The sequence below is a fragment of the Leiobunum rupestre genome, chromosome 8, assembly GCF_980474605.1.
Source record: "Leiobunum rupestre chromosome 8, qqLeiRupe1.1.hap1, whole genome shotgun sequence".
Lineage (NCBI taxonomy): Eukaryota > Metazoa > Arthropoda > Arachnida > Opiliones > Sclerosomatidae > Leiobunum > Leiobunum rupestre.
The window spans coordinates 60950523-61022611 of record NC_143391.1 but is presented as its reverse complement, the minus strand read 5'-3'; the positions used below and the strand labels follow the sequence as shown (position 1 = coordinate 61022611).

General features: G+C 33.8%; 1 non-coding gene and 1 pseudogene across 1 annotated transcript; one reads left to right on the top strand and one right to left on the bottom strand.

Moving 5' to 3' along the window:
• Nucleotides 1-50388: 50388 nt before the first annotated feature.
• On the bottom strand, nt 50389-52087 carry LOC149933826 (large subunit ribosomal RNA; annotated as a pseudogene).
• Nucleotides 52088-59655: 7568 nt separating this feature from the next.
• Nucleotides 59656-59728, top strand: TRNAT-GGU (transfer RNA threonine (anticodon GGU)). Its single transcript has one exon. It is a non-coding gene; the product is annotated as a tRNA-Thr (tRNA).
• Nucleotides 59729-72089: the final 12361 nt, after the last annotated feature.

The following is a 72089-nucleotide window of genomic DNA, read 5'->3' as shown; positions in this document are numbered from 1 at the left end:
CTTTTGGTTGAAAGTTTTGTCGTGCAATATCATTAAAATGTGTCGGTGTAGCTCCGCATATAGGACAACGCTGTTGAGAAGATGCTCCAGAAATAATACTGAGAACCTTGCTATCGATAACCGTCAAATGGAGACGATAGGTTACGGAAATCGTCACTTCGGAAATTACCATTGTAAATGGTTTCAATGTTTTTATTTGATTGTTCACCCATGACTTTTCACCTAAAATTATTTCCTTAGATTCTTTTACTAATTGCAATCGTAATGGCCTACAGCAACGAACTGACTGTGGGGCTAGATTATTCCAAAGTGTCTGGCCAATATCCGATCGCAAATTAAGAGGAATAACGGTTGTTACAAACAATGCCGCGTCAGTGGCTTCGCAATTATTATCAAAATGTTGCTTATATTGCGACTGGCCTGTGCTTCCATCGAAGCCCCAAGAAGCTGATAATATAACTGAAAGCGTACTTAAATTTACTTTCTGGGCGTATGTGATTAGACAATCATTTTGCAATTGCATTATTCTTCCTGCTGTGTAGTCTAGCAGATTTTGTAATGGCACGAACGCCATACTTTCTGTTACGTTGATTGCCAAAGGTCTACAGAGTTCTTTAGATTCAATGACCTTATTGTACGATGGATATGTGTAAGCGCCATGGGATATTGAAGTTTGTCTAATCATTTTATACGCGTTGACGGATAAGTTGCAATCAATAATTAGTGCCAAGACTTCTTCTTCGGAGCAAGTGGTTGGTTTTTCCCTGGAAATATTTGACCTAATCAGAGAAGGTCGGTTCGGACTTTTTATTAATTCTGCCAACACAAAAGCCAAATCTAAATGACCACGCCTTTTCGCTACCACTTCCGTAGACTTGATCAATTTGGTAAAAGGTTCTTCATCTATATCATTGGCCAATCGATTTATTTGTTTACGTTTACAGCGTTCTTTTGCGTTCGAAAATTCCATCGGAGGTCTTCCTAGGCAAATTGAAGTGGTTTTTTTTTAAGTTTGTTAGTTCAGAAGTTGCTGTTTCCGTAATTGGTGTTTCGGAAGTTGACGATTTGGACGTTGAATGTTTGTAAGTTGTCCATTTGGAGGATGAAGGTTCCGAAGTTAATAGTTCAGAGGTTGAAGGTACGGACGTTGAAGGTACGGACGTTGAAGGTTTGGAAGTTGCCAAAAAATCAACGGAAAGTATAAAAGACGACTTTAGCCAACCACCGTGAAGTTTTTCAAATCTATCTACCTTCCTACCAGCGGCTTTCCACCAACAGACATAATTACATTTTTCTTTGGCGACCCTTTGCCTTAGCCGTTTTAATTGCGATTCTGAGAGGTTTGATAATATTTGGTTTAAAACCAATTCCTAACTGCAACCACACAGGCGCTCATATGGCAGAATTATTTTACGGAGAAGGTCGTCGTAATGCTACTCTAGTAAGTCAGTTATTTAGACGAAGATTTCCCAATTGCAGTCATACGACGGTGAAGAAATTAGCGACCAGCACGGTTTATCTTATGGCGTAGGTGGGAGAGCATAAATGGTTCTTAAAATTAGGAGTTAAGTCGATACGAAATAAACTTGCTACTTCTTGAGATATAAACAAGACGGGTTTATGCAATGAAAGTTCGTATTTTCCACGTTAGGCTTAATACGAGGTTTTTTAAAAATAAAATTACAGTAACCGTTCAGTTTGATACTTTAATAACAACTAACTTTTAAAACGCGTGTTTTACATTTGCGCGCGCCACGAGTCACATTCAATTTTGTATATATAAGAAAGATACATTTTTATAACGTTGCGTTTCAACATCCTCCCTACCATGGACTCTTTAAAGCTGTCCATCATTACTACCAATTACACAATATTATTATTATTTTTTTAGTTGGTTTTCTTTTTTTTTTCAGTTCCTCCGTTACCCCCCTTTCGTTCTTAGCAAAGTGACGTGATGTGGCGCTTACTACATTTTTTGCATTCAACTTGGCCTGTACATTCCCTCGCTATATGGTCAGACCTCGCGCAAATATAACATCGACCTTGGAGGCGGATTATTGCTCTCTTCTTAGCAATTGAAACGTCATAGCAATTTTCGGTCTTGTGATTTGTACGTCTGCAAAAAATGCATCGTAGTGATTTATTACTCTGTCCCGCTCCTATGTTCTAGCTCCCTGTTGACGATTGGGATCCTCCCCTTCCTTTCTGGTTATTTTTGCCATAAACTCCGTAGTTTGAGCGTTGTTTGGATTGTCCTGACCTATTTGCGATTGATACGCTGCTAGCGTTGCACATATACAAGCTGGCCCTCTCTCTGGTCTCGACTTCCCGTCGGAATACTGAAAGCAGTTCCTTGACGTCCCAGTCCTGATCCACATCTCTTCTACGGCTATATTCCAGAGTTATTTCTACTGGTAAAAGCTCCACGACCAGAGGGCACAGCACTGGACCGAATTCCTTGAAGTTCGACCTTAATGACTCCAACGCGGAAATCTCTACTTCGCAGCGATCGTATAGATTTCGCAAACTAATTACGTCCGATAAATCTCTTACAGGCTGCAATTTTTTTAAATTAATGTTGTGGAATCGAATAACTTCGTCATTTCTTCCGTATCTGTTCTTCAGAATTTTTACCGCGATGTCGTAGTTGCTGTTAGTTAGCTCGAGACTAGCTATCGCGTTAGCTGGCGCTCCCTCTAAATACGATCGTAAATATAACAATTTTAGTTTATTTTCCATTGGCTGTTTGTCTACCGTGATTTCGAATATTGCCCAGAAATCTGTCCATTGCGTATTATCCCCCGAAAACCTTTTGAGTTTGTATTCAGGTAATTTCATGCCCGTTACAATGGGAAACTGCTGCGGTAAATTTAATTGAGCCGCGTGAGGGCCCTATCCAAGGTTGCTGATGTTATTTGGGTATTGCGAGGGGGAAAAACTCGGCCCAAGTCCCGTTGTTCCTGGAAGTTGTCCTCCACTCGTTACTGAAAGTTGTCCTCCACTCGTTCCTGGGCTCGTGGTTGGTCCGCTGATCATAGGGGTAATTGGCTGGGGAACAGGGGTTTGTCCCATCGTTCCGAGAGAAAACACGCTGCCGGGGTGAACCGTTATTGACCCTCCTCCACTAACGCTTGTCGAACAGGGTAGAATTTTCGATCCCTGCGCGAAAAAGCTCTGAAGCTGTTGATGAAGCGCTGCGTTCGTTACCGATGTCGGTGGGATTCCTTGAACACAGGCCCCACCCGAAGCATGAGGAAACGGTGGGGCTGTACTCGTTGTCGTAGTACTAGTGCTCGTCATAAAAATGGCGCTTGTCGCCGCTGCAGAACTTGTGACAATGGTGCTTGGCGTGGAAACGACGCTCAATGCCGTCGTCGCAAGAAATGTTCTCGAACTTGGGTTTACAGGCTGTACTAAAATGCCGCCACTTGCTGCCAAGGCTCCGGTTCCTCCAATTAGTACTTGGCTCGATTTTATAGTACGTATAGCCTTAGTAAGGTTATCCTTAGCTTTTCTAACCGTATTTGCATACTTGTCTGAATTGGTTATCCATGCATCTAATACGGCTGAATACAAGACTTCCGATTCGAAATCGTTATTGATTTTTTCCAACTTGTCTTCCTTATTTTTAAGTTCGCTGAGGTTGTCCTTTAATTTGGTTTGATCCAATTTTGACTCACCGAGGTTTTCTCTGATTTCGTTGATTAATGACGTTGTTAATCTTCTCATCGTCGTCCTTCTCTGCTTGATAGCGTCCTCTTTCGATGCTATCTTGGCCGGAACTTCTTTTTGACTTTCGTCCGCGGACTCGTTGTCAGTGGCCATTCTTCGGATGTCCGTTAATACTCTTTGATTCACTAAGTAGCGCGAACTTTCAGGACGGTCCCTCTTCTAGTTAAAATTATCGTATCGATTAAACTCCCGGGTTTCGGCACAATGAAGAAATTAGCGACCAGCACGGTTTATCTTATGGCGTAGGTGGGAGAGCATAAGTGGTTCTTAAAATTAGGAGTTAAGTCGATACGAAATAAACTTGCTACTTCATGAGATATAATCAAGACGGTTTTATGCAATGAAAGTTCGTATTTTCCACGTTAGGCTTAATACGAGGTTTTTTAAAAATGAAATTAGAGTAACCGTTCAGTTTGATACTTTAATAACAACTAACTTTTAAAACGCGTGTTTTACATTGGCGCGCGCCACGAGTCACATTCAATTTTGTATATATAAGAAAGATACATTTTTATAACGTTGCGTTTCAACAGACGGTTCTTAGAGTGGTGCTCGACTTCGACAACTGGGGTAATATCAATCCGAGGTTTCGTGGTCGTGGTCTCCCGGACATCGACATGGAAAACACCTTACTTGCCTACTTTGTCGCCTATCTACGAGCGAGTGTCAGGACTGCCAGCTTTGACTTAGGGTTGGATCGAAACTACGTTTGGAGAACACTCAAAAGACACCATTTTCATCCTTATCGAGCGACACTTCACCAAGGACTGCATGACGGTGATAGACAGCGCCGACTCGACTTCTGCAATCGGTTTTGCCTCATGGCTGACGCACACCAGGATTTTCACGATCAACTACTGATGTCCGACGAATGTTCATTCGGAAGAGATGGGCCTTTCAACCGTCAAAACCAACATATGTGGGACTACGAGAATCCAGACTGGGGATTTCCTCACCGCCACCAAGTGCAGTTTCGCTTAAATGTGTGGGCTGGTCTGTTAGGTGACAGAATTATTGGCCCGTTCTTCCTACCAAATCGTCTGAACGGTCAAAACTACTTGGAGTTCCTTCAAAATGAAATATCCAACGTGTTAGACGACATTCCTCTGGCCGAGTACAGACGCATCTGGTTCCAGCAAAATGGGGCGCCACCTCACCAATATCGTGACGTGGTTGCATATCTATACGACGAGTTTCCTGGAAGATGGATCAGAAGAACTGGTCCTGTTCGTTGGCCTGCAAGATCCCCTGATCTAACACCACTCGACTTTTTTCTTTGGGGATTCGTAAAGGACTACGTATACCAAACACCTGTGACGAGCGTTGAAGATTAACGTCAAAGAATCATCGAAGCATGTCGCCGGGTGACTCCAGAAATGGTTCGGGGAGCATTTCGAATATTTGTGCATTGCATCAGAAGGTGGCATTTTTGAAAACATTTGTCACATGGGCTTATTATTATTTGTTTATTTTTCGAAATATTATAACTGAAATGCATGTTACCTACAATTCGTTAAAGGCTATTGCCTGCTAGTACAACTTGTTTTTCCCCCGACCTCCAAACTCAGGGAAAAATAGGTCTTTTTCAACCGAAACAATATTATTTTTACACTTTCGACTATGCCCGACAACTTTTCTTTTGAAACATTTTGCGTGACACCTACCGGTGCAAAAATAAATTTTTCAAAACGGCATAAAATCGTTCGATTTTTCTCAAATTTAATAACCAAAGCCTTCCGTACCTAAAAAATAAATCCTGAAAATTTCAGAACCCTAGCAAAAATACAGTTTGAGAAAAATGGCCTGATCGAGCCAATTGAGACACCCTGTATAATTCATTACGACATTTATGTTGCAATAACAACACTTGGTTCTATCCCTTTTTCAAGCTATTTTTATCCATAACGTAGTGATTTAAACGAAATTCATATACGAGAGTCCTTGATGCTTTCGATGAATTTTAAATTCAACTTAACATAAGAGATCGCAAACGGGTGTAATTAAATAAAATGTTGTACGTAATAACATTTTTCATTTACAATTTCGTCATTGTGAACTCCTCGTAGCGAGAGTTAGCCTTACGTTCGCTTTCTATTTGAGTTTTAAGCTCTTGATATTCGTTGTTTAAAACTAAGGAATTTTTATTTGGATCAAGTTTAAGAATTTAATAACTAACTACGATAGAAAACTGGAACTTACTTTGCGTCGCGCGTAAATTTAAGGGATTTTCAGATTTATCGGAATGAACCTGAACTATTAATTTGAGAAATTTCGCGTTAACTTCATTCATTGTGAGCGGAACTTCGGTCGAAAACCCAAAAATTTCGTTCTTTTTTTCTTTGTCAAGAAGTGACTTGAAAGTATTGGAACTTATAGTCTCGCTAATATTTTAGCACCCAAATTTCGGCACGGATCGATAATATTATCTCCTATTCAATCTATATTCTGAATCGTTGACTAATCTCTCTAGTGCCATCGATTTGCATTCGTAACTCTCAAAAGCATGGTTAATATTTCCGAACTCCTTTTTTTTGAGTTCACAAAATACTAGTAAATCCAAATTAAAAGTATTAGAACGCTCGAGTTGTGTTAGCATATCAGAAAAGTCTCACCTCTTGATAAATATGAAATATTACTCTGTGTAACTCGATTCCTGTAAAACAAAAACCGAATCTAAGATAATTATGACTATTATAACGCGTCACTACACTAAAGAACCAAAAAATTCGAAGTTAAATATAATTTTGCGCAAATTAAAACGAAGGTAAAGAAATAATTGTTTTTTAAAATTTCGGCATGGAGTTCTTAAACAAATATCGTGAGAAATTACCTTGCAACTCTTTAGAAGCATGCTCCACTACGCAAAAAGCCAAAAAATTTAATTTCTTCCTGTTCAAGCCTTACAGGAACATCAACTGTTTTAGTTCTCAAATTAAATACTGTTTTATTTGATATACTTTTTTCCACACAAAAAACGTTTCAATTTTAGTTAAAAAAGCAGAGGAGAAAAAAACCCCAGTTCTTTTTGAGAAAAACTAGTTAAATCAAGTTAAAAATTGACATTTATTATTGTATTGAAAATCAAATTGATAGATTAGCTACTAACCTCTTGGCTGATGTTTCGGTGAATGAGGTTTCATGATTTTGTTTCGACTTTCGATTCTCTGAACTTTTAAACATTTGAGACAAGTTGGCAGCGCTATCAAGTTCCAAAGCGTCAAATGTAATTTTCATCGGACAAAATGCCTTAGGCGGTTTTGGTCCACTCATATTACAGATTGAACTGTATAAAATCGCTCCAAGTGCTAGTGAGATTATAATAATTAAAAGAAAACAAAAATAAAATTACCTTACTTAATAGGCTTTTAATATTGCTTTTTAAACGTTAAAGATTATGAGCAATAACAAAGTTTAACCCTGAAAAAGCTAAAGGTAAAAGTTTACGAGATCATCAAACTTGGACTGGCTGATAATGCTCGTGATTTAAATATAATTATTGAATTCGTCGTTCTCAAAAAAAATATTCGCTCGAGATAACCGCCGCACAATTTAGGGTGTAAAAAGGTAAACCATCCTATCCCGTATTGTTCATGTAATATCACGCCCAACTCAGTTATAGCTAAGAACTAGCAAACGTGAGACGAAAGTAACTTAAAAAGTAGTTTAAAAATATCGAAAAACGATAGGGAACTGTTGGCTTTGCCCTGTGTGTAAATTTCAAAAATAAAGATAAATAGAACGATTGATATAAAATACGTATATAAAATTAAATCAATAAGATCGAACTAGTAAAACTATTAGCGTTAAATTAGTGAACACAATTATAGAAGGAGAGAAAACTATCTGAACGCCAATAAAAGTAAGAAAAAAGTACCTTACCCGTTAATTTTTTTATTTGGAATGCCCTGTAATAACTCAGCAAGACAAAAGTAGCTAACCCGTTACTTTGCAATTTAGTAAGCCATCTAAAAACTCATTAAATACGATACGAAACAAGCGATATGATCAATGAATAAGTTACAGTAACTTACCTCAAACTTTTCCCGAGTTTAGAAAATTATCCTACCAATGTTTAATATTTGAACGAAAAAGAAAACTGATTTCGTTCAGGTTTACTTTTTTTTTCATTCGGCACAAAGAAATATCAAAATTCACACGCCCGTGACAAAAAAAATGATTTTAATATCAATTTTGACGCGCCCTAACTTTCAAAGTGCTTTATTTCTGATTCTGGGTAACAATTGAAAGGGAAGTGTGTATTAACTAACTTTATTTTCTCTCGCGTTTGCTACAACTTAAAATGAATGGGGAAATAATAAAAAAGGAAAGTTATTTTACTTAATTTTCAATCTGATAGTATATGGAAAGAAAGTGGGGATTGTCTTCTTCACTTGCGTATTTTTAAGTTAAATTGAAAGGCCAAAAAACCCAAAAGGAAAATGACTTTCATGTCACTGTTTTTCTGATTTTGAGTCTTTACCTGAAAAGGAAGGAGAGCGACCGATCGATTGGGAAATAGTGCAAAGATATGAAAAGTTAGAGAACGAAAGTAGAAAGATAATAACTTGAAATTGAACTTGCAGTTTCGAATATGGCGAAAATATAAGTAGGTCCTAGAAGAAATATAACTAAAAGAAAAACCTTAAGTTATAAATGATCTACTTACGCCTTAGTGCTTTTGGGCTTTGATAAACGCTTTTAAGAAAATTCAGCAAAACCAAAAGTGAAAACTAAGTATGTTATGCGTTATTTTTTTTGGATACACCGTTTTGGGAACACAGATACTAACTTCACATGTCCGTGCCTAACGAAGAAATGATTTTTAACATCATTTTCGACCTCAAACTTTCAAAGCGCTTTCTTTCTGATTTTGAGTACCAATTGAAAGAAAAGTGTGTATTAACTAATGTTTGTTTCCCTTGCGTGGGCTACAACTAAAAGTAAATGGGAAAATAACCAAACGAATTGAAAGGAAAGTGTGTATCGACAAACTTTTGTTTCCCTTTCTTGCGATGGAAGTTAAAATGAAAGGGAAAGAAACCAAAGGAAAGTTACTTTTCCTTAACTTAAGCCTTTTAAACTATTGTGTGAATAATTAAATAGAGTAAGTGGAAAGAAAGTGCGGATTGCCTTCACTCGCGTTTATTTAACGATAAATAGAAAGGCAAAAGAAACCGAAAGGAAAGTGACTTTCATTGCACCGTATTTCTTTAGGAGCAATATGAGCAAATATTTCATTAAAATCATTTTTTAAATATTGCTCATTTGCGAGAAAAACTTAAAGGTTTGATATGAAATGAATTATGGCACGTTTATATCCACGTTAATATAATTTTATTTATATTTTAGTATTTAAAAAGTCGTAGTTTATCTCAAGGTTCCCTTTTGTTTTTACAACGCTGCGTTAGAAAAGTTGAAATCCTTGGGATTAGGATGAACAAAACCTTCCTATCTGCAAAGTCAGTTTAGAAACCTTTTCCGTTTTTTTTTGCCAGAAAAAAACTAAAGTTGGTAATAAGTAAGTAATTTGTAACTTTCTTTTGAGAGTAAAATGGCTCGTTCTATAATTTACGGAAAGTTTTATTGTACTGTTAAAACTAAGAATGCGCTGAATTTTATACTTTAAGGGTGCTTTTGTAATATTAATGATCGCATGCTCGAAAAAAAACCTTTATTGACAAATTGTTTTGACATTATTATATAATAAACATATTTTTATATTTATTTTAAAGGTTATTTTTGTTGGATTATCCTTAAAGATGCCTCTGAGTAGATCGGCGAAACGGCAGAAGATAGGTATGGCTTATTTGTGATATTATTTATTATATATTATTACGGTCAATTAGGAAACTATTTTTTTTTAAATTTTAAAGAATAGCAGTCTTTAACTATGGAATGGATAGGGAAAAAAATTGAAACAGCCTATGGCAAAGACACATCAGCGCCGCACAGCAAAAAAATTAAAATTGAGAAATTAGTGGTGTGTGGAAGTCTGTGTATGAAATTGGACCTTGCAAAACATTTCTAAGCTATTTTTAGCAGAAAACGAGATTAAATCTTCATTGGGGAAAAGTCTGCGGTAAAATTTACACGTGGTATGCTATCATCGAAAAGATCGAAGAAATCCGAAATAAGGAATTTAACGAAGAGTTAAGAATATTGTAAATAATTTTTTTAATTTATCATTTTATTATTAATTTTTATATTTGAAGTACTCCCAATTACGTTCACGTAAGAAATTTTGGTGAAAATGCATTAAATATTTCTCGCTTGAAAACGTCGCAGACCGTCCAATTTCGTTTTTTCGTCAGTACGTTATTGGTTTAGTGGTAAAATTGATGGGTAAGCATATATTTCAAAAATGCATTATACGTGCCATATACGCAAAGCTTGTGCCTGGTCATTTTTACCGACACATACTATAATTGTTTACTTCTACATGGTTTTATGGAAATAAGAAACCGAAGAGATAACTTGCAAACTATATTTGTATTTTATTTATTTTTTAATATTACAGAAGGGAGATTCGGAAGATCAGTTCTAGATTCAAATTTACCTCCCGAGGCTACGACCGTTTTTAAAGTCCTGTCAGACCGTAGAGATATTTGGAAGAAACCAATATGTGTCGGACACGAGCTGGTTAAATTTTACCCCTTTGGAGGAAACAAGATCATTTAGAACCGCGGTTTGCGTTACCGGGTAAGTGATACTAATAAATAATAAATAATTTATATTATATATAAATAAATAATAACCTAATTCGGGTTTGCCGAGCATGTAGCTGTGCAAATTGAAATTATGTCCGGTGAGGACGGATCTGATGTTTTTCAGGACGAAAAACGCAACTTTTAAATTTGTTGCAGATAAAACCGGTGGTTTTTATGCGTTTTTATTTTACTTTTTATTAACTAATTTAAATATTTATATTTTTTAGACTTCAACTTCTCAGCTCGAGGGCATGGAAGAAGAAATAAGAACTACACAAAACCAACTTCTGGCAGTAAATGAGGAAATGGTACAATTATAGTATAAGGTATCCGTCCCCATTTCTTTTTTATTCATTTTTTTTAAACAATCAATGGACAAACCAATTTTATTTAAAATATACGCTTCCAATAAAGCTGAAGGTCTAATTTTCGATTTAGCGAAATAAGTGTCGGTGGTTTTGTGGTAGAACGTCCGCCTGTCATACAGGAGGTCTTGGATTCGAATCCCGCCCGATGCGATCGCAAATTCATACTAAGACGAATACCGTAAACATTTGGTGGAAACCCTGCCATTTGGACGTTGAGACGTTTATCGTAACCCTCGGCACTCGGTCCGTCCCAAAAGTCAATAAGAAGAAGTTGGAGAGCAAAGACGCATATGCAAATTCAACACTCACAACCGCCATAACACAAACTCAACACTCACAACCGCCATAACAAACAAAGTCAACATTCCTACACTACACATAAACATTGCAACAAATTCCCATGACAACTGCGCCGAAACCGACGCGACGGTGAGCGTTAACGAAAAAAACAACCAAACCGCACCCTACACAACCGCAACTTTACCCGTTAACGCTCACCGTCAGACGGTGGTTTTGCCAACCTTGAAACACGATTTCATGACTTTTCATCGGTAACCCGTATTGGACTTTGCCCTCGGTAACACACACAGACAGACACACACACACACAGAGAGAGAGAAACGGTGATTGTATACACCCCTCCTAGGGGACTTTGTCCCCTCGGAGAGGTAAAAAACGAACTTCAAATGCCAGCGCCTAACGAATAAATGACTTTTCTAATCATTTTCGATCCACCGAAACTTTCAAAGCGCTTTGGGGATTGACTACCTTTGGTTTCCCTTGCTTTTGGTTAAAGTTAAAATGAAAGGGAAATAAACCAAAGGGAAAGTTACTTTTATTTAACTTACTTTCCAACTTTTCTACTTTTGTGTGAATAAATAAATAAATAAATTAGTAAATAAAAATAAATAAATAAATAAACAGTCTTTGAAAAGAACGTGGGGATTGTCTTCTATTGCGTATGTTTAAAGATATATCGAAAGACCAAAGAAAACGAAAGGAAAGTGACTTTCATTACACTCTATTTCTTAAGGAGATCAACCGATCGAGTCAAAGACGATAACGACCTAAAGACAAGGTATTTACCGTTATTGGGAAATAGATTATAGGTATGAAACGTTCAACGAACTACAACTTCTCTTTCATTTTGTATCTTAATCCTAGAAAAAAGATTTGCTAGTCATTAATGGTTGCCTTTGTTGTGAAAAAGTAAAATATCGTATCATTAAAAATGCTGTACTTTATTTTCATTTCAATTATTCCTATTATTATTATTACGTATAGTTGTCATATTATATATATAGTGACGTATTTAAGTTCCGCATAAGTCTCATTTTAATAAATTGGCGAAAAAAATCGCTATCTTACAGCTATATCTGCTTATAGGAAGTTTATTGAAAAAAGACACTTATAAAAATAATATATTACGGAAATAGATAAGTAAAAGTTTCACTGTAGTAAACTTTCACTGATATTCGAAGAAGGGTCGCTTGATGACTTAGGCCTAAGGTGGTGCCTTGGGTATTAGCCTAGCTGATTATTATTATTATTTATTATTTATTATTTTTATCAATTTGCATAAAATCCTGAAATACAGATCTTTGAAATCTTTTCTCTTTCCATATTGCTTTTTCATGGTCGTCGTAATAGAATTCGTCGTTAAAAACACGATTGGAACGTATATCAGAGTCGAAAGATGACGAATCTTCAAAAACTGTATCGTCCATTTCATCGTCTATAGTCGAAAAAGCCGTTTCCAATAATGTAGTTTTATCGTCATCACACATTTTTGAGTTTTACAATGATTCTATAACAAGTTACTATAATTACACTATTAGAAAATAAAAGTGTGCCTTTGAAAATAAACCTTTTATTTATGGTTCTTGGGAAAACGTTAAAGAGCTACGACACCCGGTAGAAACCTAAAAATTATGAAATGGTTGATGGTTTTATATATCAAAAAAAGTTACTCGTACTTTATGGAAAAATATTAAAAACTTAATTAAAAAATAGTAGATGGTTTAATTAATTGAATTTAACGCAATTTGCATGGATAATGGATAAACGAACAGTTTTGTAAGGATACAGTGGAAGTGGAAAAGTGGGGTTGCAGAGTGGTTAGCACTCTTGCCTCGCCGCAAGAGGAGCCGCGCTCGATCCTAAGTAGAAGGAAAGTGAGGGTATGACATCGATCCCAGGTTCAGGTTCGGGATCGAGATCCGGGATTTAAGGGGTGAAATAGGGGGTTAAATCGTCGAAAAGTCAATGTATTTATGGTATTTCTCGCGACGATTTGTTTTCCCGTATATCAACATGTTGTGTTCAGGCCAACTTGTTCATATATCTCCGCTTATCTCGAAAGATACTTGAACGTATATCTTATCGCGTTTTATCGTACGGAATAAGTTGAAATGATGTAAAAAGTGATAAACTGAGTGGGAGATAGCGCGCGTGCGTGGATTTCCTGGGGCGCGGATTACCCGGGAGGCGCGGTTAATTTGAATTTAAGAGTGTTTTGACGTCATGGAATATTCGTTGTTAAAGTAGAATGGAAATATTTTTAAACTTCATTTTAATATCATTGTAGTACTTAAATATGCTTGACACTTGAACCAATCTCACGAGTATTTCTTAAAACGAATATCTCGATCGCGTTTTATCGTACGAAATAAGTGGAAATTATGTAAGTTGTATGATACTTGATAACCTAGGCAGGAAGATAGCGCGCGCGTGCGTGGATTACCCGGGAGGCGTGGATTGCCCGGGCGCGCGGTTAATTTGAATTTAAAACATGGATTCCCTCTCCGAAATAATTCATGTACCCAAAATTGGACCGCAAGTTTTTTTCTTTTAGGGGAATCTCTATGGCATTTTAACAATACAATAAAGCTAATAGGTCCAATTTGGGGTACTTTTGGTCCGAAATGGGGTACATAGGGCCGAAAATGGTGACTTTGGACGTTTTAAGGGTACTTTTGGTCTATTTTGGTCCATTTTTGGGTACATCAGAAAAGCAGTTGGAAAAACGAAGAGCTTTATTTTATTTCCCACCCATCTCCAAACTCCATAAATTTATTGCTATAATTTATTTATCCCTTCCGTAGGTATAAAATAAGATAAAAACCACTTACCTATATTTTAATTACGGTAAATTAAAAATACTTAATTAGTGTACTAAGTTACGTTTAAAAGAACCTTTTGTAACAATTCCAATATGTAAATATAGGTATAAGGATTGAAAAAATACTTAGTGGTTTTACTGATAAACTCTAAAGGAATTTAACTTTAAAGGGTATCTTAGATTATGGTTTTTATTTTTATTCAAGTTGAAAACGTATTAAGAGTCCTTCAAAGTACTATAAAAGGATTTTATTTACGAACTTAATTCATATTTTCTTCAAACTTTCAATTCGCTTTTATTACTATTTAAATACGGTAAAATATAATTCTTATACACAAATATAGTTAGAAAGATACTATAAAACACTAAAATTAAAATTAAATTTGTGTGGATAAGATTTGTAAATATCATTTTGAAACTAATAACTTTCACGCTTTATTTAAGTCAAGCCAATAAAAACAATTACCTATATTTTAAATACGGTAAAATATAAATACATTTCCGATATGTAAATAGGTAGAATAACACTATGAAAAGTTCCTTTTTCTTCTTTTAATACGACAACACACAACTCTGATACGCAAATATATAAAGAAAATAAAAAAAAATTTACTCTACGTTCGATACGTTAAAATACATTTCCGATACACAAATATAGATAAAGAGATACTATAAAATGTAAAAAGGTAGAAAAATACTACACATTAACCATTATGAATTTAAGCTTACAACATCCTTCACGTATAGAGCATAACATATATGTTCAGAGTTAACTTGTTTCCTCGTTATCTTTATCGCATGTGTTTTAAATAGCGTATGGAATAAGTTAAGAATGTACTGAAATGGTGTATGTTTAAACCTCGTAGAATAAAGAGTAAAACATATGTTCAGAGTCGGCTTGATTACTAAAGCGAATAACTCAGAGACGTTTCCGGTGTAGTCACGTATGAAGAAAAATACTACAACACTCTCTATACTCTACATTCAACACGTTAAAATATACTTCCGAAATGCCAATATAGGTAGTAAAATACTACAAAATCTCTATACTTTACCTTCAATACGTTAAATTACATTCCAATATGTAAATATAGGAGGAAAAATACTACAAAAGCCTCTTTTCTTGGCGTTCAATATGTTAAAATAGATTTCTGAAATGCAAATGTAGGTAGTAAATACTACAAAATCTCTATACTCTACCTTCAATACGTTAAATTACATTCCAATATGTAAATACTACAAAAGCCTCTTTTCTTGGCGTTCAATATGTTAAAATAGATTTCTGAAATGCAAATATAGGTAGTAAATACTACAAAAGCCTCTTTTCTTGGCGTTCAATATGTTAAAATAGATTTCTGAAATGCAAATATAGGTAGTAATTACTACAAAAGCCTCTTACTCTACGTTCAATACGTTAAATTAATGATATGCCTCCAATCGAATCGTTCATTTTTTCCTATTTAAATATACGCATTTAAATTAGAATTGCTTCTAGTGTTTGGCAGTCGATTAATTTTTATCCACAAATTTTCCGATTTATTTAAAAAACGTTGGTAAAAAGAATATCATTTTAACTTATTTAATTGTGTTTTTTACCCAACCAAGCATTTATTTGAATAAAAGTGGTATTTATTTAAATAACCAATAGTTAAAGTGAACAAGCCTATTTTTTAAATAAAACAAACCTACTTTAGAGTTGGTATGATTTGTAAATATCATTTGAAACTAATAATTTGCACGCTTTATTTAAGTCAAGCAATTACATTTTTAAAAATGAAAGAAGATAAACAATATAAAAATTTGTAAATATTGTAAATATTTTAGGTAATAAAGAAATTAAGAAATGTTTTAATTAAAATATCTTTCATTTTCTACTACATTTTTAAAAATGAAAGAAGTTTAACAATATAATTTCAAAATCAGGTATTATTTAAAGTACAAATGCATAATGTAGTGAAGCAATTCTTATTTAAATACTTTTATTTAATTAATTTGTGTATCTGAAATGTATTTATTGAAAAATAAGTGGGTTTTACTATTTATCACGGTTATATATATATATATATATATATATATATATATATATATATATATATATATATATATATATATATATATATATATATATATATTGGAATTGTTACAAAAGGTTCTTTTAAACGTAACTTAGTACATTAATTTATTTTGGAAGTTCAAAACGTATTAAGAGCCCTTCAGAGTACTATAAAAGGATTTCATTTACAAACTAAATTAATATTTTCTTCAAACTTTCAATTCGTTATAATTTGAATTTAAATGAAAACATCATGGATTATAGGTGCGTAATCTACTATTAGACCGAACGGATTTAAAAATACTTAAAGTAAGTGGTTTTACTGATAAACTAAAGGAATTTAACTTTAAAGGGTATTTTAGATTATTGTTTTTAATATTATTCAAGTTCAAAACGTATAAAGAGTCCTTCAAAGTAATTTAAAAGAATTTTATTTACGAACTAAATCCATATTTTAGAAGTTAGTTTGTATGAAATACTTACTAATACCTGAAAAATGGACTTTAGAGTTGATAAGATTTGTAAATATCATTTGAAACTAATAATTTTCACGCTTTATTTAAGTCAAGCAATTACATTTTTAAAAATGAAAGGAGTTAAACAATATAAAAATTTGTAAATATTGTAAATATTTTTAGGAAATAAAGAAATTAAGAAATGTTTTAATTAAAATATCTTTCATTTTCTACTACATTTTTAAAAAATGAAAGAAGTTTAACAATATAATTATTCTAATATAATTTTAAAATCAGGTATTATTTAAAGTACAAATGCATAATTTAGTGAAGCAATTCTTATTTAAATACTTTTATTTAATTAATTTGTGTATCTGAAATGTATTAATTGAAAAATAAGTGGGTTTTACTATTTATCACGGTTATATATATATATATATATATATATATATATATATATATATATATATATATTGGAATTGTTACAAAAGGTTCTTTTAAACGTAACTTAGTATATTAATTTATTTTGGAAGTTCAAAACGTATTAAGAGCCCTTCAGAGTACTAAAAAAGGATTTCATTTACAAACTAAATTAATATTTTTTTCAAACTTTCAATTCGTTATAATTTGAATTTAAATGAAAACATCATGGATTATAGGTGCGTAATCTACTATAAGACCGAACTAATTAAAAAAAATACTTAAAGTTGTTGGTTTTATTGATAAACTCTAAAGGAATTTTGGAATTTTCTAGAATAGCAAAGTAAAACTAAAACGTAAACCAAGTTTAAAACGAAACTAATAACTGGGAGAAAGGTTGAAGTAAGTAATTTTTTTGATTTTTCGTTTTTTTAATTTTTGAGTTCCCTATATTATTATAAACTAAATTAAATATAATTTTTGAAAATTTGTGATAAAAGATCTGCTCCTTCAAGTTTTACATATATTTAAAAACTCGAGATTTTAATGAATTGTTTTCAAAGCATGAAAAATATAGCAGATCCTTTGATTTTAATTGTAGTTAGTAGTTACTTAAAAAAAGTCGCTAGCTGACTTGGAGCTGGTGTAGTTAAATTTTAAAAATGTGTATTTTAAATTTTGTTTGTAAAAGTTTTTTTTTTAAAAAGTTTAGTATTATAGTTTAAATTTAATAAATAAAATAAAATATAAATTATACATTTGGTTTAGTATTTTACTATTGCAAGTAAAATTAATAGTAATTTCAATTACTTTTTTAGTTTTTTTTTGACAAATATGCAAACTATTTAGTTATTTCAAAAACAAATACGTCGAATTATTTGGTATTCGAAATACTATTGGTTAGTTTTTATATCTTTAATTTTATTTTTCAGAACAATTTCTCTTTGTCTAGCTTCTTCTAACTTTAATTTAGATGGCCTTAAAGCCAAGTATTTAGCAAATTTTGTAACCAAGTAGATGGAGCTTTAAACAATTTTTTAGTCATGTAGTCAGGGAAATGTTCAAATATACGTGTATTTGGTCATTTTGATGGTCGAATAGCCCAGTATGGAACTGCGAGATGATAGTCAGACATTGAGACGCGGGTGGCTCCCGTGCCCCAGCGTCCGCGCCAGCCCCGTCGGTGCCCCATTTCACATTTCAGACGTCGACGGAGACTCGGGGCACCATCAGGGCGAGGGCGCGGACGCTGGGGCTACTAACTACAATTAAAATCAAAGGATCTGCTATATTTTTCATGCTTTGAAAACAATTCATTAAAATCTCGAGTTTTTAAATATATGTAAAACACAAAGGAGCAGATCTTTTATCACAAATTTTCAAAAATTATATTTAATTTAGTTTATAATAATATAGGGAACTCAAAAATTAAAAAACGAAAAATCAAAAAAATTACTTACTTCAACCTTTCTCCCAGTTATTAGTTTTGTTTTAAATTTGGTTTACGTTTTAGTTTTACTTTGCTATTCTAGAAAATTCCAAAATTCCTTTAGAGTTTATCAGTAAAACCACTTACTTTAAGTATTTTTTTTAATTAGTTCGGTCTAATAGTAGATTACGCACCTATAATCCATGATGTTTTCATTTAAATTCAAATTATAACGAATTGAAAGTTTGAAGAAAATATTAATTCAGTTTGTAAATGAAATCCTTTTATAGTACTCTGAAGGGCTCTTAATACGTTTTGAACTTCCAAAATAAATTAATGTACTAAGTTACGTTTAAAAGAACCTTTTGTAACAATTCCAATATATATATATATATATATATATAAAAACCGTGATAAATAGTAAAACCCACTTATTTTTCAATAAATACATTTCAGATACACAAATTAATTAAATAAAAGTATTTAAATAAGAATTGCTTCACTAAATTATGCATTTGTACTTTAAATAATACCTGATTTTGAAATTATATGAGAATAATTATATTGTTAAACTTCTTTCATTTTTAAAAATGTAGTAGAAAATGAAAGATATTTTATTTACAATATTTACAAATTTTTATATTGTTTAACTTCTTTCATTTTTAAAAATGTAATTGCTTGACTTAAATAAAGCGTGCAAATTATAAGTTTCAAATGATATTTACAAATCTTATCAACTCTAATGTCTGTTTGTTTTATTTAAAAAATAGGCTTGTTCACTTTCGATTATTTAAACATTTAACAATTTTTATTTAACTATTTGTTATTTAAATAAATACCACTTTTATTCAAATAAATGCTTGGCTGGGTAAAAAACACAATTAAATAAGTTAAAATGATATTCTTTTTACCAACGTTTTTTAAATAAATCGGAAAATTTGTGGATAAAAATTAATCGACTGCCGAACACTAGAAGCAATTCTAATTTAAATGCGTATATTTAAATAGGAAAAAATGAACGATTCGATCGGAGGCATATCATTAATTTAACGTATTGAACGTAGAGTAAGAGGCTTTTGTAGTAATTACTACCTATATTTGCATTTCAGAAATCTATTTTAACATATTGAACGCCAAGAAAAGAGGCTTTTGTAGTATTTACTACCTATATTTGCATTTCAGAAATCTATTTTAACATATTGAACGCCAAGAAAAGAGGCTTTTGTAGTATTTACTACCTATATTTACATATTGGAATGTAATTTAACGTATTGAAGGTAGAGTATAGAGATTTTGTAGTATTTACTACCTACATTTGCTTTTCAGAAATCTATTTTAACATATTGAACGCCAAGAAAAGAGGCTTTTTTAGTATTTTTCCTCCTATATTTACATATTGGAATGTAATTTAACGTATTGAAGGTAAAGTATAGAGATTTTGTAGTATTTTACTACCTATATTGGCATTTCGGAAGTATATTTTAACGTGTTGAATGTAGAGTATAGAGAGTGTTGTTGTATTTTTCTTCCTACGTGACTACACCGGAAACGTCTCTGTGTTATTCGCTTTAGTAATCAAGCCGACTCTGAACATATGTTTTACTCTTTATTCTACGAGGTTTAAACATACACCATTTCAGTACATTCTTAACTTATTCCATACGCTATTTAAAACACATGCGATAAAGATAACGAGGAAACAAGTTAACTCTGAACATATATGTTATGCTCTATACGTGAAGGATATTGTGAGCTTAAATTCATAATGGTTAATGTGTAGTATTTTTCTACCTTTTTACATTTTATAGTATTTCTTTATCTATATTTGTGTATCGGAAATGTATTTTAACGTATCGAACGTAGAGTAATTTTTTTTATATTTTCTTTATATATTTGCGTATCAGAGTTTTGTGTTGTCGTATTAAAAGAAGAAAAAGGAACTTTTCATAGTGTTATTCTACCTATTTACATATCGGAAATGTATTTATATTTTACCGTATTTAATATATAGGTAATTGTTTTTATTGGCTTGACTTAAATAAAGCGTGAAAGTTATTAGTTTCAAAATGATATTTACAAATCTTATCCACACAAATTTAATTTAATTTTAATTTTAGTGTTTTATAGTATCTTTCTGACTATATTTGTGTATAAGAATTTTATTTTACCGTATTTAAATAGTAATAAAAGCGAATTGAAAGTTTGAAGGACTCTTAATACGATTTCAACTTGAATAAAATAAAAAACAATAATCTAAGATACCCTTTAAAGTTAAATTCCTTTAGAGTTTATCAGTAAAACCACTTTAAGTATTTTTTCAATCCTTATACCTATATTTACATATTGGAATTGTTACAAAAGGTTCTTTTAAACGTAACTTAGTACACTAATTAAGTATTTTTAATTTACCGTAATTAAAATATAGGTAAGTGGTTTTTATCTTATTTTATACCTACGGAAGGGATAAATAAATTATAGCAATAAATTTTTGGAGTTTGGAGATGGGTGGGAAAAAAAATAAGGCTCTTCGTTTTTCCAACTGCTTTTCTGATGTACCCAAAAATGGACCAAAATAGACCAAAAGTACCCTTAAAACGTCCAAAGTCACCATTTTCGGCCCTATGTACCCCATTTCGGACCAAAAGTACCCCAAACTGGACCTATTAGCTTTATTGTAATGTTAAACTCCCATAGAGAATTCCCTAAAAGAAAAAAACCTGCGGTCCAATTTTGGGTACATGAATTATTTCGGAGAGGGAATCCATGTTTTAAATTCAAATTAACCGCGCGCCCGGGCAATCCGCGCCTCCCGGGTAATCCACGCACGCGCGCGCTATCTTCCTGCCTAGGTTATCAAGTATCATACAACTTACATAATTTCCACTTATTTCGTACGATAAAACGCGATCGAGATATTCGTTTTAAGAAATACTCGTGAGATTGGTTCAAGTGTCAAGCATATTTAAGTACTACAATGATATTAAAATGTAGTTTAAAAATATTTCCATTCTACTTTAACAACGAATATTCCATGACGTCAAAACACTCTTAAATTCAAATTAACCGCGCCTCCCGGGTAATCCGCGCCCCAGGAAATCCACGCACGCGCGCTATCTCCCACTCAGTTTATCACTTTTTACATCATTTCAACTTATTCCGTACGATAAAACGCGATAAGATATAAGCGGAGATATATGAACAAGTTGGCCTGAACACAACATGTTGATATACGGGAAAACAAATCGTCGCGAGAAATACCATAAATACATTGACTTTTCGACGATTTTACCCCCTATTTCACCCCTTAAATCCCGGATCTCGATCCCGAACCTAAACCTGAACCTGGGATCGATGTCATACCCTCACTTTCCTTATACTATCCTAGCTTGAGGCACTGGGTGAAAAATCCGGAACCACTCCTGGGTATAGTTTGTAGGTTCTCCCCCCCGTGTTAAAGGGATTTTCCTCCGAGATTTTCGGTTTCCCTTCCCATAAAAACTTGCTGAAGTTAACGGTCATAGTAGGTGTAGAGAGCTGTCGGTTAGCTGGCGTGGCATGAAGGGCTGGCCACCACTCTCCCACGCTTTATAACCCAGCCACCGGTAATACGGGCTTATAAAAAGCAAGATGACTTAGGCCTTTTATAATTATTATTAAAGTATTTACATTACGCTAACCTGGTTTTTTCGGTATATTGTTTTACGAGAAAAAATTCACTAAATGACGTTGTTTACCAGATTGCGACGATAATGCAAAACGTCTTTTCTGGTGACTGGCTCAATGTCGTTCTGGAAATTTAATGGTATCTGGAAAATTGTAACATATATTTATAAACCCGTAATAAAAGCAGCTATAACAATCTTTTATCGTAATGTTAATCTTACTTAACCAAAGTACAAGTTAATAACGAGTAGGAATTTTTGTATTATGTAAACAGACATAAAACGTAAATTAAACGATAAGCGAGTGTTGTGTACAAATGTTAAGTACCAACAAAATGATGTTTCTTTAATTTATTTAATTTCCTTTTATTAATTGGTCTTTCTATAAATTGACATTGGCCTTCTTGTTTAGAAAGAAAACTGTTTTTGCAAGGATGATTTACATTGACCTTTATATTTATTATCCTTGGGTTTTAATCTCGCTGCTGTTTTCCTTGTTTCATCTGCTTATTATTTTTTAGTATTTAGAAGTGAAGATAATTTAGACTAAAATGTTTTGAAGTGCGCCAAGGCTGCATTTTCTTCTGAAACAATGGCAACTAATTCATCAAACAGGTATAAATTTAAAGTTTATACCATGAAAATAGCAAATTCATGATTTATTATTCATTTTATTTTGACAGAGTCGAACTAGTTGTCTTTACATTACCAGTTGGAAACTGGACCAAACAGCTTAAGCATTTATTTTTGATACGAATAATTGATATGTAAACCATTTTAGAATATTTGTAATTGTTCCTGATATAAAGATGGAGGTGTAAATTTGTGATACAATAACTGATTTAAAACTGTTTGAAAATTTATTAAGAAAATAAAAAAAAATGTATTTAAGGGGTTTGCTACAAATAGAAGTACCTGAATTTAATAAAATTTTATAAAGATTATGTTAATTTGTAATAAGAATAAATGATATTTAAACAGTTTGAAAAGTATTACAAAAAGTTTTATTTTTTTCTTAAAAGACACACAGTCATTTTACCTTTTTATACATTTATTTCAAAAAGTATTTAAGTATCTAAGATAGGCTCATTACCAAAATTATGTAAATATGCTGATATTTTCCATAATTTCTCAAGTTGCGAGCCCATGTTGTTAGGAAAAACAGAGTTCAAAAGATGATATTTCTTAACACCCCTAATAACACGCTCAACATGAATACGCACACTTGCAATGTCCCTGGTTTTCTTTCATCAGCCAAAGAAACCTGTGGTCGTTTTTCTAAAAATGGTGAAATGTTTAGACCAACATATTTATCGGCTAACAGCTGTTCAATCAAAAAACCCTGACTGCCATGACAGAATCTAATGGCTCGAGTAGTTGCACTAAACCACTTCGTTCTGTAATGTCTTTATCAGACATTCTTCCTGGGAAAAGGTCTGACACAAAGCTCACAAAACCTTTCGGAGTAATACCAATCAGCCCTTAGGCAGAATTATGATTTTTATAGGACGACCATGTATCACTCTGAGTTTTGTCATCGTTTGGATTTTGAATAAAAAATTGTGCAATCAATCACACACCGAGTGGAAGGGTACATTTTTTTAAAAACCTCGGGCATAGTTTCATCCACAAGAGCTCTTGATGGCCAGATTGGTAACTGTGTAAGCCTTTTCTCCATTAAGTCAAACCATGTAATGCAGAGATTTGACACTGTTTACACTGACACCTTAAAACGATAGGCGAGATCTTCTTCAATTAATCCTACTTTCAGTCGGCAAAGCACTAAAAATAGCTGATCTTTAAATCTTAAAGTCATAGGCCTTCCCTTGCTTGTGGCGCTTGATCGGCTGTTTTTTCTCTGATAACCTTCAGTACTATTATAATACGTGAGGTTTTTACAATCTGGTTCAAGATACTCGTAAAGAATATCAAATTCTTCCATTGTTTTGAAATCAGTATAAAACTGCAACATGTCATCAGTAGACATATCACTTACGGTAAATCTTTTGCCTTTCACTTCTCTTTCCAATGATGCAATCCGTTCCTTTAACCTTTCATTTTACTTAGCGAAAATATCAGATCTTTTTTTAATGTTTTATTGTCTATTTTAATCGTTGTCACATCTTCATATTTTTACTTGAAATCCTTAACTTCATTTTTTAAGGCCACATTCTTTAGTTTTAACTTTTCATTCTCTAGTGTTAGAGTTGCTAAGCTCTCCACCATAAATATTAGGACATGAATTGTTTTTTGTTGTGATATTATTCTACTAGACAAAATGTTGAAAGTTTTGATCTAAACTGTAGCAGTGATCTATTTTATCACCAATTTTATTTTCTTGGCATTCACTCGATGATGAGGACTCATGACTACTAACAGGTTGTGAAGTAGCTAAATCGTCTTGATTATGATAAAGTATTTCCTCTATCACAATGTTTCTTGCAACATCGCAAAAAGTCCCATTAAACAATGAGCCAAAAAAACGAGGCACTTTGTCTCCTTTTGATTTACGTCCTGTGAAGTTGAAGTGGTAGCCGCAAACTGATTAGTGTTTAGACCCCATAACTCTACGCAATGGTGTGTGTCAAGGTTTTCTACTCTGATCGTCATCCTTGGCATTAGCGTTTATGATGTTAACCCATTCATCACGTAATGTTTTATCTTGGGGAAATGGACTAAATGGGACCTTCCTGTTTCTGTAGGTAGATGGTTTGCACCCCGGAACACAACACCTACGTCCACCAGTCTTTGTTGACATTGCTTCTTTTTCGTTCCGTTATGAATTTCTAAAACTAATATATTTTTCAGTGTTACTTAGCATGTCACATAACAGAAACGTTTCAGATAAGCCTATATTTAGAAAAGACATTGAAATCAACAAAATAAATATATTTCACTATAGGTTTTCATGAAAATCTTAGAAATACGACCTTCTAATTAAATTTTAAAAAGATAAATTAAACCTTATACCTGAATCCACCGTCTGCACTTGTTAGGCTTAACAATAACTCGTTAAGTTTGCTCTTCACTGGATGTGGCTGCCAAAAGGAAATAAAAAAGTACTGCCAACTTTTAATAGCGAAGTTGGCGTTACGTGACTTCGAAAAAACAGGAGACCGGCCGTTGAACATTTTATAGAAAGACCTATTGGAAACTTTCTCCGCTTACTCCCGGCTTTTACAGATTGTAATACAATGAAATAATTTTCCTACGACGGGCACCTAGGTAGAATATAAGTAGTAGAGAACTAAATATGAACGCTTTTATTTCCAAGATGGCCGCCAAAACAACCCCCACCCCCCCAAAATATTTTCCAAAAACAAAAATTTTTGTCCTTGCAAAAATCGAAAAACATATTTCAATCTCAAATTTCACCTTGAAGATGATCTTTGACCTCGACGCTCGAGCACGGTCCACAACCTCTAAGCCTCGGTCTATACTCTCAACAAGTTTGGTTACGATCGGACAAGGTCGAACCGAGATATCGGCGGTAATATGTGACCCCCCGATTACGTCAACTTATTTACTTATGGTGTCACTTTTTTCGTTTTTTAGCCGTTTAAAATGCTAATTAGTTATTTGCGAGATGGGGAAACCTTCGCTTTATATCCTTGGCGGTTTTGGCCCCACCCAAAATACTTTAAACAGCTAATAAACGTGTCTAAACTTGCGATAATAACTATTTCTATAAATAATAATTGTGTTTACATTTAAAAGTCAAAGGATATGTGTAAGCGTAAGACGTCTCAAAAATCGAGCTCTTTAAAGGATAAGAAAATGAAGTTATTTATGGGGAAACCAGAAATTAAATGCAAATCGCCTACCGAGAACCCTTGTTATTACGAGGAGCCATGTCGCAAACACGCTTTTAATTATTTTGATAATTTAAACTTTAGTGTTAAATGCTGGATTTGTCAAGAACAATATCTTGACAAGACAATTTTTAAGCAACACTTAATGGATCACTTATCGAGTAGTTATAAAAATCAAATTCGTATTGATGTTTGCGATTGTCTTCATTCAAAGAAACCAGAATATACAACCAAAGAAGAAATATTAGACGATCAAATTATTGATTATTTGAACGAGTTTAACGTAAAACATCAAGAATGGTTAAACGAGTTTGTTAATGGTACTGGAACTCCAAAGACAACTGGTATTAAGAGTGAAGAATTTTTAAATTCAACAACATCTCGTTTTATACTAATAAAAGGTTTAGCGTGGTAGATCGGTAGCGTTGCAGGATGTTATTCAAACAGTCTCAAGTTCAAATCCCAATCCTTTCGATCTATCACTCTAAATCTTTTATTAGTATAAAACGAGATGTCGCCCAACTAAAACTGTCATTATAAAGATGTCAAGTTTCGTAGTATTTCTACCTTCGAACGCATCACCCGATATTTACCCGGAAAATACGCCTTCTAACTTCAAAGTACAGTTATCAAAACCTTTAAATTTTAACAATGAAAAATGGTCTTGTGCATTAGCAGAACTAATTCTTCCTGAAACTTATTCGAATATAACAAATGAGTATTCGCATTTCCAAGTAGGACACGTGTTAGATGTTATTTCACCCGAAGAAAATCAATGGGATTATATTAAAATTGAAATTCCACCCAAACGTTACGAGGGTGATCTAGACAGAAATAAGAATAATATTCCAACATCTCTTCAAAATAATATACTCAACGAGTTTGCTAAAACTATTGAGGCCAATCAAACACTTAAAGGAAAAATACAAATAAATACGGTAAAAGCAGATGAAAACGAAGACAGTTCAAAATTAAATATACAGTTACAAAAAGATGTGCAAGTAAGAATACCTCAAGCATCGCCCCTAGCGTCTGTTCTGGAATTTCGAGAACAAGATTTTGTCGACAGTGATTATCTTTCTAATTATCCTCTCTCGAATCACGCCAAAACTATTTCTTTAACTTACGCAACAAATTTTATCGAAGTACGAATTAAAAAAGCGTTAGTTGTGAATAAATATCAACAAAAATATTTACCACGACAAATTCCCGTGGAAGAAATACAATCACAATCCAGGAGAAAAAAAAAGAAAATAACAAGAAACCAAAACTAAAACTAAAAGTGAAAGAAGAAGAAAAACCAATACTTGACCCAAAAACAAATTTAGAAGAAAAGCCAAATTTGAAACCAGAAAAAAATCTAAACAACATTTTACCAACTGACCCTTTAATTCCAAATATTAATGGAGACGTCAACCAACCAGAAGTTTTAAATCCTTCCGAAGAAAATAATCTACCAAGTTCTCTTCCAATACCAGTTAATCAACCATCTCAGCCTGTTATTAAACAAATACAATGGAATAATTACGCAATTGTGTTTGAGGCGGGCAGATATGAGGGAGAAAGACAATATAATAATGAAATTCAACCGTTCACATTACACTTAATTATACGCGATTTATTAGAACGATGTAAACCAAGACAGTTTGATGGATTAAAAACCGCGATATCGTCCGATGTTGAAGAAAATTTATATTTTAATTTAGAAATACCGGTAGGGATGGAAATTAAATTTCAAAATCCGTTAGCAGACCTTTTTAAAATTCCAACAGACACTTATTTTACGGGTATTCAAAAATTTGGCCCGTTAAATAATTTAAATAATATTACTTTTAATTCGCGTAACAATTTTATTGACATACGTATTGAGACTACAAAAATACCGCAATTTGAGCAGGAAGATTGGGCTTTTTACTCCGTATCAATTATCCAGCCTTTTTTATTTGAAGGTCAGAGAGATGATTTTGGAAATATAATCCCATTATCTTTGCATAGACGATTAAAAAACTAGATTCAACAAGCTACAAACTACCCCCCTTTGAATCGGTACGAAATTAGTTACGCAATAGAAGAAATAAATCGAGGTCATTACTTAAGAATTTCATTCCCTAAAGATCTACAAATTGCCTTCACTGGGAGGTTAGCAAATATTTTTAATATAAACGCGCCAGAATTTCAAAATGGTGTAATTAGCAGTCAAAATCCTTTAAAAGTGTATGAGGAAAAATTTATGTCAGATGAGGAATCGGTTATAGATTTTAGATATAATAAAAATTTTCCAATTGAAGTCCCTAACTGGGAAAATGACAGTTATACGTTTGAACGTAACTATTACGAGTCTGATAAGGATTTAAGCGGGAATTTTATACCGTTATCTCTTCATTTCAAAATTTTAAATGAACTTCAAAAATATTTTGATTCGCATATCTCACTTAAGGCTGGATTTTTTATTTTCAAAGAAAATGGAAATTATTATTTTCAAATTGAATTAATGAGTGGCTTGGAAATTAAAATATTCGGTCCTCTAGCAGACCTCTTACAAATTGAGTACAAAGTAGATTATATCTCCTCAGTTTATAAAAGCAAAGCATTAGACCCACTTCAAATTAGATTAGAATTAGATAATACGGCTAATTTTATAATTTTTCGAAACGATTTAAACAGAGTTGAGAATAGTCGACGACAAAAACGTGATATTGATTTCAACAATTACGAACACGGTAAAAATAATAAACTAAATATTGTAGACAAATTTCATTGTCGAATTCCAACTGGTGTTTACCACACTATTGATGATGTTTTAATTGCAATGAAACATTCATTACCACATCAGAGTTGGGCTAAATTCGAGTTTAATTTAAATTCAGATTCGACAGTTTCAGTTAAAGGTTTGGGTGGAAACAGTTTTTTAACCTTTCCAATAGATAACCCCAACTCGGGCAAATGTTAGGTTTTTCAAACAATCAAATTGAAAGACCTTTTTAACAAAATAGGTATGTACCCCGCAGATCTCAACCACGGAATATCTGGAATTTATGTCTATACAAATATTATACAACCTATAATTACAGGACACACTAATACACCCCTGCTGAGAATTATCAAATTAAACGAAAATAAAAATCAAGCACAAGTTGAAAGATTTCATTTTTTAGACTATTTTCCAGTTCTCTACGATCAAATACAAACTATAGAAATTTCTTTAAGGTCGGATTACGGTGAACTCCTGCCATATAAAACAGGCAAGACTATTATTAAATTAATATTTAAAAGACTGGATGCTTAGTCTAAAGTACACTTAAAACAAGCTCATCATGGAAAGATATTATCATCATTATGTACAAACAGGACGCGGATATAACGTCTTTCGAGGAAGCCAATATCAGACTGGACGTGGATTTGGGTCAATTTTTAAAAGTTTAGCAAGATTCGTAACACCTCTTTTTCGACCCGTAGCTAAATCACTCGGTATTCAAGGGTTGGTTATGGGGAAGAGAATTATGAACGATGTTGTTGCGGGTCAAAATTTTAAGGAGTCGTTAAAAAAAATAGTAAAATTGCTGGAACAAATCTTTTAAATAGTCTCGGTGATACCATATTAAATACACAGAAAGGCTCTGGAGCTCGGAGAGTAAAGAAGCGCAAATCAAAATTACGCAATAATCAAAGAAAACGCAAGAGAACAAAAACCGATTTTCTTGACTTAAGCATTATGCCTCAATTTGAATCTATGTGTTCAGAGTTAGAGCTTTTTAACGAACCCCTGATTAATGGCAATATTGAGGGGAATAAATCTGTAGATTATTTACCTATAGCTCCCTTGTCTAATGCTACACAGATTGATTTTTCTATCCCCGGGGGAGATTATTATATTGACATGTCAAACTTGATGCTTAAAATTCGAATTCGGGTTAAAAAAGAACAAAACGGTGTTTTAATAGATATTCCAGCAGCCGAAAAAAAGTATCCCTATGTAACCTTCCATTGCATTCTATTTTTAGCCAAATAGATGTGTTTTTGAATGAGACTTTAGTACAATCTAGCAACAACTGCTACCCATATTTAGCATATTAAGCAACAGTTTTAAATTTTGATAAGGGAGCCAAACAATCTTACAAAACCGCCGACGGTTATTACGAAGACGGGTTTTGCGACCCAACGCTAGCGTTTAACGATGTTCATAAAGATAAAAAAACAAACTGTTGTTAAAACTCTGACAATTTCAGCAGGCGCGAGCGATTTCGTGAAGTCAAATATTTTTTTAGGTAAAATTCCAAATCGGGTAATAATCGGAATGGTAAACAATTCTAGTAACAATGGGTCTAGTCGAGAAAATCCCTTTCAATTTAACCATAATAATCTCTCGTTCTTACAACTTTCATTAGACGACCAGAATATATCAGAAACTGCTCTAACTCCAGATTTTAATAAAAAATCTCTACACTAGGTCATATTATTCACTATTCTCGGCAATGGATTTAATTGGAAATAACTCTGGTAATTGTATTGATTACGAAAATTATAAAAACGGTAATACATTATTCGCGTTTGATTTAACTTACGATTCCTCAACAAACTCTAACAATCTCTCAATTCAACGAAATGGTAGTTTACGGATGGTAATGAAGTTTTCTTCCCCCTTAACTAATATTCAAAACATAATTATTATTGGAGAATACGAAAACCGATTTATCATTAACCAAGAGCGTCAAGTTACGTATATTACGGAATAAAATCAATCAACGAGGGCAAAGATTGGTTAGTTGTTTCGCGAAATCGTAGTGGTAAAGATGTCTCGAACTCATTCTCTCGCCTAAACAAGAAGTATCGGTGATAGGTTATGTCAATCCATCCATCAAAATTTACCGACTAGACACTTGCGCCGAATTTGAACTGAATTTGGAAGCCTGGCAATCTCTATTCACATTCGAAAAGGAAATAACTGATTTTTTTGAAGACCAAGTTGCTAGTTTTCACACCTGGCTTCCTCTTGAAGGTTCAAAGATAAAAATCGACTGTTTCAAGGGACAAAAGGAAAAACTGGTGGATGTACGCGCTTGTGCCAGAGGAAAGAATCATCTATATCATCTTTTTTATTCAACAAATTATGGTTTTACTCTCAACCAAGCAGGGTGGAAAAGATTAAAACATTGTAAACATACAATTTATCAGGAGATTAATTTAATTTTGTCGGAAAAAAATATTATGCGTGACAAAATTGTATATGAGCTCACGGATAAAATGTTTGAAATTACCGATAATTGTGACAATCCGCATTGTAAATCTTCGATTGCTCACGATGTCTCTTGTAAACCAGGATTTAGCACAAATTTTGAAGACCGAGTGGAAAATATGATATTAATAGCTATCCCCCAATTAAACTACGATCATATTGTTGTTAGATTCCAAAAGGAATTTGGTCTTGACCCCTTAATAGTAGAAAGTCAATAATATTTTGATATTGTTCACAATGTGTTAAACTTAAAATGTGATTTAATTTATTAAAATAAAAACTTTTACTATAATCTGTTTTTATTATTTCTATTCATACATTTAAAGATGTTGGTGTCAAAAACAGACAAACAATGAAGTAAAGTTTATTACGATGTTGAAAGCCCATACAGTTATTCTGACAGTGTTACTTTAAGAAAAAAAATTCCCAAAATTTCGGAAAAAGAAATTAAAAATTTTCTCAGCAAACAAACAACTTACACAAAACACAGAGCTAGGAGGTTACATTTTAAGCGTAAAAAATTATATGTAACAACGATTGATGAGACATTTATGGCCGATTTATTAGACCTCCCTATTTTACAAACTTTTAATAAAAATTACCGTTGTACGTTATTAGTTCAGGATATCTTAAGCAAATTCGTTTTTATACTGCCAATTAAAAATAAAACCTCGAGCGAGATTGTGAAGGCTTTTAGAGAGATTTTCAAAAAACGGGTACCTCTTAATTTATGTACCGACGCAGGGACAGAATTTCGAAACGCCCCATTTCGCGCTCTCTTAAAGCGTTATAACATCCACCATTACCTCACATACTCCGAGAAAAAGGCGTCTATGGATGAGAGACTCGTTCGCACGGTAAAATCTAAATTTTTTAAAATAATTACCAAGACCGGCGATTTACAGTATCTTAATAAACTACCATTAATTGCAAAATCTTATAACGCTTGAAAACATTCTACAACGGGAATCGCCCCTATAGATGTCAATAAAAACAATGAATCGGCAATTTGGGAAAAAAACTATGGCAAACTTAGTATGATTGGGAAGTCAAGTTTAAAAATTGGGGATAAAATTCGATTAGCCGTTGCAAAAGCAACATTTGATAAAGCATATAGAGGAACGTTTACAGCCGAAATATTTGAAATTCATAGAGTAATTACGAGAGATCCCTGTATGTATATTGTGAAAGATTTGAAAGGCAATATAATTAAAGGGGCGTTTTACGCTCAAGAATTAGTTAAAATTCAAGTGTAGAGCGCTAAAGTCTTTATTCATCATTTTGTTAACCGTGGGTGAAGTACACATTCTCCTGGGTCTCGCGATTGTAATATTTGGCGTTAGTGCAACAATAGTAACATCCGCGATGAAATTTTAAAAAAAGGAATCCCGAATACAGCTTAGATATTGGAGTTTGTTACAAAGCCTACGATCTAGGAAGAGACACGTACCTCGTAAAATGTAACGAGACTTTCGACGTGCGACACTTTAAAAAAGAAGACGGGAGTTTGAAACCATCTATCAGGGGAATCAACTTAACAAAAGATCAATATGAGAAATTATGCATTTTGACAGTGACGTGAAAGATGAACACTAATCAAATCCAATCTATACTTAAGTGTGACCCCCGCTCGAAAGATAAATTTATCGGAGTGTTTCCCGCTAATAGATTACCAAAAGTTCCAATTAAAAAAAATCATATTGTTTCGTAATCAACACCGATCCTGATACGCTTCCAGGCTCTCATTGGACGGCTGTTTACACATCGGGCAACACTCTGGACTTTTTTTGTTCTCTAGGAAGATCACATCGTGACAATGGATTTTTGCTAGAGCGATATAGCAAGCGTATTCAATTCAATACTCATAAATTTCAATCAAATAAAAGCCAAAACTGCGGACCTCATATAATTTATTTTATAACCTCGAGATGTATGGGGATTTCTTACAGTAAAATAATTAACGAATTGTATAATTTCGATTTAAAAAGAAATGATAGTTTAGCGTTGTTGAATATATGTATTCATTTGATGAAAGAGTGGAAACGAAATAAATCGATTTGTTTAAAATAAAAAAATGTTTATTTATTTCACACATAATTATTTTTACACATTTTTATTATTCTTGCCAACGAGAAGGAGGGCGGGTCTGTCTTTGGGCCTGGGAGATTTTTTAGGGGATGGTAATTTTAATTTTTTTTTGCGGCGATATTGGAATGCCACCAACAGCACCCTCCTCCAAAGATAGCTCTCGATCCCAATCATCTTCCTTGCTTAATTGACTTCCAATATCGGTATTTTCTAAGTATTCTTCAAATATTTCATTTTCTCGATTTAATCGTTTATGCATTCTATCATCAGTAATTGTCTTTTGTTGCTTAACAATCGGCGTAGATGCTTTTCTTTTCCAAGATTCTACAGTCTTTAAAAAAACTCGGGAATTTCCTAGTTTGTTCGTTTTCTCTCTCGCTGAGATAGTCTTTTATTTTGCGTGTCATAGTATTTAAACGCAGCTCCGCAGCGTCGCCAGCGTTAACTCCCTCGGGCGTTTTGAAGGGTGAATAAATTTGCGAGGTGAACGGGGAATTTAATGAGCCAACAGGTACGGGTGCTTGAAAGTTTGTAATTTCAACTTTAGGTACCGGTATCGCTCTTCTCATTTCCCGGGCCTCGCTCAGTATTTTTAGAAATTCTCGTAATTTAGAGCGGCTGTTTAAATTAGAAGTTAATATATTTTGCATCTTATTATCTAATAAGTTATAATATGTTTCCTGGGGAGAAACAAGTTGTTTATTTTCTTGAGATATTTGTCCGACACTCGATGCGGTAACTAAAATCATTTTTTTCATTTTATCTTTTATTGAATAAATTGGCAATTAAAGGAACAATAGAGCCTAATAAAGCCGGTATGAAGAATCCCGTACCTTTCTGAATTATTAGAGCACGCTTCTTTTTTTGCGAAATTTTCGGACTGGCTAAGAACCGTATTGTTTTTTTATATTTAGAAAGTTGTTTTTTTGGCTTTAGATAATATAATTCCACCCCCTTTCAAGTTTTTGCAAACGGTCTGTAAGGCTTTTAATTGCGTTGGAGAACTGTTAGCTAATAAATTTTTACGTATCCCTCCTTTAGATTTATACAATAAATTTAAATATGGATAGTGTGTTTTAAACCTGTCAGAGGGATTTGCAATAGGAGTCGTTTTTTTACGTACCGTCTTTTTGGTGCCTTTTTCTTTAATGAAGTTGCTAATAATATAGTAAATTATTTATTATTGGAAAAAACTACCATTTGTGGTCCGATTTGATTAAATGTGTACGATCTTAATCGTAAGCTATCTGGAGTTGTGACAGATGTGTCTATAAATAGTGAATTGTAAGGTTCTCTAGTAGCCATATCGTAGGCCATTTTAATTATTTTTGTATTATTTGGAGATATTTGATTGGCCAGATATTGGATTTGAGATATGACATATTAAGAGAGATTAAACGAGATTGTTTGCCTCGAGGAAATAGGGTTTGTGAGATTAATACGACTGAAATTTCATAATGATGACTGTCTACGGTAACCAATTTAGCAATTTGATCATTTTTGTAAAGTTCTTCTGCTAAGTCATCAATAATAAGTAAGGAATTTCTATTTGATTCCCAAAACTCGCTGTCCATTGAAGGAAGTCCTTGAATAAACTCTATATCGGTTAAAAACTGAGATAAATCGTGGTAACCTGATTGCCAAACCGAATAACAATAAATAATTTTAATTGGAGGTTTATCAATTAATTCATTCCTCCATCTAATTAGTGAGATCGTCCATGCTGATTTGCCCGACATAGTAGGTCCTGACACCATCATTCGAAATGGTAAAAGAAATTTTATATAAGACATTACTGTTTAAACAAAGACAACATACTACGTATTTTGTTAGTAAATTGACTGTTTTATAGAATATATGTAAAAATAAACAAACACATTTTAAATTAAAAAAATTATTTTATTAAAGAATAATGTTTCTTATCAAAACCATTCCTTCACCAGCTTATAAACTTCATAATAACATACAAAAATAACATTTTTGAATAAAAAATAAATCATAATATCACTTTCACCAAAAAAAATTATTAATTCCCGTTTTTTAGTAAAAATTCAATTTTGGAAGTTAAAAGTTTAAATCTTAGGTTATTTAAAAATAAAGTATTTACTCGATTTTCGGAAGAGATTTCATTTACGATAACTATGTTGTTAAATGACACCTGTTTTGCAAGTTTTTTGTTACATGTTTTTTAGATTTATAATTAAAAGATGACAACTTTATTTTACAATTCACCATTTTCAAATTCTAAAAAATAGCCGTAGGGGACACTAGAAATATTATCTTTTAGAACACGTTTACAAAAAGTTTTTTTGAAAGTTTTACTTAATTTGCCAACACGTAAAAGCATTTTGTACTTATCTTTTATTACGTTAAAGGGAATTTTCACCTTAAACTCGGTATTTGGTACAAAAATCATTTGTTTGAAAGCGTCGAAATGTATGATTTCTGAATTCTCCCTGGTAAGAGTTATTTCTTTAAGTTTTATAATTGTCTGATTATTTTCAAGTTTATAGCTGTAGCTTTTAGGTCCAGTTGACACGAATTTTGTGATATATGAATTCGGAGTCTCGCACGTAAGTTCACCTAAATTACCACCGAGGGGGGGTAGCCACTCGTTTGGTTTATGTGTAAATTTTGCTCCGTCAGTGTCATAATAAATTACACGCTTTCCCAACTTATTAATTAACTTATGCAGATGAATACGCCCGTAACTGGTGACAAAGGAAGCAACAATAACATTACCTTTTGAAAATGTTGGGGCTAGCTCACTTTTTTTATAGCTTACCATGGCAACATCGTTGTTGATTAAATGAAAGTCTGTTAATTTATTCATTGTGTCTGCGATAATCTCGGTTAATTGGGAGTATCTATGTATAATTTTAGTTGATGATTTATCCATTCTTAACGCCATTCTGCCATATAACGAATTTTGCGCCAATTTCGCGGAAGTTCTTAAGGATGGGTTATCAACAATTTCCTCGGGCTCTAACCTTACTCCATCAGCTTCGTATATCGCGTCTAAATACTCTTTTTGCTCTTGATATGTTTTAATATTGGGTGGAAATCCTGAATTTTTAACTTTTGCTCTAAAAAAATGTCAATATATGGTTTGAAAAAATTTGTTGTAATATTGTAATGGTACACTTCGAAAATTTCTAACAGTTTGTAGTTACATTCTTTTATTGAGTAGTAGATTTCCACCGAAGGTAAAACTACCGTTATAGCTCGTTCGTCAATACTGTGGGTACATTTGTCATCATTATTTATTACACAACTTCCGCATAAAGGATAATAAAGTTTTATATTAAATCGGTAAGGAAGAACGGGTAAGTATAGGTTTCTGGGGGGGGAGGATTCAACAACTAATTATTCCAAAATAAACGTCCGGTGCATAATCAAAGTTGTGTGTGATAACTTTAACATTTTTACAACCGTATTCCATTTTTTGTAAGCAATACGCATACACACTACAAAAATTATTGGAGTTTTAAATCCAATGTTAATCAGCAAAGCTACCCTACACTAACTAACTAATGAAACTAGTAAGAAAATCATAACGTAGTGATTTTTAAAAAACAAACGTTTATCAAGAATGAGTAGTTTACAAGATGAACGACATATTAGGAGTGACGGCAATAATAAACGCTGTAAGCGAATATATATACACTTAAGGTTAAAAAATAGTAAGATAAGCTTAGTGATTAAAAATATATCTTATTTACAATAAACATTTTTTAACCTATTAAAAAAACTAAACGAGAAAAGCCGATAACGCTTTTTATCTTCAACAAAAATCAAAATATCGGATTTGTTCTCCAATTAAGGGTTCTACTTCATGGTACAGCTTAATTGTTTCTACACGCCCTCCAACTAAAGAATCTCTAGGGTTAATTTTAGGAATAATTTTAATTGTATTAAAAAATACTTTCGCCTCGGCATTCTTTCTCAACAGTTCTAATATCTCACATTCAAAAATTTGAATATATGTGTGGTTTGGTAAATTTTGTTCAATAAATTCTTTTCGATCTAATTCTCTTTCTCTAATTTCTTTGAATGTTTTTCCGACAATTGAATTAAAGATCGAGCCAAAAAAATGTTTTGGACAATCGTGCCAGAAATCACCCATTACATCAATTACTATGGGCGGATTTTCACAGTAGCCATCTACAAAATACGGACCTACAGCCTGTTCCCCAACCGCGGATCTGACAGTTTGCAAAATTAAATTATTTTCCTTTTCATACCAAGATAAATATTTTAATGCAATCTCGCTTTGATTCTGTCTACTTGCCAAACCGATAGCCGGTATAGTACATAGTGTATATGGTTCTAAAAACTTGTCGATAAATACATTATTAAGTGGCCCAGAAAGAGAAATACCCCATAATTACTGATATCAATTTCAATTAGTTCTTTATATAAGATGCGAAATTTCTGCATAGCTAAGCGTAATAAATTACAATCTAAAAGACAATACGCTCTGGATTCTGATTTAATACAATAGACCGGTTCGAGCGGTTTCTGTGAATACCAATTTTTAAATTCTCGGTATTCAAATTCTTTCATTTTACTAGGCTCAAAATATTTTTCGTCCGGAATTTTACTTGAATAGTTCAAAGTGTCTTTCGTCCAAAAAATATAGGGAGAATATCCTTAAGATTGAGGCAAAGTAAACATTTTAGGAAAATGTCTTAGTGAAGCACCAACAAAGTTCAAAGAATCTACAAAACAAATGTCTACCCCTTTAATATAAATAGTAAGTATCTTGGCTCCATCGTAAATAACCTCGGGAATGACATGATTAATTAATTTAGAAATAATAAACATTCCGTCGAAAGATCTTAGATTATGTGCCATTACGATGAGGTTGGTAAATTTCGGCCTAATTGTTTTTCTCTTCCGTTTCCCATCCGTAAGTAAAATAGTTTCATGTTGAAACAAAAAATTGAGAAAGTTATTTACAAAATATTGTACTTCAAAAACCGTGGTTTCCACAGGCTGATTTAAAATTTCACTTTGGGCCACTAAGAGAATAGGTTTATGCACATTATTCTCAATTATAGTTTCAATATCGAAATATACATAGGATCGTGTTTTTTTTTAAATGTCGACTGTTTAACATAATGCTGGTTTGGAGGAAGACTCGCAAGCTGTTTCACATTTGTGAGTTTTTGAAGTTTCAAATTGAACACAGCATTTTTCGCATCTGTGGAAAAGCTTGCAAGTTTCATTTTTAAGGTGAAAACTGTAACATTCACCTTGTTTTAAATATCTATTACAAAGTTTACAACGAATTGAAGGAATTTCTAAAATTTCGTGAAAATCTCGACCTAAACACCTTGACATTTAATATTTGAAGCAGCAAAACAGTGGTGTTTGTTTCTACGAGCGGTAGAGTAAAAAAAAATTAACAGTCTAAGCACGAAGCTACCCCACCCCAAATGGAATGTAGATTTTTAACTAAATGAACGTGCGTGCCAATTTTTACAAGTAGAATTTTGTTCTCTGCAGGGGGAAAACCATTGAAATAAATTTGAAAATTTTCCGTGGCGTTAAATATTATTATCTGATACTTTGTGGCTAAATATGATTGAAATTTGGCTATATCACCAATTTCTACAGCTTCTTGTGCAATTCCTACATCATCGTGTAATTTCTTAGCGGCTTTAGTTTGTAATTTACTACGAAAGTATGTTAAGGTTCGATATTCTTTAATTTTTTAATTTTATAAAACTTTTTATAATTAAAACTGTTTAAAGATGAAAAGTCTAATTGAGAGTCCGAATCGTAATCACTGGAGTCAGCCATGTTCTAATTTCGTTTCCAGGTCTAAAATGTTATTCTAATTACTATTACGAATAATTAATTAATGAGTTTAACTTGCCTTCGTGGGTGGGCAAACAATTTTTCCTTCCGTCTGTTCAATTAATATTTTCAGCCTGTTTGTTGAGTTTATGATTCGAATAACATCCATGGATAGGGTGTTAGCTAAGAATTTCACCCTTTTATAATCACCCTTCCATATCTCATCTTGGGGAAGATGTTTGATGTTTTTATATGAATATATCTGAATATCTAGATATACCCCCTTGTAGCTCGCTTTTTTTCTCGGAGTTTTAGTTTCGTAAGACCCTCCACCTTTCTTGACTTTCACTGATTGTTCGATTCCAACTTCTTCGATGTTTGACATTCTATGGACCTCTTGAATATAGTCCCCATCCGATTCGTCCGACTCTAATAACATCTCCTCTTCGGGCCTATCAAAAACTGAAACTACCTGACTCGCGTAGATTTGACTATTACTTGTGGAAGCCATTTTAGCCTGTTATGTTTCAATAGTAAAATTTTGCCCTTTTATACCAAATGTATTTTTTCATTAATTTTTTTCAAAAAATATAAAACCTTGAATATTAAAGTGATTAATACTACAAGGATAGAACCTAGTTATAATTTATCAGTATGTAAATGGTATTTAAAATTGTTTGTGAATGTGAATTTAAATATAGACATGTATAAAAATATAAAATTATTAATTATTTTTTTAAGGACTTTATATTTAATTTCGTGACAAAAAAGACAACGCCTTAAGAGTTTTAATATTTTTGCTTTAAAAATCGATTATAGATGTAAGAATTTTGGTAATTACAGGGTTAGATGATTTAAAATTCTATGGGAAGAAATATATTTCTGCGAGGTATAAAATTTAAACGAAGGGATAAAAATATATTTCTGCAGGGTGTATTTGATAAAAAAATTGTCTTTTGACTTGATTTTAAAACAGGTTAAAATCAGGATGTAAAAATTAAATATTCTGAAATTTTTTCTGATAAAAGCGTGTTTTTCAACGTATTCCTTTTATAAACCATGGGCTCTCGCGAAGTTTTGACTGTTTCTGGTAAGATTTATCATCCTCACGCTATTAACCCCTTTTCACTTAAATATCTAGCATTACGCAAAGTTAGGAATTGTAATCTTTTTAAAATTAACGATATTTCAATTAGACTTGAAAATTACTGTATGAAAACAGTCTTTCTTGAGTGTCAAGCCTTAGTAGAACCTTTTAAAAAAATCATTTTTGCTTGCCCCTTTATAAAAAAATCTTTCAAATTATCACCAGCTGTTTTCGCTTCGGTTTTTTCTAGAAGAATCAATAACAATTCTTGTATATTTGACGTTCATTCTATTAATTTTGTCTGTCCACACGAGGGTTTTGAGTTTGACGGCTTACTGTTCCACACTCAATCCACTCTTGAAGGCTGGTTTTCTTACGAAATTTTACGTTTAATTGGAAAACATATGCGCATATATCAAAATTTAAATAAGATCCCATGGTTTCATCAACAAAAAAATCGTAGGAGCCTTCAACGTGACCTTTTGTTACTGTTTCAATTGCAACAAGTTTCCTTTTTTCGAAAAAAACAATTATCAATTACAACCAACTTTCACCTAACAAGATATACTATCCGTTTAGAATTAGGCATGATAGTTCTATTTTTTATTAATCATTTGGATAGACAGGAAGTTAAAATAGTTACAACTTTAGAGTAAGGAATACTTAATTTAAAAAAATAATTACAATAATTAAAATAAATATTTTTTATTAAGTCGCAAATTATCTCCTCCAAATTCAAATTTGAATGATCGTCGACAACTTTTCCAACTACGACTTAAGGTATTTGCAATATTAAATTTATTTTTTTAAATAGGACTCAAACCTTATAAAGTTTTAATTTTTGAGGAATAGACATTTTTCATTTAAAGACTTTTTTGTGTTTTTATTTTTTATTTGTTTATTTTGGTGAAAGATTTTAATTTTTGAAAATGTTTTATATTTTTAATTTAAAATGTTTTCTTTTTAAAGGGTTTAAGATTTTTTTAAACATGTTTTCTAAAATAACTAGTTTTATTAAGTTAATTCAGGCGGTGGAGGTTCTTTTTAATACTTCATAATCTACTTTTCCTTTTTTAACTAGTTTTATTAATTTAATGTTGGGATTGGTGTAAAGTTCTTTTTTATCTATATTAAAAATCCTTTGTTTTCATCTTTTTAATCCAGTGAATTTTCAAGAAACTTTATTCTTATTATTTTGTTAGGTATAAAATTTTTTGGTTAAATTAACTGGTTGATATAAAGATCTTTTTTTGTTTTTTTAATATTTATTATTATTATAATGATTATTTAAAAAATTTCTTGAAAATTTCTTGTTTAAAACTGATTTCAACAAAGTTCATCTGGGATACAATCTATCGCTCGTTTCAAACAACCCATTGGTTATTTATTATTCTTTTTAATTTTTTTCATGTACTCTATGTACTTTTTTATACTAATATCGGTTAAACTTTAATGTTTTATGATTTTTTTGGTAAGTACATTTTGTACTAGGATGTTCAAAAATTGAATATAATTGTTTTTATTAATTTATAAAAACTTGTTTAAGAAGGATAGGGATAATTAGTTAACCTTAGTTGTATTAATAAATTAATAATTATTCCCAAAGACAATATTTTTAAATTTTTAAAATAAAGGTCGGGCTTAAACTATAAAATCTCAATGTAAAGGATTTTACCAAAAGAAATCTAGAATCAAGATGTCTGGTGAATTACATCTAAAGCCTGTACTTTCTTTGCCGCGATCTTTAAAATTTATCTCTCTTCGAGTAGTAAGAATGTATAATCTTTGTAATACTCCGTCAAATTTCGTGGTGGAATCACAAGAATTTAAATCATTTTGAGTCTGAACTTCATGTGTTAGATCAAATTCAACATGTTGGCACTGTACATCATACCGTTCGATCTGTTTTAATTCAGACATTCTCGAACTGTATACTTCCGAAGTGATTAAGACCAAAACCAGTGTTTTTATTCGTGCGATGGTAGAGCAACAAAAAGAATTCTTGTGGTAAATATTTATTTAGATATATTCATTTTTAATAGGTTAATTTATTTATATTTATAAATTCTAGCCCGAATTTCCAACCCGACATCTCGTTTTGTACCGAAGAGGAAAAATACCTTCTACGAATTGATGTAATTATAATTATTTTTAACATTGTGTTTTTTATATTTTTCAGCCTTCAAATTATTTATATATCCTTCTTTAATTCTTAAATATTATAATAACTAATTGTTTTTTTACTTTTACTTTAACTAACATTGTTTTAAAATAATAAAAATAATAAAATATTTGCGAAAAATGAAAACTTATTTATATTAGTTTAATTATTTAAAGTATTTTGGGTGGGGCCAAAACCGCCAAGGATATAAAGCGAAGGTCGCGAATTCATTTCCCCATCTCGCAATTAACTAATTTGCATTTTAAACGGCTAAAAAACGAAAAAACGAAAAAAGTGACACCAAAAGTAAATAAGTTGACGTAATCGGTGGGGATTACATATTACCGCCGATATCTCGGGCCGACCTTGTCCGATCGTGACCAAACTTGTTGGGGTGATAGACCGAGGCTTAGGGGGGGGTAGACAGTGCTCGAGCGTCGAGGTCAAAGATCATCTTCAAGGTGAAATTTGAGATTGAAATTAAAATATTATGTTGATTTTTTTCCAAGGACAAAAATTTTGTTTTTGCAAAATATTTTGGGGGGGGGGGGGGTGGGGGGTTGTCTTGGCGGCCATCTTGGAAATAAAAGCGTTCATATTTAGTACTACTAATATATTTCACTATAGGTTTTCATGAAAATCTTTGAAATACGACCTTCTTATTAAATTTTAAAAAGATAAATTAAACCTTATACCTGAATCCACCGTCTGCACTTGTTAGGCTTAACAATAACTCGTAAAGTTTGCTCTTCACTGGATGTGGCTGCCAAGAGGAAATAAAAAAGTACTGCCAACTTTTAATAGCGAAGTTGGCGTTACGTGACTTCGAAAAAACAGGAGACTGGCCGTTGAACATTTTATAGAAAGACCTATTGGAAACTTTCTCCGCTTACTCCCGGCTTTTTAAGATTGTAATACAATGAAATAATTTTCCTACGACGGGCACCTAGGTAGAATATATTAATAGTTAAATGTTGCGATTTGTTTGTAGGAATTTATTATTAAATTAAGATAACGCAAATTATTAACGAAAAAAGGATCTATTATGAATATTTGAAAAACGTTTGACAAGAAATATTAAGGATAATTTTCAGTTACGACCCAGAGACAATCATCTGACGCTATTGGAAAGAATAACGAACTATTTTGTTCATTTAAACGCGCTTGAAGTGTGTAAGCGAACGTACCGACCAATTATTCCAATTGTAGTTCATTTATGTGTTGCTTTATAAATTTACGGAAAAAAACAGGCCTTTTACCCCGTTGAAATAAAACTTATCCAGATTGAAAAACAAAAAACTAAATATATCTGACGGTAAGAGAAATTTATTTGCAAAATACCTTCTGCGGAAGTGATTACTTTCAAACGTGATGTGATCTTCGTTCGTAATTCGATCGTATGAAAACTTAATGCATTTGCAAATTAGTTCCAGAATTATTTCGCACAAAGTTATACGGCAACGGTGGATATGAAGTTTCGAAACTAATACGTAGATATCATTAAATAAGAAACCAACATCAATTCCTTTATTGTTCAAATGGAAGAGGAAGTTAATTTGAATATCGTAATAAAGTTTACTGCTATCCGTTTCTACAAACGCGCCATTGCCGATTACAGGAAAATTATTTTCTCTTTTTTCAACGAATCGATTGTGAATGCGTCCAATCTCCTTGCATAAGTCGTAATTGTGTCCCACAACCTGACTATATTTCGTTTTAACGCTTATACTGTAAAGTATGAACGATATGGCGGCTTCGCAGCTAATTAAGTCTTGTTAAGTTAGAAGAAACCACCTATGGACTGTGAGAAGGATGATAAAATACGCGAAAAAGTAGATAAGTCCATAAAAAAAAGGGATAATATAGCTAAATCCTAAACAAATTTGAAGAAATTTAAAATCTTACTAATAACTCGTACCGATAGATCTTCGAGCAACGCGAAACTCGGATCTAATAGATCATCAAGTAATAAACTAAATTAAAAATAAATAAAAAAACCAGAAATTCCAATGGTAGACCGGTTTCGTTCTATTTGGAACTCATCAGTACCGTGCGGGAAATCTGGCTGGCGACTATCAAATCGAAAAGAGAAACTAAGACTAAACATTAAAAATAAAAAAAATTAAGTCTTGAACTGTTATTTCGAGAAAATCTAGATTTTCATTCAAAAGCAACTGATCTAATCTTTCGAGATGATGTTTCACTAAAGCCGAATATGGTAAAAACATTGACTCACAGCGCAATTTTAACGTTTGAGGGTGTATTTCTTTTAGAGTATCGCTCGATATCAAATTGAAATTAATTACTTGAGTTTTACAGTGCAAAACCGCTTCCTCTAATTTTAAAAACACGTTACAAGAGCACACTAATTCGAATCTCGCGGTACCTGATTTTAATTCCAAAAAATCAAAAGCTGTTTTCTCGATGAAGTCTAATTCCTTTCGAACAAAGACGCGTTGTTTCTGTATCTGTCGATTTTCAATTTGGGTTAATTTCCGCAACGAGACAGAAGCGGCTCTAAGGAAAAGTTTTGATGCACTCGGTTCTCTAAATGGAGGTTTTCAATTACTGTGGCAATGCTTGTGTGTAATCGAATAAAACTTTGTTTCGGTAATTGCGAATCTATCCCGGTTTAATGGCCACCTTCGAATAAAATAATAATTTCCATATGTGCAAATCATGTTGGGGTAGTACTTGTGTGATGGCTTGAACAATATCTTAGTAATAGCGTTTCTCGACCATAGAAGATACTTTTCGTTTTGTTTTACTGTCAAAAGAGATGTGATAAAGTACTTCTAAAATAAATTCGGGGTTAATGTCCCATTTCTGATTCGTAAAATAGTCGTTATGACAGCTCTGTCCCGCTGACACTGACTGGACTACGCGCGATCGAAGTCCTAAGCACTACACTGAATTGTTCGCCCAAAGCTTGAAAATCCTGTAGATTTACTGTTAGTATGGTTTTAGTTGTGATATTTTCCACTAGCTGCCTAAATTGGTGAAACGTTTCACTGTCCTTTGTACTGTCTCATGCATTTGCTAACGAAGAGCTCACAATTTCGAACAATTACTTGAAATCAAGGTAATTATCGGTAGTAAAAAAATACTAGACTTAGTACGCTGTCTTATTGTGTAAATGTTTTAAAAATACAATAAGAATCTAGACCCTTTAACCGCCCTGGAAGCTCTTTCTCTTTTAACTCGAGGAGGGAAAAGTAAAATTGGACTTTTAGTTGGATTTCAAACGCGCCAACTATAGTTGAAAGCAAGTATAAACCGTCTAATTTTATTTCGGTAATTATGTTTTCAGAGTCCGTAGTAAATGTATTATCTTCGGTTATTCCTGAGCATCCAAGATCAACTCCTAGTGCAGCTCGAGGAAAACGTTGGTCATCGTTCGACGATGAATTGTGACTACTATCATTCATCTTTATAAAATCATCAACATAATATTAAACGAAAAACCATTTGTATTGTTTCAAAAACTGCCTAAGCATAAACTCTCGTAACGTAACGTAAATTGACTGACGCAATTATTTTTTAAATATTTAAATATTTTTGAGCAACTTTGGAAAAATAACGATAACACTAATTCTGGGCTGTAATATAACGTATTATAAATAATAAAGATTTACGGATTGAATTTTTACCTTGGACAAAGTGAAAAATGTTATCTCGTTGGACATTGAAAAGCCAACGTAAGTGACTGAAAACGTTTTTGTTGGTGCATTGCTTTTAAATGATCTCGTGTTAGAGTGAGTCTCTTTATAGTATAGATTGAAGATAAGAGGGTATTGGCTAACTTTTCTTGTCCTTGCGTATGTTTTAAAGTGAAATTGAAAAGGAAAGAAACAAATAGGAAAGCGACTATCAATTTACTTTTCTTTCTGATTTCGAGTAGGTAGAATAATGCAAAATTGTGTAAGTGACCCGTAAAACAATAGTCTATGCGAGGTGTGCTTTTGGCAAATTTCAAAACTAAAACGTTATGGATTATGAGCTAACCCGTATTGAAGAAAATGGAAATACACCCATTTGAAAGGAAGCGACTTTCATTTAATTTTTCCGATTTAAAAATTAACGCTGAGAGAAATGCGAAATGACTAAATTTGGTTTCCCTTACGTATGCCATAAGTTAAATTGAAAAATAAAGAAACCAAAAGGTAAGCGACTTATTTATTTTACTTTATTTCGAGTAGATACAGAAAGGAAATTGGGTACCGCGTAAGTTTATGTCACTCCTGTATGTTCTATTGTTAATAAAAAAGGGAAAGAAACCGAAGTAAAACAACTATATTTTCACTTTACTTTATTTCTGATTCTAGTAGCTATAGAAAGAAAAGAGAAGATTGTTATAGTTTTATGTCGCTTGTGTATGTTTATTATTAATTAAAAAGAGAAAGAAACCAATATAAAATCTTTCAATTTTCTATACGTTTTCGAGTAGCTATGAATATGAAAACCGCCAATATTGTCCAAGATTTATGATCCTTCGTATTCCAGAACTAGACAAATATCAAAGTTGGGCTAGAAAAGGTTGCTTCGAAAAGGAGTTTTTGGTTTACGCGTAGTCCTATTCTAGGTCTGTTATTTAGCCTTCTACCGTAGTGTATGACGTCACTGTTTCGGAAAATGCTAGCCTTCTCCAAAATTAAAGGTGACGCCACCTGGTTCGGCCAATAATCTTTTTTATTCGTACACGAGATCCCCTTTGACAAAGATCAAAAAGGATAACCTAGTATTTGGTCTTTAATATTTTCATTAATTTTCTTAGAAGGATGGTTGTTCGACGGACAAAACCTTTCCAGTGGTATCGATTTTTCAGACGTTTCAAAATATTGGGACCATCGTAGACGTATTTGACTGTTTTTTTAATTAATTTAACGTAATCACTTATCGTAGAAATACGCAACGGATATTAGTCAACTTGTTAATACTGAATATTTACCTTTTTGAAGATAAGTTGTTAAGAGCAAATTTCGCGCAAGAACCCCCGCCGTTGTGAATATAAAACAGTTCTCCCTTTCACTGTAACCAAAATAAAGGTTCAAAATAATCTACTCTTTTATCAATCGCGGCTGGAGTTCTAGAATGGGTAAGCGCAAATTTTTCTCACACTCCCATAAAAAAGATATTTTTTAAAGTGGACATCTGGCCAGTGACCTTGCCCACTTTTTCGCCTGAGTTCCCACGCTGTATAATAGAACTGTTAAAGTTAAGAACGCGCGAATTTCAAGGCGCGTTTTAGGAAATTTGGTTTTTGAAAGATAACTAAAGTGAACCATAACTTACTTTCGTCCAAGTTTACTTTTCTTTTATATCAACGTTAGACAAAGTTATTCGCTTTCGTTGTAAAAATTACAACTAGCTACAAATTCAGTTCAGCAACGTCGCCCGTTTTTTGAGAAGAAAAGGAAACTAAAGTTGGGAAAAAGTAAGTAATTTTAACTTTCTTTTGAGAAAACAGTTGCCCTTTCTGTTAAAAACGAAAGGTAACGTGATTATTTTATTTTTATTCTACTGTCGACAGCGTAATTGACAAATTTGCATTTGAGCACTCCAGGCTGGTGAATTTTTTACATTCACAAATTTTACACGCTCATTAAATAATGTAATTTTAGTTGCCTCTGATAACGGAAATACAAAACTACCCTGAGACTTAGTCTGACTACTCGAGTCATTCTACTGTAAGAATAAATATTCAATTAATCTAAAATAAGAGATGTGTTATGCTAATAAATATATATAGGCATTTTTTACTCATAGAGACCCTTAGAATGCACATAGAAAGTTTCGGTACTCTTATCCGTAACACCCTGTATAAATAAATTGAACTTTTTGACGCATTCGGCTCAAGTGTAGGTATGATTGAAATAATGAACAAAATATAAAAAATACTTGCTCACGTAGATATCCAGTAATTATCTTACTAAGATGGCTCCCCAAAAAATTAACTTCCTAGTTACGTCACTATATTTTTAACTAGAATTAAAAAACTATTGTCCCTCCAAAAATGTATTTTACCGAATTACACTGTGGTGACATTTGAAGAATACGTGTGATGGGCTTAATAATATTTTTGATTTTACTTTTATTTATTTTAAAGATGGACTTTGCCAAATATCCACTAAAGAAAAGACGTGTCGTTCCTAAAGGCCAAAGGTCTTTTTTTGAGTTCCTAGTCCCAGAGCCATTTCTTACAGCTCCAAAATCTTCAACAGTAACTTTGTCAAAATCAAAATCCGAAATATCATCATATTTAAATAACCCGCTACCGTCAAAAACTAAAACACATACCCTAGTACCTAATTGTGATACACGGGATGAGTCGAACAAAGAACCTTATACAGATTTAGCAAAGGCTTCATCTTCTCCAAAGTTTCCGAGTACGTCGATTAAACATTAAACTTAAAGTCTAAAATTTAAGTTTCAATTAAAAATATATATTGTTTGCAGAATAAAGTCCAGCAGTCGAAGGTATGCTTTTAATCAAAAAGATGACGATTTAATACGAGAATAAGTTTTAATTATTCACGGTTCTATTGACGGAGCAAATGTAACAGCACCGAGTGTGTCGAATAAGACTGAAGCGTCACTCCATTTGCAATCTAATATATAAAATAATAAAATAAATCAATTAGTTCATCTATAACTGCATTAAACAAAAGGGGATATATTTGATCCCCCAGTTTTACCCCTTTTCTCACACAGATGGAATCGGTACTAACGGATCCACATTGTATACTAGTTTGAGCATCGTTGTACGTATTCATGACATAAGAGATAAAATTGCTTTCTATACCAAGACGACATAAGCTACGCTGGATAGACCAATGGGACACCGAATCAAATGCTTTGGAAAGATTTCTTCCTTCTAATTATAGGGAAGACATCATCAGGGGACTCAGCAGAAAATAAAGCCCCAAAAGTATCTTCTATATCCTGGCTAATCGGGAATTCAGGAGAACCCGATGGTAAAGGATCTAGAATGATCTTCGCCAATAAGCCCCTATTATTCAATATAACTCCTGATAATGGGCAAATTTTCTTCGACGCACACACGAGGGTAACAAGGATAAATCCTACCTACGTTTAATGGCTGAGTTTCTAGGTCTGGCTCCTGTAATTGTATTAATAAGACAGTTGATTCTTTCCAGAATATTCGCACCGTTAGTTCCGAATAATTACTTCATTAATAAAACAAAATCTGGATTTACACCCTCCATTTCTATATACTCTTCAAACCGGGTAATAAAACAATCCTCTTTATCCTCACAGAGATAATTTATTTCTTGAGATGAAACTTCAAGGTTCACGTCAATATTGGCCCTTGGAATACGCTGCCCATCTGGAACGGAGTTTGTCTCAGATCCCTCACCGAATTTTTCAGAATCCATGAAACTATTATGTCCCTCTAATCATCGCTGTCGAAGACTTTCAACTTTGTTTTTATAGTCTAATTGTTTACGGCGGGATTTCACAGCTTCAAACGTTTTATGTTTGAAAAACAGATGTAAATACATATTTAAATGTTTTATATTTGCAGGGGCTGATATTTCCCTAATCGCCATATCCGTAATTTCAGCATCAGACCAATACCTTCTATTATCAAGGACTTAATTTAAACGAAAATATTGTTTGGGATAAGTTCTCCGCATAAGATTGCCCATTCCCCTGCTAGTCGGAAGAACTTTTTTGCAAATCCCACAAGTTCTCCCATTTGTAGTAATCAAACCTAAAGTTGAATATGTACCTGGAACAGATTCATTCATCTGAAGAATTGACAAAGAGATAGTACTGTCCATAGGAATCAAAATCTGGGTATTAAATCTTGGTAAGAGAGTCATAATTACTCTCGACGTGTACCCGCGCTTGGTTGAATTTCTTCCCTTTGACATTGATTACTGGGCAGAAATCACATTGCGTCAACACCGATCAACGGCCATCGCAATGCTTTGTTTTAATAAGACAGTCGGATTCTCCTGGTACGTGCCAGTTCTCAGTTGGCTGTTAGTCTCCGGCCGAAACGGTCGTGCCAGATACGAGATCCAGCACGGCGCGCAGCTGAAGCATTCCACGGGAAGGCCCCGACGATGGTCCGAGCTCAACTGAACCGTTGGCGGCCAGTCTCGCCCAGTCCCGGTGCAGTGCCAGACCCGCTTCGGACCTAATCCCGACCAGCCCAGCCCTCAGAGCCAATCCTTGTCCCGAAGTTACGGATCGGTTACGACTTCCCTTACCTACATTTTTCTATCAACTAGAGGCTGTTGACCTTGGAGACCTGCTGTGGATATGGGTACAGTCCGGCTCGAAAATCACTACTTCTTACTCGGATTTTCAAGGGCCGATAAGAGTGCACCGGACTCCGCAAGAGGCGCGGAGCTTTACGGAAACACCATCCAAGTGACTGTCCGGGCTTCAGTCGAGCAATAGGTTGAGGTCTTTTCGACCCCAAGGCGTCTAATCATTCGCTTTACCGGATGAGACTGCAACCTCCGAGTGCCAGCTATCCTGAGGGAAACTTCGGAGGGAACCAGCTACTAGATGGTTCGATTAGTCTTTCGCCCCTATAGCCAGGTCTGACGATCGATTTGCACGGCAGAAGCGCTGCGATCCTCCACCAGAGTTCCTCTGGCTTCGTTCTACCCAGGCATAGTTCACCATCTTTCGGGTCCCAACGTGTACGCTCTTGCTCCGCCCCGTCGACGAGGCATCCAGCCGAACCGGCCTTCACTTTCATAATAACTTTGGGCCTTAACAAGACCCAATGACTCGCGCACATGTTCGACTCCTTACAGTGTTCCTAAAATGTCACTTTTTTCGAATATAGGCCATGTCACTGTTAAATATTGACAAAATGGCAAATTTGACAAATAATGGCATATAGTGACAAATAATGGCATTTAATAACAAATAGGGGAAAAAATATATACTTGAGAAAAATAGCGAAACATTTTATATATTTATGCGAAAAATATAAAAATAGTCCAATTATTGGCAAAGCCGCATACTATAATTACAAAAATAGCCTAAAAATGTTTTTATGGTATTTCATATGAAAAAGTTATTAGTTATTATTTGCCAGTATGTCAATTTGTCACTAAAAATCATTATTTGCCACAATTTGCCAAAATAAATGTCAGGTGGTATTTACCACCCCGGAACACTGACTCTTAAGTCCGTGTATCAAGACGGGTCAGGTGGGTGAAACGGCTGACCAAGCGACAACACCGGTCCCGTCACATCGCTCACACTAAAAGCGAGAGTGCTCGGCGTAGAATCCGTCCCCGGTCTGGCGATCGCTCACTCGTGAAACGAGCCGGCTAACACAGCGGCAGCACACTCCCTAAAGAGCACGCTGCCGGCCACCTTCCGGTGCCCCCTTTCAAAGACAGACATCTTTCAGTGACCAGACGGAAGGAAATGCGCCAAACGGTCCGCAGCCATCGCACGCCCGGCCGACCGAGGTCCGCACCGTTTAGGACGTGCAACACTTACGGTCAGGTCCGACTGAATGCCTCCGACGATCACCTTCGAGGGCCCACCCGTTTACCTCTAAACGGTTTCACGCACTCTTGAAATCGCTCTTCATAGTTCTTTTCAACTTTCCCTCCCGGTACTTGTTCGCTATCGGTTTCGTGGTCGTATTTAGCCTTAGATGGAGTTTACCACTCACTTTGGGCTACATTTTCAAGTAACCCGAATCAAAGGAATTTTACATCCGCCGGAGATACCAAGCGACTATGGGCCTTGCACCCTCTATGGGCGAGAGCCATAGTCAGGGGACTTGCGCTTAAGCCAACCTTCGGTCGCTATTCCTAAACACCAAATGCACTCCCGCCTCTTTGGGACCGGTGCTTGGGTGCTGGGCTCCTCCCTGTTCGCTCGCCGCTACTAAGGGAATCTCAGTTGCTTTCTTTTCCTCCGTTTATTTATATGCTTAAATTCAGCGGGTAAATCTCGTCTGATCTGAGGTCGACAAACGGTTGGAACCGACGGAGACTGAAGAAACCCGCCTAATTTTATTTTTAATTTAAGGTTCGCGCTCTTTGGGAGATATCTTATTTTATTCTACAGCACCGACTGAAAAATGTTGTAGATACTTATTTTATTATAAGGGTGAGACTATTTGCTCGGAAAACTATTTTATTTTATTATATGAATTATTCCTGGGACCGTTTTCTGCGGAGACCAAAATCAACTGAAGAGGAAAACCTGAACGGCCCCTCTTCAAAATACAGATTTCACAAGGTAGTGAAAGGGTTAACCAATCACTGCCCTCGTAGCCAAAGTTTAACATTTTACAAAATTTCCAGAGGGAACGCTAGCAACGGACGGTCCGGCGTGGGGATGACGTGGCCAAAGGAATGTGGCCGAAAAGAACCCGTCCAAAAGATAATCCCTTTTCCCGACCGCTCGTCGCCAGCGTTTTCTCTTAACAATAGATTTTTCGGATAATTACATTTAGAAATATTTATTTTCATTAAGCAAAGGGGTATTGTAGATTTTATATTGGTATTATTTAATTATTTAATTTACATTTTAGTTGAACGAGAATTACAATTTTATATTTAAATTTTAATTATTACACATATATACAAGAAATAACAAGTTGGAAATGTGAGTTTTCACAGAGACTTCCTATTCCCTATTCGATTAAAAAATAATTATTTCGGAATTCTCGCGCTATTTCGGCGTAACCTTTTCGTTTTTTTTAAAAAATATTTAACTCTTCCATCCACCCGTACTGGAATAGAATTCCGTTTGGATGGCCCGGGCCACCTCGAAACACGCAAAAACTTGCGTTCCGGGCTTCCCAAAAGGAAGAGGCATATACTTAGACATGAAAGGCTTAGTCTTTGAGACAAGGATATGACTACTGGCAGGATCAACCAGGTAACATTGTGAAACGTCGTTAGTACCGCTAAAGAATTCTGAAACGAGCGCTAAAAGCGCAGCGTTTAGAGTTGAACATTAACGGTCGTTCGACGGCTTTTGGAAAACCGTCGGAACTTACTCGGGAAAAGGCTTCGCTTGACGCGAGCGCCGTAGTCACCGATAATTTTTCTCGACTCGTTCACAACCATGGCGGCGTACTTCAGCCGACGAAATCGGTCGTGTGAGGAAATGTCCTGAAACGAAGCCACCATCTATTCGCGAAATGGTCCTCAAACTACAACGCACCTCCTAGGAGGACGTATGTGAGCTAGCCATTACGCAAGAAAAGCTGACTGATTACCAGTTTGACTTCACTACAAATAGTACTTGGAAAACAAATGGAGCCGTCTCTCTAAATTGTCCACCAAAATGTCGATTTCGATTTTTAACCTAAAAATATTTAAGTCACGCGACATATATATATTTGGAAGAAGAAAACATAAATATTTCGAAGAATTAATTAAACGGGACATTTAAATATTTCAACGGCAGGTTGGCTACGGGGACGGGGAAACATGTAATATTTCGACGGCAGGTTGGGGACGGGGGAACATGTAATATTTCGACGACTCTTTGCTACGGGAACGGGGGCACATGTAATATTTCAACGTGCGGTTGACTACGGGGAATGGGAAAGATGTAATATTTGTACGTCACGTTTACTACGGGGAGAGAAAAAGATTTTTACGTCACGTTTATTAATATTATTTACTTTATTGTGTTCATAAGGATTGTTAAACTTTTCTATTAATAGATATACTTGCTCTTGCTAGTACACATGAATTTTTACCAAAGGCAGGTCATTAAAATAATCAAAATACCTAAGCCTAAACAACCTTCACATACAACGATAAATAAGTCCAAAAAAGCACTAATCAATCCAAAGGCATATACCCAACTCTATTAGATAGATAAACACATGCATTGTTTTGTAGAAATAATACGAATAATGTCAAATGAAATTTCGTTTTGAACTAAGTTTTAGTTCATGAAAGAAAGCGAAGTGTATTCTCACTAATAGAGGGAAAAAAATGTATTTCAAAAATTGAGTCCAATATATAAACGTTTCACTGACAAGGAGATATCCCGAAGTGTAACCCACCCATTTGGTTCAAATTGCAAAATTTAGATTTTCTGTTATCAAATACATTTTTAGTGGCCATAGCAACCGAAAAGGTTTTTGACAGTACCAAATTCAAATTTCTCTATGTGATTTAACTTGGGAAAATCACGTATTTATATTTATATATAAAAAAAAACAAATTTCCAAAACAATCAAATTTAGTAAAAATATGTACATTGGGAAACTTTTGGAATTTTTGGGTGAATTGGTACGTCGTTTGGTAAAAGCGAGCGAGGTAAGGTAAATTGAGGTAAGTTCAAATATTTGTGAATAATTGCTTATCAAACTGACAAAATAGAAATTTATTAAGATAAATTCGACTAGATTGGAACAATTTAAAAAATTGGGTCTATCAGAAAAACATTAACTTAGGGTATATTTAAGTTAAATATAGTTTTATACTCGTATCCTATTCATAACATGAGCTTTAGCCTCGTTTAAAAAAATTGAGAGTCCTTTGCTCGTAGATATATTTAGTTTGTGAATTTTTCCGTTGAATTAGAGAATACTGAAATAAATACGTGAGATCAGTAATCTAAAATTTGGTAAATATTCGATACATTGAGTGATTTATATTGTTTCTATATGTTCTCGAGAGCACTTATTTTAAATAACTCTTATGTTTCGTTTCTCAAGTCTAAATAAATGAAACAAAATAAATAATGATGTGTTACCCCGAATGCATATTAAGTACAAGATATGTGGGTAAATAAGTGAATTGTAGTAAATATTTTTTGGTTAGGACCAGTGAAAAAAGTCTATTAAATACAAGTTAACTCTTCCCGTAGCCGAATTTACTTTAAAAATAAGCATTGCGAAGCTTGCAGAGTTTCGCGGCTTTGGCTTGCTGATTAATTTAGTTCTTAAAACTTCAATCGAGGCCCTTTTAAACTTTGTCAAAAACCAAATTGACTCTGTCACTTGTAATAGCGCAAAACATATCATAACCTTAATTAAATATTCAAAAACTTCTTGTGAAACAAGTCCGCATTAAATACAAGTTAACTCTTCCCCTTCGCCAAATTCAGTTTAAAAAAAGTTAAGATTCGAAACCTCCATTCGAGGTTACAAAACCTCCTGTCGGGGTTCGTGGATGGGGGTCAAGGTTTGACCACTGAGTTCAGTGAGTTAAGCCGGATGAAGGAACAGTATTCGCCAAACGATTAATATTAGAGCAGCCATCATACTAAGATTTATTGAGACTCATCCTCTGACTGGAGGGTTTGTAACCTCGAAGAGTTAACTTGTATTTAATGCGGACCTGTATCCCTAGAGGTTTTTTAATATTAAATGTAGGTTATGATATGCTATAAGCTATTTCAAGTGCCAGAGTCAATTTGGTTTTTTATAAAGTTGAAAAGGGCCTCGATTGGAGATGGTTAGATCTTGGATGAATAATAAAAGCTAACGCTTACTGGATATTTCACACCTACCTTCGTCAACGCATTCGCGGGCGTCTCTCAAACTTTGGAGAAGACGGTGGGGTATCGAGGGGGGGGAGACAATTTAGTGGGACAAGATTCGCGGCACGTGCGCGAGATTTCAAAAATAAGTTAAATAACGGCAGTTTGAAATTTTAGTCCTGTTTTCGGCTTCGTGTGGAATCATTGTAAGCTATTAATAGTTAAGTCGTTATTAGTAATTAATTCAACGGTATAATACGGTACAATAATGTTATAAAAGGTTAAGAGTCGAACATTGTTTATACCCAAAATTTTCATAGTTTTCACAATGTCACCGAAAGTTGATTCCAGCCACTGAAACTTGCATCTAAAACAATAAATAATTAATACTTACGTAAATAATAATAACCATAATACGCGTTACTTACCTTAAAACTACAAATAATAATAATTTTTATATAAGAGAGAATAACAATGGGTAATAATCCACCACGGGGAGAAACACGTGAGCACACGTGAGCCCTCCTTAAAAAGCTTGTCCCACCAAAACGCGAAAAATCGACAGATGGCGCTGAAAGCAATCCCAAAGTTTGGTGGACGAGGAAAACCGAGAGTGAAATATCCAGTAAGCGTTAGCTTTTATTATTAATCCAAGGTTAGATTATCTTAAGTTATTCGAAGAGCCAATCTACTCTTTCTCTAAAAGAGTAGGCACCCACAAATGTAGAGGAGCAGCGCCTATTTTCGCTATTCAAGCTAGTAGTGTTAATGGTGAACAGTACAAATTTATTTATATTTCATTGAATTTTCTTTTTATACTCTAAACCAAAGAAAAAGGATAAATGAAATTATTTAAATTTAAATTAATTTTCATATATATTTAATGATTCAGTTACATATTTTTTCCTAGATGTATTGCTTTGTCTTGTATAGCAGATTCAACAACATTGTTATGCCTGAAAATAGGTACCAACCACCACCGGAAGTTCACTGTGAATAAGTAGCCATAGTTCCTCTTTCGGAAGATGCAAGTCACGGAATAAATCATTATTTAACTATATCCGTAAAATATTGCACAGAATTTCGTATTTATTCAATTTATATATAAATGACATAACCATTGTAGATAACGAAAACTCAATCACATTATATGCAGACGATACATTATTACCAAAAGGAGGCTCAAATCTAGAACATAATTTATAAAATGAATCTGCAGTTAGAAAAAATTTAAAAAATGGTTAACCTATAACTTCCTAGAATTAAATGAGGTAAAAACGGTGTATATGATTTTTTAGGTGTAAATAAACACCGCAAAGATAATAACTTGGTTAAATTAGGGAATCACATTCTAAATGAAGTAGACCCATATAAGTATCTCGGAGTGTGGTTTGACCCGAAACTATCATTTAACAATAATATTAATAATTTAGCTACAAAAAGTGCTACAAATTTCTATCTAATAAATATGTGTCGATTGGTCCTCACTAAAAAATATTGGCTTCAATTGTATCATTCACTTATTTATCCACATATCTTTTACTGTATTTGCATTTGGGGCTTTATTATTTAATTTTCTTCGATTATTTAGACTGGAGAAACGGAGCATCAGAGTTTTTGAAAATTAGAGCTCGCGGGAACATACCGAACCATTTTTTGGGGCAGCCAAATTTAAGGGCATCCGCATTCCAGGGGTAACGCTCTTTCAGGGACAGCTGCTTGCTATGAGCAGCCGCCTTTCAAGGGTAGCTTTTCTTCAGGGGCAGAAGCATTAAAGGGGTAACGCTCTTTCAGGGGCAGCTGCCTTCTATGAGCAGCCGCCTTTCAGAGGTAACGCTTTTTCAGGGTTGGTCGCCTTCTAGGGGCGGCACTCTTACAGGGTTAGCTGCCTTCCAGGGGTAACAATCTTTCGGGGGTAGCACAATTAATTGACAGCAACCTAATTTCGTTTTGTTAAAAAGTGAATAATGAAATAGATATTTAAACCTTTTCGTCAATGAAATAATTCCAATTGCCAGTTTTAATTGTTATTTTATTAAAAATTAAAAAACAAGAGATTTTTCAATTTTTGGCAGCTGTAATGATAACGAAAATTAATATCCATACGTTTAAACCTTTTTTGTTACTTACGATTTAACTAGTTTTCCAAATCAGCGACGTCGTTATGAATTTTCGTAATAGATTGGGTCAAATCAATTCCTGTTGGTCCCGCTGATGTGAGGTTTGTTGTTTCCACAACTTTATATGTTCAATTTTTTTTTGTCTGATTTTCTTGATCTTTTAAAAAACGTATTAGTTAAGTCAGTTCACAAAGAAAAGCTATGTTAAATTTTACCCCATAGCTATAGTAAATACTTCGACGTTTAAAGATCATCATCAACCTTTGTTTTTTTTTTCATACGTTTGTTAACGGGTATTTTTCGTAAGACTTCAAAAAAAACGGCGACTGAGTCTTTACTAAATTTTTTAAAATAAAGTTCCTATGGAAAAATGGCTCTTACTCTTTCCCGAAAACCTACCTGGCGGCCGACACGTTAACTAGCAATTCTTTGTTAAGTCCGCCAATTAGATATGGTCATTTTTGGTTCAGACACGCTTTCGCCTCGGCGTCGTGATGTCGCATACCAAAGACCCTAGAGGTGACAGTCCTGAGTATCTGTCCGATTAAAGGGTGAGTCATGGCCTTCAAGTGGAAACTAATTGATTTCATCCTTTTGAACGATTGAAATAGACTTATAATAATAAATTTAACATTATTTTAATGGGTTTAATATCGTTTTAAATTTTGGACCACATGTGGAAGCAAGATAACGCGAAACTTTTTATGTTATTTTACTCTAACTCACCTCTCGAAATGTATTATGTTTTTAAGAAATTATAATTATTTAAATTATATATTTGAAAGCGAGAGTTGTTTCTAGCGCTTCAACCTGATCCAAAATTATTTTTATCACAAGATGTTTTAATTTTTATCGAACATTTTCTTCAATTGTAATACAAATTTAGATTCTTACAATACGGTATCTGATTAGGCTCCTAGTAACCTGTCGTTTGTCTTAATTTCACCTTTTTAAATGATATATTGCGTATTTAAGTTGGTAGCACATGTGCTACATTTTTAAAACAATTTGTAAAAATTCATATAATTAGCTGTACATCTAATCAACGGTTAATGTTAATTAAAATAACTAGGGATATTATTAATTTCAGTTTTCTTTAATTTTCTGAGGTTTTATTTAACGAAACGCTTGTAGCACATATGCTCCAAAACACCAATTTGTTTATAAATACCAAAATAATTACTAACATTACAAAAAATAAGTTATTTTATAAAGTAGGGTCTAACAGAACAGTAATAAAAGGTTATTTTTAATCAATTTACGATATTTTATTTATTTAGGCTCTAAAATGGCGAAATAACCAGATTTGTACGTCATTAATTTTGCGACACTTAACTTAAATATATATAAAGCTTGATGTGAAATTCATTTATTTAATACATAAACCTTTATAGTTTGTGCTTTGATATTGTTTTATTAAGGTTTTCATTTGAATAATATATGCGACAGACATTTCAAAATAAAAATTCACTTTAAATTAGCTAAGTTACATAATTCATACGTAAAATGGTATTCTTTCAATTAATACCATAATTGTGCTCTTTACTAAATCTTAATCAATGATAAAAAGGCTTTTTTTTTAAATTATAGATCTATTGAAATTCCAAATGAAAGCGAGAGTGGTTTTTAGTACTTCAAACAGATTCAAAATTATTTTTATCAGAAGATTTTTGAAATTTTATCGAAAGTTTACTTCAATTGTAATACATATTTATGTTCTTACAATACGGTATCTGATTAGCCTCCTAGTTGCCTGCCATTTAGTTTGTAGCACATGTGCTACATTTTTAAAAGTTTTGTAAAAATTCATACAATTAGCTCTACATCTAATCAACGGTTAATGTTTAATTAAAATATAGAGATAATTTAATTTTATTATTACGCAGGAACCAGATCGAGTCATTCTTAAATTGGATGTCCGAGGCCTGATTATTCCTGGCCTCGGTAGTCCAATGGTAGTGGCGTTGGGATGGTAACCCCAAGGTCGTAGGTTCGATTCCTACCCGAGGTGATATGATTTTTCTCAGTCACTCTGGTATGGAACAATACGCAGAAGTATTCCTTGATTTAAATGAAACTTTAATTAAAATAACTAGGGATATTATTAATTTCAGTTTTCTTTAATTTTCTGAGGTTTTATTTGAAGAAACGTTTGTCGCACATTGCTCCAAAACACCAATTTGTATGTAAATCCCAAAATAACTACTTATATTCATATAATCAAAGGTAAAGGTTTTAATAAAATCAAAAGGAATATTTTTAATTTAAGTTTTCATTAATTTACTTCAGTTTTTTTCGTAAAATTTGTACGTTAATACCAAAGATTTTTTAAAGCAAGGTTTATGAGAATGTAATAATCAAGTATTTAATACATAAATCTTTATAGTACATGCTTTGTTTTTGTTTTATTTAATGTCTTTAGCCGCAGTATGGCAATTGCGAGTAGTGTAATTGAATGGCGTGTCAGCAACGAGGAAACCTGCAATGATCACAAGTACATTTTCTTTGAAATTGGTGATCTTGTCCTGGAAAATGATTCGAATGCAATTCGTGTCAAGGATATTGATCCCGAAAGGTTACAAGATATTATCGTGTCTGACTTGGAGAGGTTGATGGAGTCTCCACTCAACAATGAGGTTGAGGTCGAGGCATGCGTGGTGGAGATTAATAATCTCATCATTGAGCGTTCGAAAGAATGCTCAAAGTTGCGTAAGAATAAGGGACACAAGTCCACTCCCTGGTGGACGAGCGAACTCAGTGAGAAGAGGAAGGAGTTACGGACGCTCAGGAGGATGTTCCAAAGAACCAGAGACCATGCAGCCCGGGAGGCGCTTAAGGTCGAGTACCGTCGTGAGTCAAAAAGCTATAAAGCAATTATAGCAGACTCAAAGCTTAGGTCCTGGCAGGATTTCTGCACAAGGGTTTCAAGGGAGGATCCTTTCTCCCTACTCTATAAGTTCGCCACAAATAAGGTCATATGTAAGAATGCATTAAATTGCATCAAGAAACCAGATGGTTCTTTGACTTCAGATATTGTGGAGACGTGGTCTACTCTGTTGGATACTCTTTTTAAAGACGACTGCTTCGATGATGATGAGGAGGTTCATACGACAATAAGGGAGTCATTGCACGAAGACTTCATGAGTCAGAATGATGAACCATTTACGAGTGATGAGGCTCCTGGTGAGGATGGTATCACCATTGAGCTTTTCAAGATATTTTTCTTAGCTTGACCAGCGTTGTTTGTCAGGCTTTTCAACACTTGCCTCAGTATGGGATACTTCCCAAAGCTTTGAAAGGTTGCTAAGTTGGTTTTTCTTTATAAAGAAGGCAGATACAGGCAGGACGCAAAGGCCTTCAGGCCAATCTCGCTTCTTCCTGTGGTAGGGAAGGTGCTTGATAAGCTGTTTTCAAGAAGTTTGTATTACTTTCTACACAGCAACAAATTGCTTAGCGATAAGCAATTTGGGTTTAGACATAGTCGATCCACGACTCACTGTCTTACCAATATGGTGAACCAAATCAGGGATAACAAAGCAAATAATTGTCACACCAGTCTGATATCTTTGGATCGAGGGTGCTTTTGACAATGTGTGGATTCCAGGAATCCTACACGGTTTAAGGAACTTTAAGTGTCCGAAGATCATATATGAGACGTATGTTAACTATCTGAAGGATAGAGTTCCAGTGGTGAGGGCAGGTAGTACCTGTGTACGGAGAGTACTGACCCGCGGCTGCCCTCAGGGTTCATGCAGTGGACCTCTGCTATTCAATGTGGTTATGGATAGTGCACTAAGGATTGAGTACCCAGAGGATTCTCTAATCCAAGCCTTCGCGGATTACTTGCAGTCATTATTTTGGGGCACGTCCAGGCTTGCTCTCGAAACCATGGGTTAGGTGATCGTGGTTAAATTGACTAAGTGGAGCCAAGTCTATAAGCTGAGTTTTTCCATTAAAATGTCGGCGGCTCTCACGTTTGCCGTAAAATCCATAATGAAAAGGCTCCCAATCTATAAGATGGGAGCCGTCAACATTGCAAACGTTGACAAGTTGAAAGTGGTCGGTGTCACCATCGACAGCATGCTTTCCTTTCTTCCTCATCTCGAGGAAGTAAGTGTCCGGGTGACGAAGCTTGTGCAAAGCATTGCTTGTTTGGCAAAGTTTGAGTGGGGCCTCGACCATAAATGGTTAAGGACTATCTACAATGGGTGTATTGTGAGAGTAGTGGCTTACGCTTGCGGTGCTTGGTGGAAGAGCATGCAAAACAGTGTGAAGGTGAGGAAGTTGTGCTCAATACAGATAATTGCGGCCCTTCGTATTTCTTGTGCTTACCGGACTGTCTCGAGCGATGCACTGCGGTTCCTTGCTGGTATTCAATTTTTGGACCTGGTGGTGAGTCAGGAATCTGCTATGTTCAGATCCTTCTCTTTTAGAGAAGACAGCAAGCACTGTGGAGTGGAGTAACGCGGTGGTAACTACCTCTACCCAGGCGACCCATGGGAGGACCACCCATAGGTCAGAAGCATTATAAACATCACAGAGCAACTACCCAATGGCAATGGGATAGAGGTGTTTACTGACTGTTCGTTGTCCGGTCGCGGTGCCGGTGTGGCATTTGCTGTGTACAGAGATGGTGTGGAAGTGTACAACGAGGTCACTCGCATTAATGGTAAGGTGGATGCGTTTTCTCTTGAGCTCTTAGCAATACATGAGGGTATTTGCTGGTTAAGGACGCATGGTCAACGTCCTGGTGATGGTGCAACGGTTTTTACAGATTGTAATTTTGCTATAAACGCCATAAGCAATCATAAAAACAATCATGGTTTATGCCATGATATCCGTAAGGTTTTAAAACGGATGGAGACTCAAGTCAACTTTACTTGGATAAAGTCGCACACTGGGTGTACAGGGAATGAAAGGGCTGACTTTCTTGCAAAGTCAGCAACCGATCTTCCAGAGGAGAAGGAGATGAAGCCAACTAAGTTGGTGATCAAAATTTGGCTCAATGAGGTGACGACTCGAAGGTGGCAGGAGTCGTGGGATGAGAGTGAGAAAGGAAAGGTAACCAAGAAGTACTTTCCTAAGGTCAATGGTAGCTTCAACACGAACTACTATTTGACGCAAATCCTAAGTGGACACGGTAAGTTCCCACTTTACCTGTTCAACTTGGGTCATATTGCATCGCCCAAATGCATATGCGGTGCTCTGGAAGCAGAATCAGAGCACTATGTTCGAAATTGTCCGAAAACGAACCATCTGTTAAAGAGAGCAATCCACGAGAATGAAATCCATAATCTGGATAACGAAACGATCAACGATCTTGAACGCGTAATGCGTTATATCGTTGTGAATTTTGACGAACTCACGAGTGAGTCGTGAGTAGGTGGTGCAGGTATACGGGTGTATACTGTTTTGTGTACGTGTTTTAGGAAGCGTTTCCTATTTTTGTATTCAGGTTGACGGCTCGGCCAGGACAGATGATGAGTAACCCCTGTAATGCATTAGTGGTGCACGGGGTTTATAAATACAACAATCTGGTGTCTAATTGAAACAAAGCATTGCGATGGCCGTTGATCAGTGTTGACGCAATGTGATTTCTGTGCAGTGCTATGAAATTCAATTAAGACTATGTCGCACATGTGGGAAATATAAAAAAACACACTTATATAACATTGTTATTAAGCCAAACCTAAGCAAAATTAATGACGTTATTATCTTTTTAATTCGCAAGTTTAGAGCTGGTATAAATAAAATAACGTAAACTGATTAAAAATAACCTTTTATTACTTTTCTGTGAGACCCTTCTTTATAAAATAACTTCATTTCTTTTGCTGGATCTCGTATCTGGTGCGACCGTTTCGGCCGGCGACTAACAGGCAGCTCAGAACTGGCATGGACGATGGAAATCTGACTCTAATTTAAACAAAGCATTGCGATGGCCGTTGATCGGTGTTGACGCAATGTGATTTCTGACCAGTGCTCTGAAACTCAACCAAGACTATGTCGCACATGTTACAATGGCGCACATGTGGGAAATATAAAAAAACACTTATACAGCATTGTTATTAAGCCAAAACCTACCCTACAATTAAAAATTTTAAATTCTAAGCAATATTTTAAAAGAAGCAAATATGCTCCATAATGCTATTACTATGGGAGCACATGTGGTACCATATCGAATATATAATACAACTGTTATTAAACTCTAAAGACATTAAATAAAACAAAAACAAAGCATGTACTACAAAGATTTATGTATTAACTATTTGTTTATTACATTCTCTTAAACCTTGCTTTAAAAAATCTTTTTTCAATAATAGTAATTACTTTGGTATTAACATACAAATTTTACGAAAAAAACCGAAGTAAATTAATGAAAACTTCAATTAAAAATATTCCTATTTATTTTATTAAAACCTTTACATTTAATTATATGAATATAAGTAATTATTTTGGGATTTACATACAAATTGGTGTTTTGGAGCATATGTGCGATAAACGTTTCTTCAAGTAAAACCTCAGAAAATTAAAGAAAACTAAAAGTAATAATATCCCTAATTATTTTAATTAAACATTAACCGTTGATTAGATTTAGAATTTCAATAGATGTATTTTTTTTAAAAAGCCTTTTTATCTTTGATTAAGATTTTATAAAGAGCACAATTATGATATTAATAGAAATTATACCATTTTACGTATGAATTTTTATTTTGAAATGTCTGTCGCATATATTATCCAAATGGAAACCTTTATTAAACACTTAAAACCTTAATAAAACCATATCAAAGCACAAACTATAAAGATTAATGTATTTCACATCAAGCTTTAAATATATTCAAGTTAAGGGTCGCAAAATTAATGACGTTATTATCTTTTTAATTCGCAAGTATAGAGCTGTAATAAATAAAATAACGTAAATTTATTAAAATAACCTTTAATTACTGTTCTGTGAGACCCTTCTTTATAAAATAACTTCATTTCTTTTAATAATAGTAATAATTTTGGTACTTACATACAAATTGTTGTTTTGGAGCATATGTGCTACAACCGTTTCGTCAAATAAAACCTAAGAATATTATTTAAAACCGAAATTAATAATATCCCTAGTTATTTTAATTAAACATTAACCTTTGATTACATTTACAGCATATTATATGAATTTTTACTAAATTTTAAAAATGTAGCACAAGTGGTACAAACTAAAAATCGCAAAATATCATTTAAAAAGGTGAAAGTAAGACAAAAGCCTGAAAAGATGCCGTTTTGTTGGAAACAATTTTTATTACAATTGAAGTAAACGTTCTATAAAATTTAAAAAAGCAATTGATAAAAATGATATTAAATCTGGTTATGTGCTTGTAAAATTTTTCGCTTGCATTTCGAATTTAGAAAGAAGTAAAATGATTAAACAGCATTTTTTCAAATTTACATCTTTCTAAATTTCAAATGAAATCGAATGTTTATTCAAGCACTTCAACCAGATTCAAATTATTTTAATAACTAGATAAATATTTTGTTTTCAATAATACCGCATCTGATTAGGCTCCTCGTTAATTTCTATTGTCTTAATTTTACCTTTTTAAATTATATTTTGAGTTTTTTGGAAAAAAGTTCGTTTAATAAGCTGTAAATGTAATCAAATGTTTATTATTTATCGAAATAACTAGGGAAATTTTTAATTTCAGTTTTCTTGAATTTTCTTAGGTTATATTTCGCGAAACGCTGTTAGCATATATGCTCCGAAACATAAATTTGTATGTAAATACCAAAATAATTACTAATATTAATTTATAAAGTAGGGTCCTTCAGAAAAGTAATAAAACGTTATTTTCATTAAATTTACGTTTTTTGATTTATTACAGCTTTAAAACTGCGAATTAAGAAGTTAATTACGTCATTAGTGTATAGACCCTTACCTTTATACATTTTAAGCGTAACGCGATGAACATGTATTTAATACCTAAATCTTTATGGTTTTATCAAAAGTAAATAGGGGGAGAAAGTCTGGCACTTGGGTCCAGCCGCACGACGTCTTATTTGAGGGGTAACATTTTTGGGCTTCGGAAATGACTTCCCCTTCACCTCTTTACAGGGACACAAAGGTATCGGTTGTACTCCGCCACGATGAAAAATAGTTCTCTAAAACATACGTGAATATTAAACTTTTGCTTTCGATAATTTGGTTAATTTAGTTCCTAAATAAAGTAGATATATGATAGAAACTAAAATGCGACATTTTAAAAATAATAAGACAACTTTTTAAAAGAAATAAACCGTAACTAGAATAACGCTCACTTAAATCGTGGATAGTGTGGCGCCATCTAAAAGCAGAGATCGGGATTTATTGGTTAATCTAACAATTTGCAAGTTTAACTGAAATAATAGCTATAGCTACGATATTTTTTTGTTTATTTTACAATTGATATAGTAATTATTAAATAAACTCAACCGTTATCGAAAGAAATAATGGTCAGCATTTGACAGATAGACTATTTGAAATCGCGAGGCGGTGACATGGTTGCCAGGGAATAAAATTAAATATTTAATCTTGAGCGCGGACCAGATTCCACAAATGCACTACTTCACGCGTAATGTGCTATTCTTATTGGTTAGAAATATCACGTGATCACTAGCTCTTTAAAAAGGGTGTCAAGCATGGTGGAAGGTAAATTCTGAAGGCAGTGAGAGACTTTCTCCCCCTATTTACTTTTGGTTTTATCAAATGTTTTAGACGCTTTATATAGGTTGTCATTCGGATAATATATGCGACAGACAATTAATTGCAAAAATTCTTCTGGAATTAGCTAAATTACATTATTTATACATGAAATGGTTTAATTTCGTTTAAAAGCATAATTGTATCTTTAATTATAACTTGTAAAATGTAAAACGCATTATTTTAAATTTATAAGTTATAAATAAAGACACAATTATACCATTTAATGTATAAATACTCGAAATAAGCTATTTTAAAAATAATTTCTCTATTTATCTGTCGCATATATTATCCAAATGAAAACCATTATAAAGCTTTTAAAACAATAACAAAGCATATACAATAAAGATTTCTGTATAAACACACGTTTATAACATAAAGCTTGAAATTGAGTTAAGTTCAAGGCCTATATAGGTTTTCTACTGCCAGTCACCCTTTAAAATAATTTACCTTCTTAACAAATACCCAGGTGGTAAGCCAACGTGTTCTGCGGTTGGCCTACCATCAGTGTTTTCTTTAAGAAGGAAAGTTTATTACAAGGGCGACTGGCAGAAGAAAATCTAGGCCCTTAAATGTCTAAAATTTAATTACGTATTTTTCCTTAAATTTTTAAAATTTTGAGCTGTTAAAATTTAAATAACGTTAATTTATAAGAAATTAACATTCCTTACTTCCTGTTATACAATACTTCATAAAATAACTTAATTAATTAGTATTTATTTTTTAATTAGCAACTAAATTTGTAATTTGGAGAAAATATTCGACAAGTGTTGGGTGAAAAAGGAAGAAAGACAATAGATGGAGGTCATAAAATATCAATTTTAATGTAATTTTTTCCTTCGAAAATTGTTTTAAAAATTTTTCGTTCTAATAGCTAACAAAAATAATAATATTTTAACTTTGCGTTTATGGTTTCGCGTTTAAGGTTTCAACCGATTTGTCCAAGTCTTTTATCATCCATTCGGGTACCTCGTCGGGGGCCCCGTTTCTCCCATTATAATCAAACAGAAGTTCGTTGAATGCATCTATTTTTTAGCGGCAATGAAAACTAATCGTAAGCAGCCGTTTACGGTTTTATGGGCATAACATACCTTTTTGATTGACATACCTTAAAAAATAAAAATAGCAGTCTCCTTCGGTGTTTGCAAGTCTCTCTTCTCCTTCTCTTTTTGATATAATTGAGCCACCATACTCGCATAAATATTCTTCTAAAAATGTTAAATATTTTTTAAAAATCTATAGAAAATAAATTAAAAATAATAACACCACTGAAGGAATTATCTAAGGTGGTGCCTTGGGTATTAGCCAAGCTGATTATTAAGATCTAGATGCACCGTTTTAACAAATATTCTCACCCCTCACGCGCTCCTCAATAATGCACGTATCAGAAAGCAGTTTCACCTTTTAATTCGGAAAAATGGAACTCTTAAATTTACCCTTTTCAAATTGCCTTGTGGTGAATACACCCATTCCTTTGGCTTTCGATTTTCGAACTACAAGTCCGTCCGTCAAACCATTCCTTATTTTTTCATCAAGCTCTTTTTCAACTTGGGTATTTGTCTTCCGTGCTGGAACCCTCTGAAACGTTTTTTAACCTTTAAATGATCGCGTTACATTGCTCAACACAAGGTGATAACGTAGTTCTTAGATTTTTTTCACTTTGGTTAACTGCGTTCAATCCGCCCGGACTTAGTTCTCTTAAATATTCGGAAGCCTCCAAATGTATAAGCGAAGAAGGTCTCCCGTTTTTCAAGATAATATATTTGATTTTACGAAAAGGTTTTTTTTAACAAATGAGAGAATGATAAACAAGCTCTATGCAATCAAACAAAAGATTATTAATCACTTCTAACGAAGAAATTACAAGAATGGTTTAATAATTCCTCCGTCTGCCGTTATACATGTTTCTGCTTGATGAAGCATACTTCAGAATGCACGATGGATCATTTAAAGAGTGGCCAACAGGCGACATGATCCATTGTGCATTCCGACTAATTCTCCATAAAGCAGAAACATGTATCGTGGCAGACGGAGGAATTATTGAACCATTCTTTTAATTTCTTCGTTAGAACTGATTAAAAATCTGTTGTTTGATTTTATAGAGCTTGTTTATCTTTCTCTCATTTGTTAAACAACCCTTTGTCCTACTATGGACAACTCGTTTTTCTGACCTCAATATCTAGGGATAAAATTGGTCAATTTCGATCAAACCAACTTTATTTATAGGTTTTTAGTAGGCTCTTCAACTTTTTCATTGAAAATGTTTTCCTACCACCTATCGGTCAAAAAAATTAATTTTGAAAAAGAGTGAAGATTACTCGATTTTTTTTTTCAAATTTACAATTCAAAACGTTCCCAACGAAGTTATCATATCCCGAATGTTTCAAAATTATATATCAAATAGTTTTTTATGAAAAATGCCTGGTCAGAGCAAATTGGCCCCCCCTGTATACAAGTGCCCCGTAGAAAGTAGTATTTTGATATGTACCATTTTTCCCCATTGTTCATAAACTTTGCTAACAAAACCTTTTTCGGCCAACCCAAGCTGTTTATCATAAGGCAAATTTCGGCCTCCACTGGCCTCTCTATACGATATTTGTAACTAGAATAAGAAATTCGTCAACTTAATATAAAAACACGTGTTAGCATAAGGCTATTATATTGTTCATAAGTTTGTCACTTGTAGAATTTTTAACTAAGAACTAGTAATAGAATAACATCATCACTACGGGAAAATATCCCCCAAGAGCGCGCTGGCAAAGGCTTCGTGTGCTTCGTTAGCAGGTGGACGTAAAACATCAACAAAGCCAGTTTTGCACTCCGGCTTTAAAAAAGCTCTCCTTAAAACCTTTGCATGTGAAGAATGGAAAGTGTATAACTTCTATAACATTATAATACACCTATGGTTTTTGTTTTGTTTACGAAATTTACTTATTGGCAATTTCTTTGGCCCTTTGTTCTGCCTGTTAAGGATACCAAAGATCCCTTAAATTCTAAAATTTGTTTTCCGTTAAATGGAAATTATACGTGCCGCTAATCATTTTCTTAAAATCATCTTTATTTGGAATTGTTGAGCGGGGGGACTTAATGGGACTAAAAAGCTTAGTTCTCCTCTTAATTCCTTGTATTGTTCATCGTCTGCAAAACAAATAAAAAATGTTGACTAGATTTTACACTGGTTTACTTACAATATAAAAGGATTTTAAAATAATTGATAACTATATAAGGCTTAATAAAAAACAAAAATCCTCACGACCTGTTAAGGTATAACAGCGAGTAAACTGCCGTTACCAAGCGAGTGTAATAACTCACTTGATATGAGTAGGAGTGTCCAGGATCTTTGCCAGTTTTCAATGTACAGGTAGAAAGGGGGTCGGCACCGGAAGTCCCCGCTTCCTTCCCCCTTCCGGCAGGTGGCGCGGGGGGTCGGCATTTTCCTCGGGGATCGAGGTCATTGACCCCCGCTGAGTGGCGCGCGCTGATTGGCTGGCGCGGGGAGCACGTGGTTACCTGCGCGCTGATTGGCTGGCGCGTAACTACGCGGCGCGGGAACCACGCGCGTGTACTGCGCGCTAATTGGCTGACTCGAAATTATTCAAAATGGCGCCGATTGGTTGGTATTTTGGCGCGAAAAGGGGTCAGTACTCCTTTAAAGGAATTCCCAGGCTCGCTATACTCGGGCATTGTTAAAGTGGTGACAGGTTTGATTGATTACGAGCAGGTGTTTATCGAAGAATGCGCCGTTGCTAGGTTACCCCGCTCGCTGTTAGAGACTCGGGGAATGTGTGACCTTGTAGCTATATAATAAAAACATTTTTTGGCGGGAATTTAGACAAAGGGTTAACATAAGTTTGTAACTCTCTTTTAACGGTTATTATATGAACTCTTAGTAATTTGGAAAATTCACGTGATTTGGCCGCCATCTTTAATGTCGCATATTCAAACGGGTAGGGTGGCCATCTTTATTTTTTTAGGAAATTTACCATATTTACGTCAATTTTTTAACGCTTTTTAAACAAGTTGTTCCTAACGGATTTTTATATCGTTACGTACCTAGATGGCTTGAACTTGATTATTATGACATATGTATCATATATTACCGTCACTTAACCTTTAATAACGACGCAAGGGAAAGCTTTCTAATTTATATTCAATACATTAACACTATACGAAATATTTACATAAATTAAACAAGGTCGGTTCGCGCTCGTGTAATTTAAATAAACGTAATAAGTAATTACATTGGTATAATAACAAACAAAACGGATTATCTTACATCCTTCTATGTTTAAAATAAAAAACTCTGATTTAAATTTAAACTTTATTTTACAACATTTGTTGTTGACACAAAGGAACTATCGTTAATAACATTTAACACGCTATCAATAAAAACCACTAACTCGTCTATCGCCTTTAAGAATCCAGTTTTTGGGGGTCGTTCCAAATGCATTTCGTGAGAATTATGCTCTTTTTGAAAATATCTCATTCTTTGTGCAATCAAATCCATTTCAAGTTGACGATTAATTTTTTTCAATTCTTTATTTATATGTTTAATCAGTTCATAGTCCTTGTTTTCTTTATAAGTCATTATTCCACAACAAAAACAAAGCGAAACTAGTTTGTATAAAACGCGATGTGGTTAGTTCAGTACAGGTCGGACACAAAGGAATCTGATTACTGATCTCTCTCTCTCTACGCCGTTAGAGCTCCTCTGATTACCGCGAACTATACCTCTCTCCACGGCGTTAGCGCTCCTCTGATTACCACGAACTATCTCTCTCTCCGCGTTTATCTCCATTGTTGATTTATTTAGAACAGGTGTTGAGCGGAGAATCCCCCGTTGCTATGGTGACTTCGGCGCGACGTTTATTTGAGTATCAACAAACTTAGCAAATACCTTTAGATTGTTTCAATGTTAAACTCGTTAACCTCGCAGTTTGAAACAAGTTGTCCCTATATTAAGAATCAGCTTGGTATACAATTTGCAGATCTGGCCTTATAAATGTTTCTCTGTATACAATGTCTTTACCCAAATTGTGTACATTTAGTAATATTAGTTTACGTATAACCGTAACCTTTAGTTATACCAATCGACCATGGTGAGGTAAATATAATGCATTTATAAGTTCGCGTGTTGAACACATAATAGTATTCAGAACTTTCTAATTAAATTGAATACATTGCCAATATACGAAATATTTACATACATTAAACAAGGTTGGTTCGCGCTCATGAAATTTATATAATAGTAAACTTTGTAGGGTAAATTACTTGACTTTGTAATGGATATTTCAATAACCGTTCATCATTTTAATAGACCAATGACGGTATAATTAACAACGTCTGAATTTTCGTCGCTAAAAGATATGTCCATAAAGATTGATTATAAAAAGTTTAATACGCAGGTATCTATGGATTCGGATTACCTAAACAAGTCGCCCCTATATGAACTTTTAAACGGTTATTCGTGTTAAACGTGTACATTAATACTATAACTTTTTCAAAAAGCAGCAGTCGATAAGTATGACATTCTAATTACCGTCAAATACAGAGCTAGAAGTTACTTGGTTAACCATTTTTAGGTTATTTTTATGGTCAGTTATTGAGCGTTTTACTCCTATACGGTTCAATGGGAATTATTATTGATCGCTATTGT